Source organism: Xenopus tropicalis, chromosome 10, assembly GCF_000004195.4.
Source record: "Xenopus tropicalis strain Nigerian chromosome 10, UCB_Xtro_10.0, whole genome shotgun sequence".
Classification (NCBI taxonomy): Eukaryota; Metazoa; Chordata; class Amphibia; order Anura; family Pipidae; genus Xenopus; species Xenopus tropicalis.
The window spans coordinates 1,921,597-1,988,250 of NC_030686.2; the positions used below are offsets into that span (position 1 = coordinate 1,921,597).

Sequence of the window (66,654 nt, forward strand, 5' to 3'; positions counted from 1 at the left end):
GGAGTGGGTCCCCTATTGCAGCCGGGGGAGAGATACCGTTCATGGTAGGAAAACAGCAACTTTGAGAAGATGGATTGTCATGGCAATTCAAAAAGCTTACAAGGAGCAGGGGGAGCCAGTGCCTCAGGGAATCAGAGCCCATTTGACCAGGGGTATTGCATCGTCTTGGGCAGCAGAAGCGGGAGCTCAGCCTGAAGCAATCTGCAGGGCGGCTACATGGGCAACCTCTAATACCTTAATTCAACATTATAAGTTAGATATTAGGTCTACTGCTTCATCGGGGGCGCTCAGTTCTCCAGGCAGTGGCTGGAGTTGAATAAACTCTCTTCTGTTATCAGCATGATATTGTCTTTATTCCCACCCAGTCAATTGCTTGGGCACTCACCCAAATGTTTGGCCGCCAGGGAGGATGGCCAAGAAAAGAAAATCTCAGTAAGTATGAATTCATTTTCTCTTTTCCTTCCTGGCCGGGGAGCCCAAACCAGCCCCATTCTGAAGGGAGTTTTGAAGGGAGAATAGTAGCAATGAAACACCCTACATTTTCTAGAAGTTGGGTCAGTTTGGGGGCTCAGGGATCTTTCCACTTTTACCACTGATCACTCCCAACAATAACTAATTCAGTTGTTATGTCCGACTTATTTCCATTCAAGGACCAAGAAATATGGAGGTCTGCAGCCATTCATCAAATACCCCACGCAGTGTGCATAGCGGCATAAAATGGGCAATTACAGCTTTTTTCTTCCCCTCTGCACACTACTTAGGGCTGTGATCCCCCACCAGGTGTATCACCAAACAGAGCCTCCTATAGTCTGCCTAATAGCCAATTACAGTCCTTATTGGGCACCCCATGAAGCTTTTTCATACTTTTGTGGCTCCCCAAGTCTTTTTACATTTGACTGTGGCTCACAGGTAAAAAAGGTTGGGGGCATCTGCATAGGGCATTGAAAATTACCCCTTTTGTTTTTGCCAATTTATAGAATGATTTCTACTTAATTGATGAAGTCACAACTGTCCCAGTTAGATGGACTGCCCCCGAGGTGCTGACACGCTACAGATACACTGCGAAGTCTGATGTTTGGTCATTTGGCATTGTCATGTATGAAGTCTTCATGTTGGGACGAACGCCCTACCTAGGTGAGCCCCAAAATATAACGGGAACCAACATATTCACCGAGAAAATCATATCAAACATTCTTGTACACAGATCTTCTTTTAGGGGAATAAAGGGGGGAAATCACAACCAAAACAATGGTAGGTCTTTCTTTTTTCTAAAATCCTTTTTTTCTGAACTCAAAAATAAATAAGCACTCACCCCAAATCCTCCCCCAACTGGCCTTCAGGCTGGGCCCCCTTAAGGATATACATAGATTCTTCACAGGACAGTAGCTTAGTTGTAGTTATGTAAAATCTTACCCCTGATGGTAGTTGGTCCAGGTGCTCATGCCCCAGACCTTCAGCTTAGGGAGCCATGTGGGAACATACATGAACAAAAATAGCAGGCAGGCACATCTGGTATCCAAAAAAATGTAAATAAAGTCTAAGGCAGCAGCTTGTAGTCTTGATAAAAGTTAGTGTATTTATTTCAATCCATATAAAACAACAACAGCAATAGCCTTACGCGTTTCGTACCTAAAGGGTACTTAGTCATAGGCTGCCAGGGGTACCCAGGGCACAAATAAGCACTCACCCCAAATCCCCCCTAACTGGCCTTCAGGCTGGGCCCCCTTAGCCCATAACAAGGTTACAGATATATAGAAACATTGGGGTAACAGTCACCCTGCTATAGTTCCAGGGGTACCCAGGGCACAAATAAGCACTCACCCCAAATCCCCCCTAACTGGCCTTCAGGCTGGGCCCCCTTAGCCCATAACAAGGTTACAGATATATAGAAACATTGGGGTAACAGTCACCCCACTATAGTTCCAGGGGTACCCAGGGCACAAATAAGCACTCACCCCAAATCCCCCCTAACTGGCCTTCAGGCTGGGCCCCCTTAGCCCATAACAAGGTTACAGATATATAGAAACATTGGGGTAACAGTCACCCCGCTATAGTTCCAGGGGTACCCAGGGCACAAATAAGCACTCACCCCAAATCCCCCCCTAACTGGCCTTCAGGCTGGGCCCCCTTAGCCCATAACAAGGTTACAGATATATAGAAACATTGGGGTAACAGTCACCCCGCTATAGTTCCAGGGGTACCCAGGGCACAAATAAGCACTCACCCCAAATCCCCCCTAACTGGCCTTCAGGCTGGGCCCCCTTAGCCCATAACAGGGTTACAGATATATAGAAACATTGGGGTAACAGTCACCCCGCTATAGTTCCAGGGGTACCCAGGGCACAAATAAGCACTCACCCCAAATCTCCCCTAACTGGCCTTCAGGCTGGGCCCCCTTAGCCCATAACAAGGTTACAGATATATAGAAACATTGGGGTAACAGTCACCCCGCTATAGTTCCAGGGGTACCCAGGGCACAAATAAGCACTCACCCCAAATCTCCCCTAACTGGCCTTCAGGCTGGGCCCCCTTAGCCCATAACAAGGTTACAGATATATAGAAACATTGGGGTAACAGTCACCCCGCTATAGTTCCAGGGGTACCAGGGGTACAATTTAACAGACTTGTTTAAAAAATGAAAAATGATGGATATTTCCCTACTTTGAGCCGCTGGTTTCTATGTTTATTGCCCCAGGAATGAATAACCAGGAAGTGAAAGATAAAGTCACATCAGGATACAGACTCCCCAAGCCGGATGACTGTAGCCCCGATATTTACAACTTGATGTTGGAATGTTGGCAGAAAAACCCAAACCGAAGGCCAAGCTTCTTTGAACTTGTGGAGAAACTGACTGCCATCCAGTGTAGCCTCCAGTTAAAGTCATGGTGTATCTAAGAGCCGGCGGTTAGCAGACTGCCTGGATTACACAGCTGTATTTGTGCTTAATACTGAAGGGCTCATTGATGACCAGACTTGTGTAGAACTAAATGGACACAACGTGTGGGGAAATGAACCCCGTTTGTATCATTGCCTGGGGCCCATGTACCTGCCCAGTCGCTGAACTATAGCAAGAATGGGAAAGTTGTGCTCAACCCAACATTTTAAACCATTTGGTGGGGGGGGCAATGAGGCCGTGACCACAAAATTCATTCAGAGAGAAACACTGACCCATTATCAATATATATAGGGAATTAACCCATTCTGTGCATTAAGCTACTAAGAAATGCCCTCCCCTTCAAGCACAACAGGGATTGTTTGTCCTTATATTGTAATATACTTCAAGCTGTGTCCCACTCAACCCAGGTCTGGCCTGTCCTACACTCACTCACCCCCGGTCTGGCCTGTCCTACACTCACTCACCCCCGGTCTGGCCAGTCCTACACTCACTCACCCCAGGTCTGGCCAGTCCTACACTCACTCACCCCCGGTCTGGCCAGTCCTACACTCACTCACCCATGGTCTGGTCAGTCCTACACTCACTCACCCCCAGTCTGGCCAGTCCTACACTCACTCACCCCCAGTCTGGCCAGTCCTACACTCACTCACCCCCAGTCTGGCCAGTCCTACACTCACTCACTCCTGGTCTGGCCAGTCCTACCCTCACTCACGCCAGGTCTAGCCAGTCCTACACTCACTCACCCATGGTCTGGTCAGTCCTACAATCACTCACCCCTGGTCTGGCCTGTCCTACCCTCACTCACCCATGGTCTGGTCAGTCCTACACTCACTCACCCCTGGTCTGGCCTGTCCTACCCTCACTCACCCATGGTCTGGTCAGTCCTACACTCACTCACCCCTGGTCTGGCCTGTCCTACCCTCATTCACCCATGGTCTGGTCAGTCCTACACTTACTCACCCCCGGTCTGGCCTGTCCTACCCGCACTCACCCCCGGTCTGGTCAGTCCTACACTCACTCACCCCCGGTCTGGCTAGTCCTACCCTCACTCACCCCCGTTCTGGCCTGTCCTACCCTCACTCACCCCTAGCCTGGCCAGTCCTAAACTCACTCAGCCCTAGTATGGGACCACTAACCATGCTGTCAAATCAGTTATTTGTTATTTTATTGATTTGTCTAATTGTATTTGTTTTTTGTGATTTTATTGCAGTTTTATTGCTTGTTACATTTTTCAAGTGTAGCTTTGCCATTTGGTAGTTTGGTGTAGAAAGATGTCTTTACCTATTTTGAATTTGTTAGAATTTGTACTTTCCAAAAATATATCATTTTCTGGGGGTCTGTGTTTAGTAAGGGGGTCATGGTGGCTCTTTTTGCAGAAACAAGAGTTGACAAGCAAGAAAATCAATATGCAATATTTTCTTTTGGGGTCTGTATATACCACATACTTTGGTATATCTATGCATATTGGGCATCAAACTGTTCATTAGAGCTCTGGCGTACATATATAGGATTATGTGCCTTTGTATGTAAGAAATTCTGTGAAATAAATGCAGCAAACTGCAACTTTTGTAGCCAATTTTCAGAAAAGTCATACAAAATGCTAACTTTAGGAAAGCTTTGGAGATTGGTACTTTGGTGTATAAAAGCATCTCTACCCATGTTGCATTTGTCAGAATGTGTACTTTCAAAAAACATATGGTTTTCTGTGGTTCTCAGTAGTTAGGGGGTCTTACAGCCCTTAATACGCAGTCATGGGGCTCTTTTTGCAGAAACTGATTTGGCAGGAGAGAAATATATATATGTGTATACACCACATACTTTGGTATGTCTATGCATATTGAGCTTCAAACTATTCATTAAAGCTCTGTTGTTCATATCTAGGGTAATGTACCTTTGTATGTAAGAAATTTATCTCGATAAATAGGGCAAATATTGTAGGTGATTTTCAGACATGCCATCAAAACCTCTAACTTTAGGAAAGCTTTGCCATTTGGTAGTTTGTTGGATTTGTCTGCATGTGAACTTTCCAAAAATATATGGTTTCTGTGAGTTACCTCACTTTATTGCAACTTTCACCACATAAACAATTGGATGTAAATGTAAGCCATGGAATTGGCAATCACAAGGTATATTTTGGGGTCTCTAAATGCCATTTGCTTTGATAAACCTATGAACATTGGATATCAAACTGTTCATTGGACCCCTGGGGTACATATTTATGGTGTTTTATCTTGGAACCTAATGATATGTGGGAGATAAGGTTCTGACATTTGAAAGCTTTTGGGTGATTTTTAGAAATATCATCAAAATCGCCAAGTTTAGGAAACCTTTGTGGCTTGATACTTTGGAGTAAAAAGGCATGTGTACCCATTTTGTATTCAGGGGAATGTGTACTTTCCAAAAATATATGGTTTATGGGGTGAGCTTAATTGTTTGTAGCTTTATTCCACATAAAATAATGGAAATGTGTTGATTTTACAGGAGCAGAAATGATAGAAATTATCTTCACCTTGGGCCCCCTAAAAGCCACCTACTTAGGTAAACCAATACACATTGGGTATCAAACTGTTCAGTGGACCCCTGGCATTCATAGTTAGGGTGTTTTATCTTGGTACCTAATAATATGTGGGAGATAAGATGCTGCTAATTGGAAGCTTTGAGGTTTTTTCAGAAATGTCATCAAAATCAACAATTCTAGGAAAGCTTTGTGGCTTGGTACTATTGAATAGAAAGACATGTGCACCCATTTTAGATTCAGAGGAATGTGCACTTTCAAAAAATATATGTTTTTTTGGGGGTGAATGTACTTTTTTTATAGCTTTATTCCACATAAAATGATGTGTTCATTTTGCAGTAGCTGAATATAATAGATAATATTGGGTATCTTCAACTTGGGCCCCCTAAAAACCACATACTTAGGTAAATCTGCACACATTGGGTATCAAACGGTTCTGCGAACCCCTGGGGTTCATATTTAGGATGTTTTACCTGGTTACCTTATGACCTGCTGTAGATAAGATGCTATAGAATAGAAGATTTGAAGTGATTTAAAAAAAAATAATCATAATTTTTTGATAAAAACCAATAATTTTAGGAAAGCATTGCAACTTGGTAGTTTGGAGCAGACAGACAGTTTTACCTATTTTGGATTCGCCAGAATCTGTTCTTTCCAGAAATAGTATAGGTTTCTAGGGAAAATCTTCTGTTAGTGGAATTTTTGGTGTTGAAATCAAAAGTATGCAGCATTCTAAAGCAGTGCTTTGGGAATTTGGTAGTGTACTGCTGGGAGTTTTTGACCTATATAAGTGACAAATCTCCATAAAACTATATATATTTGGTATTGGTGCATTGAGAAGACATGGGGCTTTCCAAATCAGTTGTATTTGAGTACATAAAATAATATATATTTCTGATATATGTGTTTAAATTATGGAAAATACATTTTTTCTTTTTTTTAGACTTTTAGAAGCCTATATCTTGTTACATAAGTAGAATTACACAAAAATTCTGGATGATGGGGCCTGTATCTGTGTGTCCTACTTCCTACCCAAACCAGCACCATGTTCCACAGATACAGGGATAAGGTTCTTATGCTGAATGCAGTGTTTTTCTTTCTCCAAGCAAATTGTAGCCACTCAGCAATATTTTTGTGTGGGACTCATGAACATCAACATTGGCCAATGTGAGACCTTCAGTTACTTAGAAGTTCCCCTGGGTTCCTGGGTGGAACCTCCCTGGATGCCACCTTGCAGTTGGACTTATCTTTCATGGGCGACCCCTTCTGGGCGGGGTAACAAGGGGCTTGAATTCCCTCCATTTGTACAAAATCTGTCTGACTACTGATTGGTGGAGTCCAAACTTTTTAGAGAGAGTCTTGTAACCTTTCCCAGCTTTATGGGCATCACCAACTTTTTCTGAGTTCCTCAGACCCCTCCTGTGTTGGCGCCATGATACATATCCACATATGTGTTGTTTGTGTGATCTGGCTTTGCTGGATCCCCCCGTTCTTTCAATAATACAGGGTCTTACTCACATCTGATCATCCCTTTGTCTGAAAACACCAGACTTTGATTTCATCTTCAAATTATATGATAATCCTAATGATTCGCCAACGTTTGCCCCGCCCCACAGATATGTTATTGGGTGATTTCTTTTTCAAAAGAGGAGCAAATATAATCATTAATGTTTCATTTGTGTCACAGGGTTTCTTCATCTACATTGAGGACTTGTTTGAAAATCAGATGATGTTTTAGGTCACATCCATGTAAAAACAAGGAAAATCTAGGAAATGAAACAAACAAAAATTAAAAGGGATATTTATGGCTGAGTCACGGGGTTTAAAATCATCCTCAGGTTTCTCATCACAGTCATAACTTACACTGAAATCTAATATGTTGTTTACTGATATTTTTTCGCTATAGAAATGAATCATTCTCTCTCTCTCTCTCTCATATATATATATATAATATAAAATTTAGTGGGGCACAACTTTCCCTTTGACTAAAACCCCAACATCTCTACCCTCCCCCCCAGGAGCAAAGGGAAACTTACAGTGACCAGAATTAGATTGGCTGCAACACGTGGGGAGACACAGGTGGGATCTGCCAACTTTGTAAGCCGACTCCTCTCTAGGCTACAGGAACTATGGGTTGCGACTGCAGAAAATTCTGCATTGCTATAAGGTGAGAGAAGCACTAATACTACTGGGTCTGTACATTGGCAGCTGGTGTTTTGGCTGCCTGGGAAGTCCCCGTATGTGGTGGGAGATGATGGGCTACATAGGGTTACATATATAAATGTGCCAGGTTAGTTTTCTGTGTCGGAGGGGCATAAGAACGTGCAGGGTTAAAATGAATCAAATGCCCACGTGATGCATCCTGTGGGTGGGACCGACCAAAATAAATTACAGCTATAATTGGAAAGTAAGAGAAATGTTTGTATCTGTTTCTTCTGTTTCTCATCTCAGCGATGGCGGCTGCGGATCTGAGAGACGAGCTGAGCTGCTCCATCTGCCTGAGCATTTATACTGATCCGGTATCCCTGCCCTGTGGCCACTACTTCTGCCGGGGCTGCATTGGGAGAACATGGGACACCCAGGAGGAGACTTTCCTTGAAAATCCTTCTTGCCCTGAATGCAGAGAGAGATTTAAACGGAGACCTGAACTGGCAACAGCCTGGAAGCTACGTGGCATGGTGGAGCGGTTCTGTTCGACTGAGACAGAGCCGGGGGAGACTGGGATCTTCTGCACTTACTGTCTCCTCTCTCCTGTACCTGCTGCTAAATCCTGTCTGCACTGTGAGGCTTCTCTGTGTGATACCCACCTGAGGGGGCACTGCCAGTCAGCAGAACATGTACTCACTGAGCCCACCGCTTCCTTTATGGAGAGAAAATGTTCTGCCCACAATGAGCCCCTAAAGTATCACTGCTGTGAGGATGGGGCCCCTATCTGTGCCTCCTGCTGCCTGGCCGGGGGCCACCGGGGCCACAGGGTGGAGCTGCTGAGTGAGGCCTCTGAGAAGAAGAAAGAGAAACTGAGGAAAGTTCTGGAGAAACTGAGCCCAGAGAGAGAGGAGACCGAGAGAGGAGCCCAGAGGCTGCAGGAGCGCAGGAGAGAACTAGAAGAAAAAGCCGCCATTGAGACAGAGAGAGTCACTGCCCTGTTTAGGGGCATCAAGGAAGAGCTGGAAGCCCTAGAGAAGCGACTCCTGAGTGACATCTCCAGGCAGAAAGAGGAGCTCTCACTCACACTCACTGAGCTGATCCAACAGCTGGAAATAAAGAAGGACGAGCTGTCCAGGAAGATCCGGCACATTGAGGAGCTGTGCAACATGGCAGATCCACTCACTGTCCTACAGGAACAATGGGAATCAGATGCCTTTTGTGGGGCTGAGGGGGCAGATAATGGGGGCAGAGAGAGAGGGGGTATTGAGGGGGCAGATACTGAGGGCAGAAAGAGAGGGGGTATAAAGGTCCCGGCTGTAGGGGATCTGGATGTGGGTCGGATCTCAGAGACATTACTCACAGGCTTAGCTGGGATTGTGACTGGGGTAAAGGGAAGGATCTATGGGCAGGAGGCTACAGAGCTGGTACTGGATACAAACACGGCTGGGACTCATGTATCTGTATCAGGGGACGGGAAATCTGCTTCCCACTCATACACACCAGTGACACACCAGTGTCACCCCCAAACCCCAGGGAGTATTCTGGGTTCTCACTCTTTAAACAACAGGAGATTTCTCTCAGGTCAACATTACAGGGAAGTGGAGGGCAGTGAGTCAGGGCTCTGGGCGCTAGGGGGGCCCTATCGCAGTAGGATAAGAAGGAGCCAGAGTTATATTGGGGAGAATATCAAGTCCCGGAGTTTGTGGAAATGGGATAATAAATAGTCAGACACTTACACACCTTCACTGCCACATTCACTGAGCCCCTTCATGCTGCAATCTGTGTATATAAGGATAATGCCTGGGTGAGAATCATTAGCTGTAAGGCAAGGGGAGAATGAGGCAAAAAGCTGCTCCAGTAACTTTCAGAACTGAGTTTTCTGTTTTCTTAAGTAGAATTTAATCTCTTTTAATGGAGAACTAAAGCTTTACAGAGAAGTAGGATAGAAAAGCTGTATTTTATGTGCAGGTTGGGTTTCTATATAAGCACAAGGCAACCCCAGCCCTTTAGCAAGGAAGACCAATACCCTGTAAGCTGCCCCCAGTAGCCCCCCATCTTCTTTCAGCTGATTCCCAGCACTTTGTGCTGCTGTAACATACAGCATTTCTAGCCATGTTCATTGTTATCATTTAGTTCTCCTTTAAGTATAGAGAGAGTTGATATGTTCTTGTAACGTTCAAGTTAGAAGGGAACCAGTGTGCGACCGCTGTATGCAAAATCTGACTCCTACAGTATAACAGGAACTCCCAGCTCTTCCCAGTGTTCACCGACAGGCACAAGTCGGGGCTGGCAGCAATATTCGTAGTCGGGGTACAGGCAAACGGTCAAGGCAGGTAGCAAGTATCGTGGTCAGGGTCAGGCAAAGGTCAAATCCAGAAACAGCAAACAAAATGCAAGAGCAGGTACTGTAGATAACAGAAGCCAGCTTGGGCAATGAAAACAATGAAGGAAGGGGTTTAAATAGCCGAATTTGGCGCCAAAAATCAAAGGAACCGGAAACCTAAAAAACCTACACAAAGATGGCGCCTAATGCTTCAGGGCGCGCGACTGCGCATGTCCGCGCGTCATCGCGCATGCGCAGTAACGCCGCGCCGTCCCTGCCGAACCCGGAAGTGCGGGCCCTTAATAGAGCGCGTCTGCCGGCCGGCGCGACCTAAGGTAGGGGAACGCGCCGGTCCGGCAGAGCGCCTCACAGTACCCCCCCTTTCAGGAGCAGCCACCGGGGGCTCCCAAGATTTCTCAGGAAATTTTCTATGAAAAGATGTAATCAATCGGGGAGCATGAACATCCTTAGCATTGACCCAAGACCTTTCTTCGGGACCAAAACCCTTCCAGTGTAAAAGATATTGAACCTTACCTCTAGATTTTCGTGAATCAATGATCTCTTGTACCTCAAATTCCTGTTGATCATCTAGAAGCACTGGTGAAGGAGAAGAATGAGCAGCAAAAAATTCATTGTAAACTACAGGCTTGAGTAGGGAGACATGGAAAGAATCCGAAATAGTCATACTGGGGGGAAGATCTAATCTGACAGAAACTGGATTGATAATGTCCTTGATAGTGAAAGGACCAATAAAACATGGACCCAACTTGTGAGAAGGTTGATGCAGTTTGATATTTCTTGTAGAAAGCCAGACGGAATCCCCAACATGGAAGGAGGGACCAGGACGGCGTCGCTTATCAGCAGCGGTCTTCTGAAGGGAGGAAGACTTTTGCAGCGCTTGATGGGCAAGTAGCCATACATTGTTAAAGTCCCGGACCAATACCTCCGCAGCGGGAACATCGGATTTAATTAGCTCAGATGGAAGGGCCCTCGGTTGGAAACCATAAACACAGAAAAAAGGAGAGAATCCTAAGGACTCATGTCTGAGGTTATTGTGAGCAAATTCAGCCCATGGGAGTAATTCAGACCAATTATCCTGGTTAGATGAAATAAAACAACGAAGAAATTGTTCAAGGGATTGATTAGTCCTTTCAGTCTGTCCATTACTTTGCGGATGGTAAGCTGAGGAAAAATTTAATTTGACCTTTAACAACTTACAAAAGGCTCGCCAAAATCTGGAAACAAATTGTACCCCACGATCAGAGACAATACTGGATGGAAAACCATGGAGACGAAAAACTTCTTTGACATAAATCTTGGCTAGAGCAGAGGCAGATGGCAACTTCTTTAAAGGGATAAAATGAGCCATTTTAGAAAAACGGTCTACCACCACCAGAATAGTAGACATTTCGGACGACTTGGGTAACTCGACAATAAAGTCCATTGCAATATCAGTCCAGGGTTGATTAGGCACAGGTAAAGGTGTCAGTAAGCCACAAGGTAATGAGCGAGGAGTCTTCTGCTGTGCGCAAACTGTACAAGAAGACACAAACTGCGTGACATCATGCACTAATGAAGGCCACCAAAAATATCTACGGACAAGATCCAGAGTCTTCTTAGTACCAGGGTGTCCAGCCAACAATGAGGAATGGGCCCACTGCAGTACTTGGGAAACCATTGGCGGAGAGACAAAGTTCTTATCCAAAGGGCAGGCAGAGGCAGAGTCATCAGAAAGCATCACAGGAGCAATAATACGTTCTGGAGTGATTATGGGGGTAGGAGGATTATCAGGGCTTTCAGTTGCTAGAAATGACCGAGACAATGCATCAGCCTTAATGTTTTTAGACCCTGGACGAAAAGAAATTAAAAAATTAAACCTTGAAAAAAAAAGAGCCCATCGTGCCTGACGAGGATTGAGTCTCTTGGCATCAGAAATGTACTCTAGATTCTTGTGATCAGTCAAAATTGTAACGGGCTCGGAAGATCCCTCCAGAAGATGTCTCCATTCCTGAAGAGCGAGTTTGATCGCCAATAATTCTCGGTTGCCAACATCATAATTTCTTTCAGCAGCGGAGAACTTACGGGAGAAATAGGCACAGGGATGCAAGGAATCTTGGAAAGAAGGCCGCTGGGATAAAATTGCTCCAACACCGACATCAGAAGCATCTACTTCTAGAATGAAAGGACGAGTAGGAACCAGGTGAATGAGGACTGGAGCAGAACAAAACGCGGCTTTAAGTTTTTCAAAGGCAGCTTGGGCTTCAGAAGACCAGACATCTTTGACCCCCTTTTTGGTGAGGGCAGTAATGGGTGCGACAATTTGAGAAAAACCTTTGATGAATCTTCTATAAAAATTTGCAAAACCCAAAAATCATTGGATGGCTTTTAAACCAGCAGGAGGAGGCCACTCAAGGACAGCAGAAAGTTTGACAGGATCCATCCTAAAGCCTGAGGAGGAAATGACATAACCAAGGAAGGAAACTTCAGACTTGTGAAAGTCACATTTTTCAATCTTAGCATAAAGGTGGTTTACTCTCAAGCGATGCAGTACTTGTTTGACATGATCAATGTGTTCAGGTAAAGATGATGAAAAAACCAGTATGTCGTCTAAATATACCACCACATAGGAAAAAAGAATATCTCGAAAAATGTCATTAATAAAGTCTTGAAAGACAGCAGGTGCGTTGCACAAGCCAAAAGGCATAACTAGATATTCATAATGACCGTCACGAGTGTTGAAAGCCGTCTTCCACTCGTCTCCATGACGAATATGGATAAGGTTGTAGGCCCCCCGCAGGTCTAATTTAGTGAAAACCTTAGCCCCGTTGAGGCGATCAAAAAGCTCTGGTATCAAAGGAAGGGGATATCGGTTTTTAATGGTAATCTTATTCAGACCCCGGTAATCAATGCATGGTCTTAACCCTCCATCCTTCTTCTGGACAAAAAAAAATCCAGCCCCAGCGGGTGAATTGGATTTTCTAATGAACCCTTTAGACAAATTCTCTTGAATATAGTCTTTCATTGCTTGAGTCTCAGGGATCGAGAGAGGGTAGGTCCTTCCTCTGGGGGGAACGGAACCAGGAATCAGGTCCACAGGGCAATCATAAGGACGGTGGGGGGGAAGGGTCTCTGCATTTTTCTTTTCAAAAACATCGGCAAAGTCTGAATAACATGAAGGTAGATGTTTTACAGAAACAGAGACAGTAGAGAGGGACACAGCAAAGTTATCGAGGCAATTTGTACGACAAAATGAACTCCAAACCGTGATATCTCCCCTAGACCAGTCAATGATGGGATTGTGTTTCTGTAACCACGGGAGACCCAGGATAATAGGTGTGGCAGGACACTGAATGGCCAAAAAGGTGATTACCTCAGAGTGTAGTGATCCCACTCTTAAGCGGAGAGGAGGAGTGGAACAGGTCACGAGGCCAGGAGTTATAGGTCTACCATCGACAGCTTGAGCAGAGAGCGGAACCTTGAGAGGCATCAAAGGAATTTGAAAAGACTTGGCAAAAGACAGGTCAATAAAGTTTCCGGCAGCTCCTGAGTCGAGGAAGGCCTGGCAGGAAAAATACTTGGAATTGGATGAAATGGAGGCAGGTACTAACACTCGGGTGCGAAAATTACGGGGAAAAAAGTTAGCTTCGCCTAGGGAAGTTTTCCCCAACAGACCTAGGCGCTGGAGTTTCCCTGTTGAAGAAACTGCTTAGGCTTGTTGGGACACATCTTGACAAAATGACCGGTGCTCCCACAATACATACAAAGACCAGCAGACCTTCTACGACTACGTTCCTCAACGGAAAGCCTGGTAGCTCCAAGTTGCATTGGTTCGTCCACGGAGGCTGGTACAGAAGCTGGTACGGAGGCTGTAGCGGGCGCTGAAGTGGAGAATTCTGGAGTAAATCTCCGCGGGCGGTTCCTTTGAAGCTGTCTCTCCCTCAAGCGGGTATCAATATTGATGACGAGAGACACCAAGTCTTCGAAGAGGGATGGTAAGTCACGAGCGGCTAGTTCGTCTTTAAGAGAATCATTGAGCCCGTGCCAAAAAGCTGCTATCAAAGCCTCATTATTCCAGGAAGTTTCAGCGGCCAGTGTACGGAAGTCTATGGCATAGTCAGAGGCAGCACGAGAACCTTGGGAGATTCTCAAAAGGCGAGCTGAGGCATTTACCTTTCGACCAGGGGCATCAAAAATTTGTTGAAAAGTGGAAAGGAAAGTAGCAGCATTGTTGACGAGAGGGTCGTCCCATTCCCAAAGAGGAGAAGCCCAAGCAAGGGCCTTACCAAAAAGTAGAGCAATAATAAAGGCAACCTTGGATTTTTCATTTGGGTAACGATGAGGAAACAGTTCAAAATGAATCTTACATTGGTTCAGAAATCCCCGACAGGTCTCAGGATCACCCCCATAGCGCAAGGGGGAAGGAATCTTGGGTTCAGAGAGAAGAACAGATGCCGAAGGGGCCGGAGGTGGAGAGGGCGGCAAATCAGGAAACACTTGAGGCAGTTGTTGTGGTACCTATAATGCATCTAGGCGGGTGGTAATGTGTTGTAAAGTCTGCGCGAGGTGCACCTGCTGAGTCTCCTGCTGCTCCAGACGTTTCATAAAGGCTTCCAAAATGGATTCCAGAGAGGAAGCAGACGCAGCGGCCTGAGATGGCTCCATGTGTGGCCCAAGCTAACTGTAACGTTCAAGTTAGAATGGAACCAGTGTGCGACCGCTGTATGCAAAATCTGACTCCTACAGTATAACAGGAACTCCCAGCTCTTCCCAGTGTTCACCGACGCCCTTTTGGGGCCCCGGACTTTCTGCTGCGGTCCAAGCTGGGGTCCTGCAAACCTTCAGAGTTCAGACGAGATGCGAGGTACAGGCAAGGCAAAGGCAGAACGTAGTCGGGGTACAGGCAAACGGTCAAGGCAGGTAGCAAGTATCGTGGTCAGGGTCAGGCAAAGGTCAAATCCGGAAACAGCAAACAAAATGCAAGAGCAGGTACTGTAGATAACAGAAGCCAGCTTGGGCAATGAAAACAATGAAGGAAGGGGTTTAAATAGCCGAATTTGGCGCCAAAAATCAAAGGAACCGGAAACCTAAAAAACCTACACAAAGATGGCGCCTAATGCTTCAGGGCGCGCGACTGTGCATGTCCGTGCGTCATCGCGCATGCGCAGTAACGCCGCGCCGTCCCTGCCGAACCCGGAAGTGCGGGCCCTTAATAGAGCGCGTCTGCCGGCCGGCGCGACCTAAGGTAGGGGAACGCGCCAGTCCGGCAGAGCGCCTCACAGTTCTCTTCAATAATGAATCCATCTCCCTGGTGTGAGATAGGGGTTTTATTGTATGTAATGCCTATTCATATTCTGTAATATAAACACTGTCTGGTTGATAAGGTGACTGTCCATAGGAACCAGGAGAATTGGGGCTCAGAGGGAGCAGTTGAAGAGAACCCGATAAGAAGAAGTATCAGAACCCACACAGGTTTCTGCCATGTCTAATAACGACCATTAGTTATAGGGAGCAGCAAAAGAGGAATGTAATTACGGTTATTTATTCTCTGTAATTATGGGGTAGGAGGGCTTGTTACAATAATGTATTTATATTCCTGTGATTATTGTATTTCTGTTTATTATAGCTCCTTGCCTGGTATGTCTGTATACGTCCTATTATATCTCCCAATTGTGTATTTCTTCTCTCTCTGCATTACTTTTAATTGGTTCTGCAATTTAGCCTAATGTCGCTATACTGTGTGTATACATATATTAAGAAAGGAAAGAAAGAAACAGAGGAAGAGAGGAGGGAGAGAGAGAGAAAGAAAGAAAGAAAAATGGAAGAAAGAGAGGGAAATAAAGAAAGAAAGAATAAAAGGAAGAGAGAGAGGGAGAAAGAAAGAAAGACAGAGAGAGAGGGAGAGAGAAAGAGAGAGAGAGAGAGAGAAAAAGAAAAAAGAGGAAGAGAGGAGAAAGAGAGCGAGAGAAAGAAAGAAAGAAAAAGAGGAAGAGAAAGAAAGAAGGAAGGAAGGAAGGAAAGAACAAAAAAAGAGGGAGAGTGAGAGAGGAAAAGAGAGGGAGAGAGAGAGAAAGAAAGAAAGTGAAGAGAGAGTGAAAGAAAGAAGGAAAGAAAGGGAGAGTGAGAGAGGAAAAGAGAGGGAGAGAGTGAGAGAAAGGAAGCAAGAAAGAAATGGAAGAGAAAGGGAAAGAAAGAAAGGGATGAGAGAGAGGGAAAAGAAAGAAAAAGAGGAAGAGAGAGAAGGAAAGAAAGAAAGACAGAGAGAGAGCGAGAGAGAGAGAATGGAAGAAAGAAAAAATAAGAGGCAGAGAGAGAAGGAGAGAGAAAGAAAGAACGGGAAGAAAGAGGGAAAGAAAGAAAGAGAGAAGGATAGAGAGAGAAAGAAAGCGAGGGAGAGTGAGAGAGGAAAAGAGAGGGAGAGAGAGAAAGAAAGAAAAAGAGGAAGAGAGAGAGGGAGAGAAAGAAAGAAAGAGAGGATAAGAGAGAGAAAGAAAGAGAGGAAGAGTGAGACAGGAAGAGAGAGGGAGAGAGAGACCGACAGACCTACAGGCCCAGGGAGAGCCGGCTGTGACAGCGTTGTGACCAAGGGGCAGTAGAGGATGAGACCCACTTTCTGCTACACTGCCCCAAATACTCAGCAATTAGAGACACCCACTGCCAGAGACTCTCCCATCACATCCCAGACTTCCCCTCTATAGAGAGGAAGAGAGAGAAAGAAAAAAAGGGAAGAGAGAGTGAAAGAAAAAAAGAATGAAAAAGAGGAAGCAAGAGAGAGAAAGAAAAAAAAAGAGGAAGATAGAAACAAAGAGAGAGAAAGAAAGAAAGAGAGGGAGAGAGAGAGAGAAATAGACAGAAAGAAAGAAGGATAGAAAGGGAACAGAGAGAGTGAAAGAAAAAAAGAAAGGAAGAGAGAGAGAGAGAGAAAAAGAAAGAAAGAAAGAAAGAAAGAAAGAAAGAAAGAAAGAAAGAAAGAAAGAAAGAAAGAAAGAAAGAAAGAAAGAAAGAAAGAAAGAAAGAAGAAGAAAAAGATGAAGAGAGAGAGAAGGAGAAAGAAAGAAAAAAGAAAGAAAGAAAGAAAGAAAGAGAGAGGGAAAGAAAGAAAGAAAGAAAAAGAGGAAGAGAGGGAGAGAGCGAAAGAAAGAAAGAAAGGAAGATAGAGAGAAGGAGAAATAAAGAAGGAAGAGAGAGAGTAAGGAAGAAAGAAAAAGAGGAAGGGAGAGAGAAGGAGAAAGAAGGTAAGAAAGAAAGGGGAAGAGAGGAGGGATAGAGAGAGAGAAAGAAAGGAAGAAAGAAAGAAAAAAAGAAAGAAAGAAAGAAAGAAAGAAAGAAAGAAAGAAAGAAAGAAAGAAAGAAAGAAAGAAAGAAAGAAAGAAAGAAAGAAAGAAAGAAAGAAAGAAAGAAAGAAAGAAAAAGAAAGAAAGAAAAAGAGGAAGATAAAGAAAGAAAGAGAAAGGAGAGAGAGAAAAAAACAAAGAAAGAAAGAAAAAGAAGGAGAGAGAAAGAAGAAAGAAAGAGAGGAAGAGAGAGAGAGAGAGTAAGAAAGAAAGAGAGGAAAAGAGAGAAGGTAAGGAAGGAATAAAGAAAGAGAAAGAGATAGGGGGAGAGAAAGAAAGAAAGAAAGAGAAAGAGAAAGAAAGAGAAAAAGAAAGAAAGAAAGAAAGAAAGAGGAAGAGAGAGAGAGAGCAAGAAAGAAAGAAAGGAAAAGAGATAAAAGAAAGAAAGAAAGATAGAGCGACAGTAAGAAAGAAAGAAAGAGAGAGAGGAAGAAAGAAAGAAACAAAGAAAGAGAGGAAAAGAGAGAAAGAAAGAAAAAAAAAGAAAAAGAGGAAGAGAGAGAGGGAGGGAGAGAGAGAGAGAAAGAAAGAAAATGAGGGGGAGACAGAGGGAGAAAGAAAGAAAGAAAGAAAGAAAGAGAGGAAGAGAGAGAGAGAGAGAGAGAGAGAGAGAGAGAGAGAGGAAGAAAGAAAGAAAAAAAAGAAGAGGAGGCGAGAGAGGGAAAGAAAGCAAAAGAGGAAGAGAGAGGGAGAGAAAGAAAGAGAGAGAGAGAGGAAGAGAGATAAAGAAAGAGAGTGTGAAAGAAAGAAAGAAAGAAAGAAAGAAAGAAAGAAAGAAAGAAAGAAAGAAAGAAAGAAAGAAAGAAAGAAAGATAGAAAATGAGGAAGCAAGGGAGGGAAAGAAAGGTAGAAAAGGAGGAAGAAGAGAGAGGGAGAGGAAGAGAGAGAAAGAAATGAAGAGAGAGAGAAAAAAAGAAAAAGATGAAGAGAGAGAGAGAAGGAGAAAGAAAGAAAAAAGAAAGAAAGAAAGAGGGGGGGAAAGAAAAAAAGAAAAAGAGGGAGAGAGAGGGAGAGAGAGGGAAAGAGCGAAAGAAAGAAAGAAAGAAAGAAAGAAAGGAAGGAAGATAGAGAGAATGAGAAATAAAGAAGGAAGAGAGAGAGAGAAATGAAGAAAGAAAAAGAGGAAGGGAGAGAGAAGGAGAAAGAAAGAAAAAAAGAAAAAAGAAAGAAAGAAAGGGAAGAGTGAGAGGGAAAGAAAGAAAGAAGGGGAAAGAGAGGAGGGATAGAGAAAGAAAGAAAGAAAAAGAGTAAGAGAGAGAGGGAGAGAAAGAAAGAAAGAAAAAAGAAAGAAAGAGAGGATGAGAGAGAGAATGAGAGAGAAAGAAAGAAAGAAAGAGAAGGAGAGTGAGACAGGAAAAGAGAGGGAGAGAGAGAGGAAGAGAGAAAAAAAGAAAGAGAGAAAGAAAAAGAGAAAGAAAGAAAGAAAGAAAGAAAGAAAGAAAGAAAGAAAGAAAGAGAAAAAGAAAGAAAGAAAGAAAGAAAGAAAGAAAGAAAGAAAGAGAAAAAGAAAGAAAAAAAGAATGAAAGAGGAAGCAAGAGAGAGAAAAAGAAAAAGAGGAAAAGAGAGAGAAAGAGAGAAAGAAAGAAAGAAAGAGAGAGGGAGAGAGAAATAGACAGAAAGAAAGAAAGAAAGAAAGAAAGAAAGAGAAAAAGAAAGAGAAAGAAAGAAAGAAAGAAAGAAAGAAAGAAAGAAAGAAAGAAAGAAAGAAAGAAAGAAAGAAAGAAAGAAAGAAAGAAAGAAAGAAAGAAAGAAAGAGAAAAAGAAAGAAAGGGGAGAGAGAGTGAAAGAAAAAAAGAATGAAAGAGGAAGCAAGAGAGAGAAAAAGAAAAAGAGGAAAAGAGAGAGAAAGAGAGAAAGAAAGAAAGAAAGAAAGAAAGAAAGAAAGAGAGAGAGAGGGAGAGAGAGAAATAGACAGAAAGAAAGAAAGAGAAAGAAAGAAAGATAGAAAGAAAGAAAGAGAAAGAAAGAAAGAGAAAAAGAAAGAGAAAGAAAGAAAGAGAAAAAGAAAGAGAAAGAAAGAAAGAAAGAAAGAAAGAAAGAAAGAAAGAAAGAAAAAGAGGAAGAGAGAGAGGGAAAGAAAGAAAGAAAAAGAGGAAAAGAGAAGGGATAGAGAGAGAAAGAAAGAGAGAGAGAGAGAAAGAGAGAGAGAGAGAAAAAGAAAGAGACAGAAAGAAAGAAAAAAAAGAGGAAGATAGAAACAAAGAGAGAGAAAGAAAGAAAGAAAGAGAGGGAGAGAGAGAAATAGACAGAAAGAAAGAAAGAGAAAGAAAGAAAGAAAAAGAGGAAGAGAGAGAGGGAAAGAAAGAAAGAAAAAGAGGAAAAGAGAAGGGATAGAGAGAGAAAGGAAGAAAGAAAGAAAGAGAAAAAGAAAGAGAAAAAGAGGAAGAGAGAGAGGGAAAGAAAGAAAAAGAGGAAAAGAGAAGGGATAGAGAGAGAAAGGAAGAAAGAAAGAAAGAAAGAAAGAGAAAAAGAGGAAGAGAGAGAGAGAGAGAGAGAAAGAAAGAGAAAGTGTTGCGGGGTGGCACTCCCATAATGCATGCTGCACATACACACGGCACTATATATATAGCCATTTAATAAATTCCATATAGCAACCTACTGTCAGTCACACACTGAGGGTTTATTGCTTGGAGTGAGAAAGGCAGAATCTTCACCGAATCCCAAACCAAACTGCCACCTGTCCATTGTTGGCCCAGACAGGCTGGTTATTAGGGGCTGCCCAGCTGGGAACTGCACCTCCAGATTTCCAAATTTGTAAATACAGACATGTGATGATGTGAATGACACAGTGATCAGCCAATCACCACCTCTTATTCTACCCCATTCCCTGCCCCCTGCCTGGACTTAATGCAAATGGTGGCAACTCTATGAGTTTGTTGTTGTTGAATGGGTTTGTAAATAAAGGTCCTGCTGGGAGTTCTTCAGTTAAGTACTCGTCCCATTTGGTGTAGCCGGCGGGATAGACCAGTAGGTGCCGCGTTGGGCTGTGTAACCAAGTTTTAAAATGGCAAAAAGAGTGCAAATATACCAAGTATCTGCCCAACATAGAGCTGCTTTGGGCCCCCAAAGGGCGGTACCATCGCTGCCAATAGCCCAGAGGGCAGAACTAGCGCACTTGGTAGGACTTTATGGCATAGGGCAGAAGGCATAATGGTATTTCTTTTCAGGGAAATTTTATGACAAGTGATTGAAAGGAGCCAAGAAGCACAGCCTGTCCTGGTGCTTAGTGCCGGGCTGCCCTTTCCAGAGGTGGCAGCAGTGGGGCAGTCTGGGCTAGGGGTATCATCCAAGAACTGAGCCACTGGCTGCCATGCAGGAGAAAGTAGCCAGTACAAAGGCCACTACAAGGGCCAGTACAAGGACCAGTACAAGTGCCACTACAAGGGCCAGTACAAGGACCAGTACAAGGGCCAGTCAAAGGGCCAGTACAAGGACCAGTACAAGGGCCAGACAAAGGGCCAGCACAAGGGCCAATATATGGACAGTACAAGGACCAATACATGGACAGTACAAGGGCCAGTACAAGGGCCAGTACAAGGGCCAATACATGGACAGTACAAGGGCCAGTCAGTACAAGGGCCAGTACAAGGGCCAGTCAGTACAAGGGCCAGTACAAGGGCCAGTACAAGCCAGCCAGACAACTGGAAGGATTTACCTAGACCAGGCAGGTTATCTGCATTAAAGCTGGAACTGCAGTATCTGGACATCTATGGGGTAAAAAGGCACTAATTTGCCCAGGTGCAGTAACCCATAGCAACCAATCAGCAGGAAGCATTTACTGGTCACCTGTTTAAAAGCAAAACTCTTATTAATTGCTATTGGTTACTGCTCCTGGGCAAACTTAGTGACTTTTATTACATATGGGGATAGGGAGCCACTGACCCGGCCCGAGAATGGTTCCAACCTGGGGGATCCACAGTTAAACTAGAGGAACATATGGCCATGTTCTATGAATACATAACAGAATAAATGCAAGGACGTAGTCTCAGAACACGACTGGGTTCTAGGTCCATTGCTTGTACCAATTATAAACCTTAAAAATAGTTTAAAATTTTTATTTATTTCAATCTATTAAAAACATTAACAGCCGGGGCTATCCACATGGGGCTGTTAATAAAGTTTTTACTATTTTTGAGTAGTGCAGACGTTTATAATTGGTACATGTATTACCCATTCTGGTCACTAGGGGGCGATACCTACTCTATATAAAGTGTTTACTAAAAATGAAAATTCCTTTGTTCCTGTTCCTTTTTTTCTAGTTACATTGCTGTCTGTCTGTCACACAAAAATAATAAGTGGGAGGAGTTATATACACCAATTGGAGATCAGATAACTATTGGGAGAGATAAGGGCAATAATGTTCCAGGCAGAATTAGAGAGTCAGCAGCTGAACTCTGAGATTGTAATTGGACTTCTGTATTGCCAGTGTCATTGGCATTGCAATGTTACATGTAACATGGAGCAGTGTCGGAATGGGGTGTCGGGGACCCACCAGGGGGGAATATGATACAGCAGACCCCATAGTCTAGGCTCCCCACAACCATAGTTTTTGCTGTATTGTAATTACCCCACTGAATAAAGGACAGAGATCAGAAGTGTAACTAGCAAATGGGCAAGGGGGTTGGCTTGGATCTGGGCCATGATAAAGAATACATTGGGCTGTCTAACATGGAGCTTGTCTAACATGGAGCTTGTCTAACATGGAGCTTGTCTAACATGGAGCTTGTCTAACATGGAGCTTGTCTAACATGGAGTTTGTCTAACATGGAGCTTGTCTAACATGGAGCTTGTCTAACATGGAGCTTGTTTATCATGGAACTTGTGTAACATGGAGCTTGTCTAACATGGAGCTTGTCTAACATGGAGTTTGTCTAACATGGAGCTTGTCTAACATGGAGCTTGCCTAACATGGAGCTTGTTTAACATGGATCTTGTCTAACATGGAGCTTGTCTAACATGGAGCTTGTGTAACATGGAGCTTGTTTAACATAGAGGTTGTCTAACATAGAGTTTGTCTAACATTGAGCTTGCCTAACATGGAGCTTGTCTAACATGGAGCTTGCCTAACATGGAGCTTGTCTTACATGGAGCTTGTCTAACATTGAGCTTGTTTATCATGGAGCTTGTTTATCATGGAGCTTGTTTATCATGGAGCTTGTCTAACATGGAGCTTGTCTAACATGGAGCTTGTCTAACATGGAGCTTGTTTATCATGGAACTTGTGTAACATGGAGCTTGTCTAACATGGAGCTTGTTTAACATAGAGGTTGTCTAACATAGAGTTTGTCTAACATTGAGCTTGCCTAACATGGAGCTTGTTTAACATAGAGGTTGTCTAACATAGAGTTTGTCTAACATGGAGCTTGTCTAACATGGAGCTTGTCTAACATGGAGCTTGTTTATCATGGAGCTTGTCTAACATGGAGCTTGTCTAACATGGAGCTTGTTTAACATAGAGGTTGTCTAACATAGAGTTTGTCTAACATTGAGCTTGCCTAACATGGAGCTTGCCTAACATGGAGCTTGTTTAACATGGATCTTGTCTAACATGGAGCTTGTCTTACATGGAGCTTGTCTAACATGGAGCTTGTTTATCATGGAGCTTGTTTATCATGTAGCTTGTCTAACATGGAGCTTGTCTAACATGGAGCTTGTTTATCATGGAGCTTGTCTAACATGGAGCTTGTTTATCATGGAGCTTGTTTATCATGGAGCTTGTCTAACATGGAGCTTGTTTATCATGGAGCTTGTCTAACATGGAGCTTGTCTAACATGGAGCTTGTCTAACATGGAGCTTGTTTATCATGGAGCTTGTCTAACATGGAGCTTGCACCAGAGTAATTGTCCTAGATGGTATGGCAATGATACTGATTATTAGAGCCATGGGGAGTTGCAGTTTGACACTGCCATAAGGCCGAGCCCATCCCTGCATTACATAGAGCTTGAGAGATATTTCTGGCATTTCCTTGTTTAGTTCTAAGTAGCAGCCAAGTGTCCCACACCTTGTCCTTGTCACAGGCTCCCCGCCCCTAATCTCGCCCTCAGGTATGTGGCAGAGCAGCGCGGGACGAGCACGGGATGAGGAAGTAAGGTGTTTCCAGCAGGTTGGACTCTCACGTTCATTGGGAGGGAAGGCCCCACAGTCCCTCCATTGCTCTGCTTCCCTCACTTCCACTTTCTTCTCCTCCAACGCCCTGAGAGTGGGGGCCAATGTCCTGACTCAGAGTCATTTCAGGTCACCTTGTCCTCTTCTCCAGGGCAGGCAGAGGTGGGACGAGAAGCCCGAGACCCTTGCTTTGATATTCCCTGGGAACTGGTTGGATGGCAACGCCAAGATGAGCCATCGGCCAAAGCGTTTCGTCAGTCTCTGGGACTTCAAGGCTGAAGCGCCGGAGGAATTAAGCTTCAAAGTTGGAGACGTCTTCGAAGTTCTGGACAGAAGTGGAGACTGGTGGCACGTGCAGAAGCTGAAGGGGGACGGGAAGGGAAAGCCCGAGGTGGGATACGTCCCATACAATTTCCTGGCAGAGGAAGGAACAGTGGAAGAGCAGGAGTAAGTAAGGCAATAATGGGGGGCAATAATGGGGGCAATAATGGGGGCAAATCATGTTATAGGGATAATATTGCTAAAATGCAAGTTAATGACACAGAGAGGTTCAACATTTAGCTAAGAAATGACTCACATCATGAGGTGCCCGGGGCTCTGGGGTAACTGCACTTTCCTGGGCCCCCCGAAATGTAATGTGGGGTAACTGCACTTTCCTGGGTCCCCCGAAATGCAAAGTGGGGTAACTGCACTTTCCTTGGCCCCCGAAATGTAACGTGGGGTAACTGCACTTTCCTGGGCCCCCCCCGAAATGTAACGTGGGGTAACTGCACTTTCCTGGGCCCCCTGAAATGCAAAGTGGGGTAACTGAGCTTTCCTGGGCCCCCCGAAATGCAAAGTGGGGTAACTGCACTTTCCTGGGCCCCCCCCGAAATGTAACGTGGGGTAACTGCACTTTCCTGGGCCCCCTGAAATGCAAAGTGGGGTAACTGCGCTTTCCTGGGCCCCCGAAATGCAAAGTGGGGTAACTGCACTTTCCTGGGCCCCCCCCGAAATGTAACATGGGGTAACTGCACTTTCCTGGGCCCCCTGAAATGCAAAGTGGGGTAACTGCATTTTCCTGGGCCCCCTGAAATACAAAGTGGGGTAACTGTGCTCTACTGGACCCCCCGAAATGCAAAGTGGGGTAACTGCACTTTCCTGGGTCCCCTGAAATGCAAAGTGGGGTAACTGCACTTTCCTGGGCCCCCTGAAATGCAAAGTGGGGTAACTGTGCTTTCCTGGGCCCCCGAAATGCAAAGTGGGGTAACTGCGCTTTCCTGGGCCCCCTGAAATGCAAAGTGGGGTAACTGCAATTTCCTGGGCCCCCTGAAATGCAAAGTGGGGTAACTGTGCTTTCCTGGGCCCCCTGAAATGCAAAGTGGGGTAACTGCACTTTCCTGGGCCCCCGAAATGTAACGTGGGGTAACTGCACTTTCCTGGGTCCCCTGAAATGCAAAGTGGGGTAACTGCACTTTCCTGGGCCCCCCGAAATACAAAGTGGGGTAACTGCACTTTCCTGGGCCCCCTGAAATGAAAAGTGGGCTAACTGCGCTTTCCTGGGCCCCCAAAATGCAAAGTGGGGTAACTGCACTTTCCTGGGCCCCCTGAAATGCAAAGTGGGGTAACTGCACTTTTCTGGGCCCCCAAAATGCAAAGGGGGGTAACTGCACTTTCCTGGGCCCCCTGAAATGCAAAGTGGGGTAACTGTGCTTTCCTGGGCCCCCTGAAATGCAAAGTGGGGTAACTGTGCTTTCCTGGGCCCCCGAAATGCAAAGTGGGGTAACTGCGCTTTCCTGGGCCCCCTGAAATGCAAAGTGGGGTAACTGCAATTTCCTGGGCCCCCTGAAATGCAAAGTGGGGTAACTGTGCTTTCCTGGGCCCCCTGAAATGCAAAGTGGGGTAACTGCACTTTCCTGGGCCCCCCGAAATGTAACGTGGGGTAACTGCACTTTCCTGGGTCCCCTGAAATGCAAAGTGGGGTAACTGCACTTTCCTGGGCCCCCCGAAATACAAAGTGGGGTAACTGCACTTTCCTGGGCCCCCTGAAATGAAAAGTGGGCTAACTGCGCTTTCCTGGGCCCCCAAAATGCAAAGTGGGGTAACTGCACTTTCCTGGGCCCCCTGAAATGCAAAGTGGGGTAACTGCACTTTTCTGGGCCCCCAAAATGCAAAGGGGGGTAACTGCACTTTCCTGGGCCCCCTGAAATGCAAAGTGGGGTAACTGCGCTTTCCTGGGCCCCCCGAAATGCAAAGTGGGCTAACTGCGCTTTCCTGGGCCCCCAAAATGCAAAGTGGGGTAACTGCTCTTTCCTGGGCCCCCCGAAATGCAAAGTGGGGTAACTGCACTTTTCTGGGCCCCCAAAATGCAAAGTGGGGTAACGGCACTTTCCTGGGCCCCCTGAAATGCAAAGTGGGGTAACTGCACTTTCCTGGGCCCCCTGAAATGCAAAGTGGGGTAACTGCTCTTTCCTGGGCCCCCCAAAATGCAAAGTGGGGTAACTGCACTTTCCTGGGCCCCCCAAAATGCAAAGTGGGGTAACTGCACTTTCCTGGGCCCCCCGAAAATGCAAAGTGAGGTAACTGCACTTTCTTGGGCCCCCCAAAATGTAATGTGGGGTAACTGCACTTTCCTGGGCCCCCTGAAATGCAAAGTGGGGTAACTGCACTTTCCTGGGCCCCCTGAAATGCAAAGTGGGGTAACTGCTCTTTCCTGGGCCCCCCAAAATGCAAAGTGGGGTAACTGCACTTTCTTGGGCCCCCCAAAATGCAAAGTGGGGTAACTGCACTTTCCTGGGCCCCCCGAAAATGCAAAGTGAGGTAACTGCACTTTCTTGGGCCCCCCAAAATGTAATGTGGGGTAACTGCGCTTTCCTGGGCCCCCCGAAATGTAACATTTCTGATGGTGCAGTTGCAGGCAGGAGAGAGAGGGTGTTGGGGGGTGCAGGCCTTTCCTCTGATAGGCTCTGATAGAGACTTTAGCAAATGATAGTGGCAAGATGCGGAAGTGAGGGGGGGGTGTAAGGAAAATGGCCTCCCCCATTCTGGAGATACAAGCGTGGACACTGAATCCTCCCATATCTGGGGCTTCCATGTACCTGCAGGAGCCTCCATGTATCCGCAGGGGCCTCTATGTACCGCAGGGGCTTCCATATACCCGCAGGAGCCTCCATGTATCCGCAGGGGCCTCCATATACCCGCAGGAGCCTCCATGTACCCGCAGGGGCCTCCATGTACCCGCAGGGGCCTGTATGTATCCGCAGGGGCCTCCATGTACCCGCAGGGGCCTCCATGTATCCGCAGGGGCCTCTATGTACCGCAGGGGCTTCCATATACCCGCAAGAGCCTCCATGTATCCGCAGGGGCTTCCATGTACCCGCAGGGGCCTCCATGTACCCGCAGGGGCCTGTATGTATCCGCAGGGGCCTCCATGTACCCGCAGGGGCCTCCATGTATCCACAGGGGCCTCCATATACCCACAGGGGCCTCCATGTATCCGCAGGGGCCTCCATGTACAGGCAGGGGCCTCTATGTACCCGCAGGGGCCTCCATGTACCCGCAGGGGCCTCCATGTATCCGCAGGGGCCTCCATGTACCCGCAGGGGCCTCCATGTATCCGCAGGGGCCTCCATATACCCGCTGGGGCCTCTATGTATCTGCAGGGAACTACAAACTAAGAAATGGTAGTAACCTAAACTTAGAAATGGCTCAATTAATTTAACCTAAATGTCTCAAATGTCAGGAAATCAAGTAAATAAAACGTACCAAATACAAAAGAGGGTGTATAAACCCCGGATCTGTCTCACAGTTGATCCAGGTCAAATTCCCAACACCATCATATCAGCTCTCACAATGTGAAATCCTAAATACAAAGAACTCACCGTTGTTCAGAAGTGGTTCAGGTGCTCAGAGCCCCGAAGCTGTAGCTGGGGAAGGCGAAATCCCACCTATGCAAAAGGGCTCCAAATGCACCGGATACAGCGGCTTGCTTAAAACTCCATTTTTATTACTCCATTTAAAAACAATATGCCTGACGCGTTTCGTGTAAATATACACTTAATCATAGGCATATGTATCTGCAGGGGCCTCCATGTACAGGCAGGGGCCTCTATGTATCCGCAGGGGCCTCCATGTACCCACAGGGGCCTGTATGTATCCGCAGGGGCCTCCATGTACCCCAGGGGCCTCCATCTATCCGCAGGAGCCTCCATGTATCCGCAGGAGCCTCCATGTACAGGCAATGGCCTCCATGTACCCGTAGGGGCCTCCATGAACTGATACAGAGGCTGCACTGTAACATGCACACCACTAGTAGCCACTAGTTATCCACAAAAATGGTCAGATTACAGTTTGCAAAAAGATCCTGCAGAATTCTGGGAAAAGGTGTAATGGCCAGATGAGAGTGGAGATGAAAAGAAAGTGCCCAAGATCCAAAGCCCAACAGCTCATTATCTGTTAAACATGGTGGGCATATATGGCTTGGGCATGTATGGCTTGGGTATGTAAGGCTTGGGCATGTATGGCTTGGGCATGTATGGCTTGGGTATGTAAGGCTTGGGCATGTATGGCTTGGGCATGTATGGCTTGGGCATGTATGGCTTGGGCATGTAAGGCTTGGGCATGTAAGGCTTGGGCATGTATGGCTTGGGTATGTATGGCTTGGGTATGTATGGCTTGGGCATGTACGGCTTGGGTATGTATGGCTTGGGTATGTATGGCTTGGGCATGTAAGGCTTGGGTATGTATGGCTTGGGCATGTATGGCTTGGGTATGTATGGCTTGGGTATGTATGGCTTGGGCATGTAAGGCTTGGGTATGTATGGCTTGGGCATGTAAGGCTTGGGTATGTATGGCTTGGGCATGTATGGCTTGGGTATGTATGGCTTGGGTATGTATGGCTTGGGTATGTATGGCTTGGGTATGTATGGCTTGGGTATGTATGGCTTGGGTATGTAAGGCTTGGGTATGTATGGCTTGGGTATGTATGGCTTGGGCATGTATGGCTTGGGTATGTATGGCTTGGGTATGTATGGCTTGGGCATGTATGGCTTGGGTATGTATGGCTTGGGCATGTAAGGCTTGGGTATGTATGGCTTGGGTATGTATGGCTTGGGCATGTAAGGCTTGGGTATGTATGGCTTGGGCATGTATGGCTTGGGTATGTATGGCTTGGGTATGTATGGCTTGGGCATGTATGGCTTGGGTATGTATGGCTTGGGTATGTATGGCTTGGGTATGTATGGCTTGGGTATGTATGGCTTGGGCATGTATGGCTTGGGTATGTATGGCTTGGGTATGTATGGCTTGGGCATGTATGGCTTGGGTATGTATGGCTTGGGCATGTAAGGCTTGGGTATGTATGGCTTGGGTATGTATGGCTTGGGCATGTAAGGCTTGGGTATGTATGGCTTGGGCATGTATGGCTTGGGTATGTATGGCTTGGGTATGTATGGCTTGGGCATGTAAGGCTTGGGTATGTATGGCTTGGGCATGTAAGGCTTGGGTATGTATGGCTTGGGCATGTATGGCTTGGGTATGTATGGCTTGGGTATGTATGGCTTGGGTATGTATGGCTTGGGCATGTATGGCTTGGGTATGTATGGCTTGGGTATGTATGGCTTGGGTATGTATGGCTTGGGTATGTATGGCTTGGGTATGTATGGCTTGGGTATGTAAGGCTTGGGTATGTATGGCTGGCACATTTAATGGCTCACTTATCTGCACTGATGATGGATCTGCTGATGGCAGTTGCACAATGGACTCTGAGCTTTATAGAAACATCTTATCTGCTCAAGTTCCAGTAAATGCCTCCAAGTTGCTTAGGGGGTGCTGGGAGCTGTACATCAACAAAAGCAAAAGTATTGTGGGCTCCCTGTATGTATGGGGGGTAATCTGATCAGAATGAATCAAAACCTGTTGGAAGTGGAATAAAACTAATTTCCCTTAGTAGGGGGTCTTGAGTTAATATTGTAAGGACCTGTTTAATGATTGTGGGGCCCTTGGATTAGGGTTCCCTTACTTGTATGGCCCGAGTGTCCTCTGTTTGTGACATGCAGTACCGCCTTTCACCTGTTGTCGGCAGCAGCTGCTTTCCATAGAGGGCAATGCAACAGCGCCACCATGTGAAGACGTGAATAATTTTTAATGGTACAGACGTCACTCACCACAGAGAGTTTTACATTAGAAATAGAATCTGCAATGGCCGAGAGGTCCGGCCACTTGTGCCGCCCGTAGTGACCAACTGCCAAACTGTCAGCAACCAATGAAATGGCAGGAAATGCTCCATAGGGGAAAGCAAATCCTTATAGGCTTTTTTTTGGAAAATCCATTTGGATTATGGGCCCCGGGGGGGGGGGGGGGGGTAGAATTTCAGCTTATGAGTTCATGTAGAAGCCAATGGGAGTCCTAGAAATTCTGCCATTTTTATCCATTTGAGACTTTCAGGTTTTTCCAGTTGCTTTGGGATTTGTAACTCAGTCTGCGTTTCTCTCGCCCTCGGACAGATGGTTTTTCGGGGAAAAGAGTCGCACGGAGGCGGTGAATCTGCTCATGGATGAGGGGAATACCAATGGGTCGTTCCTGATCCGCGCCAGCGACAAACATGGAATTCTCTATGTGCTCTCAGGTAACCCTGCGGGTCGGGGGGAAAGGGGGTACATAGCGGCCATAAGGGAATAGAAGTCACATATATTCCCATGTACAGCAGCATTCTCATGATTAAAGGGGAAGGAAAGTCATTTTGGCAAGTTACTGCCAATAAATTAGCCACATTAGTGACACCTAGAACTTGGGATGCACCAAACCCACCTTTTTGGGATCGGCCGAACCCCCAAACCCACCCTGAAAGATTCTGGCGAATCCCGAACCGAATAGGATCGGGAAGGGTTAAAAGTTGGTGCCCCCCTAAAACGTAACCCTTTCCGAATGCGAATTTGCATATGCTAATTTATGCTAATTAGGCTTCAGATTCGGTTCGGTTTGGACCGTGGATTTGGCCGAAACCAAATCCATCAAAAAAAGGCTGGAACCGAATCTGTGCATCCCTACCTAGAACCCTATATTTATTCTGCAGAAAGCTTTACCTGCCTGAGTAACAGCCCTAGGGGCTCCCTCTGTTTGAGTAAGATAGCAGCTGCCATTTTAGCTCGGTCTCAGTAGCTTCCTGCTGCAGCTCTGGCTGCTGGGAGCTCAGATTACACAGAGTTGGGAGAGGGAGTGAATTCTGATGGGAGGGAGAGCAGCAGAAGGGAGAGGGAGAGGAGCAAACTGAGCATGCTCGTGCCCGAGCCCTGAAGAATTTTTCTGAGAGCAGAAAGTCTGACACAGAAGAACATGTGACACCAAAGTAGACAAGAAATCCTGTGTTTCTTTTGATAGAGGACTTAGTGCAGCGAGTTTGTACCTTTCCTTCTCCCTTAAGGTTGTCCCACATGACTTCTTCCCACGTTCCCTCCAGGTCCCCTTTTCTCTCTTTTTAACATCATGAATGTGTCCAATGAGCCACTAGCCCCTATATGGGATATGGGCATTAAATGAATTAGAGATGTCTGTGCCCCACCATAAATTGTATAAAGCTCCTGTACACACAGATACTCAGTATATAAAGAATCATTATCGGGGGCTTTAGAATGCCTCCTTATTCTCTGCACCCACCTACTTTCTTCAGATAGGGGTAGAGACCAATGGTCGTATGGCTCTGACCTTAAAGGGGTTGTTCACCGTTGAGTTAACTTTTAGTGATATTCTGAGACAATTTTTTATCATTTTTTATCATTTGTAGTTTTTGAATTATTTTAGTTTTTGTTCAGCAGCTCTCCCGTTTGGAGTTTCAGCAGCTATCTGGTTGCTATGGTCCAAATTACCTTAGTAACCAGGGTGTGGTTTGACGGAAATACTGATATATGAATAGTCAGATATGTATCTCATATAAAGTACCAATAACAGTTAAATTGTAGCTTTACAGAGAAATAGTGTTTTGGCTGCCTGGGTCAGTGACCCCCATTTGAAAAAATAAAAAATGAAGACCAATTGAAAAGTTGCTTAGAATTGGCCTTTCTATAACGTACTAAAGGTGAACCGCCCCTTTAAGAGGTCAGAATATCAGATATACAGAACTTTGCCCACAAGAAGCCCCAGCCGGGGGCAGTAATACAAGCCACTCCTCCTTCTCTCCCCCAGTGAGACACCAGGACTCCACCAGGCACTTCAAGATTATGAGAAACCCCGAGGGGCAATTTCACCTGAACAACATGACCTTCTTCCCTGACCTAAAGCAGCTGGTAGAGACCTACTGCAAGAAGCCAATTTGCCCCGGGCTGACCCTGACCAAACCATGTGTGAAGGTGAGAGGGTGGAGCTCGGGCAGTGCCAACTACTGGCACTGGGGGCAACGCTCTGCCATGTATTGTATAGTGTAGAAGTACTGCCTAACTGACTGGCGCTATATAAATTGATGATGATGATGTGCGTGTCTATGGGAACATTTAGAAACAAGATGTGGCTCTGAGAAGTGGTTATTACCAACTCAATGTGTGTATTCGACCTTAGATGCAAGAGTTGGGTCGGACTGGGCGGCCAGAGTACCAGAGGGTTCCCCCTGGCCGTCTTTATTCCCACCCTACATCTCTATGAAGCCTATGACATTTAGTCTACATCTACTTGTATTGTCCAACAGCACCAACCTCCACCTGATTCTGCAGGAGAAGGTCTGTTCTGTTTAATGGAGAGAACCCGCTGTATTAAGATTGAAATAAACTTTTAGTTCCATGTAGACATTGATATTCTACGACCATTTGCAATTAGTCCTTATTTTGTATGTTCTCAGTTATTCAGCCTTTGGTTCAGCAGCTCTTCAGTTTGGTATTTCAGCAGCAATCTGGTTGCTAGGGTCTTGTTTACCCCAGCAACCAGGCAGTGGTTTGAACATGAGACAGGAATATGAATAGAGAGATAAGTAATAAAAAGTAACAGTAACAATAAAACTGGAGCCTCACAGAGCAATAGGTTTTGGTTGCCGGGGTCAGTGACCCCTAGTGATAGGTGAAATGTTTCGCCAGGCATGGATTTGCGGCGAATTTCCGGGTTTTTCCATTGGCAGATTGTTTCGTAAAACGGATGAAAAAATTTGCAGCAGAAAAATTAGCCGCACATCCAAAAATTGTCGCCGGCGTCAAAAAAAGAATAGTCGCGGGTGTCAAAAGAATAGCCGCGGGCGACAAAATAATAGCTGCGGGCGACAAAAGAATAGCTGCAGGCTATGAAAGAATAGCCGCGCGACAAAATAATAGCAGCGGGCGACAAAAGAATAGCCGCGGGCGACAAAAGAATAGCTGCAGGCTATGAAAGAATAGCCGCGCGACAAAATAATAGCAGCGGGCGACAAAAGAATAGCCGCGGGCGACAAAAGAATAGCCGCGGGCAACAAAAGAATAGCCGCGGGACAAAAGAATAGCCGCTTGACAAAATAATAGCTGCGGGTGACAAAATAATAGCCTTGCAACAAAAGAATAGCCGCGGGCGACAATTTTTTTTGCCGCACAACATTTTCGCCATTTCGCAAATTTTTCACAGATTCGCTCATCAATAGTGACCCCCATTTGCATGGTGCAGGGGGGAAAGTGATGTAATTTTCTTTTCTTTCTCTCTCTAACCACCCCCCCCCCTTAATGAGGCAGAATGAGCCAGTGGTGAGTGACCTGAGCCCAGTACCCCTGGATGAATGGGAGAGGCCAAGGGAGGAGTTTACCCTCGTCAAGCGCCTCGGGATGGGGAACTTCGGTCAAGTGCACGAAGGACTTTGGAAGGGAAAACTCAAAGTTGCTGTTAAGACTATAAAACGAGGTGAGAGGGACGGTCATTCATTGGTGACTCAGTAGGGCTTATTTATCAACATAGGTGCTAAATGTGCAGTTGCCAATAGCAACCAATCCCATCTCTGCTTTTATTGTTATTATATGCTTATTGGCTGTTATTGACAGCTGCTCTTTGTGCATAAATCATCCCCAAGGATTACTGCCCCCCCCCCCCCCCCCCCGGCCCATATACTGATTGATCAATTAAGCCTATAGGTCAAGAGGGTGGGGCTAATAAACTAAAGGAAGAAGAGGGTGTGGCCACCATGCAGCACTGTGGTCCAGGTTTGAGTGGGTATTTTCCCCCAAACTGTACAAGAATAACTGGTTGGATTTTCTCTTTCTAAGAGCAGTGGTGGAACAAAAAACTATTCTTATGCATATTCTTCTAGCAAATAAAATATTTTTGCCAAGATACTGAAAACAACACCTTATAATGTTTATGTTTTTGTATCAGAGATTGAAAAAATAGAAATAAAATAAATAAAGGGCAGTTATATAAAGTACCACTAGGTGGCAGAATGAGCACAGGAAGCGCAATATGGATGAATACATTCTGTCACGCAGCTATAATAGAGTTTTGCTCCTCAGTAACTGGCAGCAATTAGATTATTCTGTAAAAAGATTGATTTATATATTTATTGCCTAAAAATATTCCTCCTACATGAATAGAACTGCTAAGGGGCCACTTATAATCAGTTTGATTACAATCATATCTGTGCTGGCTGGGGCCAGAGGAGGGGGGCACTGCAAATGCCTGGAATTACCCCTGATTTTTTTTTTACCCCTTCCAGTAGGGTTGCCACCTCTTCTGCCCAGTAACTACAGGCAGGAAGGTGGGGCATATCATAATGGGGGGGTCGTGCCATCACGGGGGCAGGGGAATGGTGCAGCGATTGGCCAATTGGCGATCACCATGTCATTTTATTCTCTATATCGTGTGCTCTCTAGATATTATATAATTGTTTCAGGGCAGGAAAGAATAATGGACATGTATATAGAGTAGGTGGGTCCAACTTGAATCCCTCCCGCTGACTCAGGGGACCCTGGAGACAGAGAACCCTACCCAACACCTACTTATTACTGGGGTTCCATCAATTGCTATGTTCTGTCCTTTTCCCCCCAGATGCCACCAGTCAGGATCTGTTTGTGAAGGAGACCGCATTTCTGAAAACCCTGCACCACAAGAACTTACTGTCGCTGTATGCGGTGTGTTCTGTCGGCGACCCTTACTACATTGTCACCGAGCTGGTACCCAGGGGAGATCTACTTAACTATCTACGAGGTGAGATGGGGTGCATGGTTATATACTGGGTATGGGGGTCCCTCACACGTGCAGGGAAAGTGACGCCATCTCTTGGTTCAGCCCATTCTGACTGCCTTATCCCCATAACTGGCACCTATTGGCCTACGGGTTCTACTTACTTTCCAGAAGCTTCTTCCTAATCTCTCTGTTATTGGGAGACGTTCAGGCAGATGAACCCCAAATCCCCTTTGTGAGGTCCAACATGTGGTCAGAGCCCACTTGAGCATTTAACAGGGACAGAGAAACTGCCAGACAAGTCAGTGGGGGTCATTTCTAAAATTGCGCAGATAAATTTTTTATAGCAAATGGTAGTGATGAGCAAATGTGTCCTAAAAAAATTTGTGAAACAGTGGAAAAATTCACGAAATGGTGAAATTTTGCAAAACAGTGTAAAAATTCACAAAATGGCGAAAATGTGCAAAGAAGTGTAAAAATTCACAAAATGGTGAAAAATTTCCAAAACAGCATTAAAATTCACAAAATAGCAAAAATGTGAAAAGTAGTGTAAAAATGCACAAAATGGAGAAAAATTAGTGAAACAGCATAAAAATGCACAAAATGTTGAAAAATTATCAAAACAGCATTAAAATTCACAAAATGGTGAAAAATGTGCAAAACAAAGTAAAAATTCACAAAATGGCGAAAATGTGCAAAGAAGTGTAAAGACTCACAAAATGGCGAAAAATTAGTGAAACAGCGGAAAAATTCACGAAATGGTGAAAAATTTGCAAAACAGCGTAAAAATTCACAAAATGGCGAAAATGTGCAAAGAAGTGTAAAAATTCACAAAATGGTGAAAAATTTGCAAAACAGCATTAAAATTCACAAAATAGCAAAAATGTGAAAAGTAGTGTAAAAATGCACAAAATGGAGAAAAATTAGTGAAACAGCATAAAAATGCACAAAATGTTGAAAAATTATCAAAACAGCATTAAAATTCACAAAATGGTGAAAAATGTGCAAAACAAAGTAAAAATTCACAAAATGGCGAAAATGTGCAAAGAAGTGTAAAGGCTCACAAAATGGCGAAAAATTAGTGAAACAGCGTAAAAATTCACAAAACGGTGAAAAATTAGCAAAACAGCATTAAAATTCACAAAATGGTGAAAAATGTGCAAAACAACGTAAAAATTCACAAAATGGCAAAAAATGTGCAAAACAGTGTAAAAATTCACAAAATAGTGAAAAATGAGCGAAACAGCATTAAAATTCATGAAATGGTGAAAAATGAGTGAAACAGAGAAAAAATTCACAAAATGGTAAAACAATATAAAAATTCACAATATTCACATTTCCACCGCTTCACAAAGTTTTTGTCGTTTCGCTGATCTTTTGAAAGATTTGTGAATTTTTCGGCGAAGCGAAACAGAACAGATTCGCTCATCACTATCAATAGCCATTAATAGTCCTTTATGTTCTACCCCCCAGATTTAGAGAAAGATGAGTTGGATGTTGAAGGCCAGCTGGACATAGCAACCCAAGTGGCAGAAGGGATGAGATATCTTGAGTCTCAAAACTGTATTCACCGGGACCTGGCGGCCAGAAATGTCCTGATGGGAAGAAACAACATCTGCAAAATCGCTGACTTTGGGATGGCCAGAGTTATCCTGGTAAGGCCCTTGCTTTCCATTCACCCCAAAGAACCTTGAAATCCTCCAGCCTTGGGGATAGAGACTTGTGGTCCCTTCTCCGGTCTCTACATTGTAATGTGTCTATTCTGAGTATCTGATTCAATGAGTTTATTTTGAGTAGGGTGACCTAGAACCTTACCTGTCTGGGTGGTGAGAAATCAGCCCTTTATCAGGTTAATCTAAAGGATAAGACCTTCTCCCAAGGCGGGATGGTTAGGAGGTGATCACTCGTTAAGAAGAAGATAATCTCTAACACTAGAATAAGAGAAGGGCAGGGAAATACTGCCCCAAGAAGAACCACACAAATGTGTCTATTCTGAGTATCTGATTCAATGTGTTTATTTTGAGTAGGGAGACCTAGAACCTCACCTGTCTTGGTGGTGAGAAATCAGCCATTTATCAGGTTAAGCCAAAGGATGAGACCTTCTTCCAAGGGAGGATGGTTAGGAGGTGACTCTGATCACTCGTAAAGAAGAAGATAATCTCTAACACTAGAATAAGAGAAGGGCAGGGAAATACTGTGCCAAGAAGAACCACACAAATCTAGATTTCCAAACCTTGGGATCTCCAACTAAAGTAAAAACCCTCCCATCCAGGGGACCATAGTAGAACATCCACTGCAAAAGTCCAGCAACGGACTAATAACTACACAATGAAGTAGCAAGTTCCTACCTTGCCTTAAACATCCCTAAATTCTACTCAGAATCTTGGTTTTATTCAGAGAAAAGCTCTTTGAGATCATTAATATCTCACCATGATCTTTCCACCTTCTCCTGCCCAATACAGGATTCCTACTATGTGTCAGCCTCCAAGGAAATTCCCTTCAAATGGACAGCTCCAGAGGCCGTGGAATACGGACGTTATACCGTCAAGTCCGACGTCTGGTCTTTTGGGATTCTCTTGTATGAGATCATGTCACTTGGCATGCAACCCTACCCAGGTAGGTCTTGGCATGGTGAGAACATTCAAACCCACGGCTAGAAGACATAAAACCAGATAAGCTGATTACTAAATATATACAGGACTAGGCATAACTTAACTTCTGGGATTGGGAAATCACTTGGGCTCTGGATAGATGATCTTCCTTCACTGGCCCCGGGCCCCAAGACCTGTTACCACTATGAAAGATCTAATTTGCTAATGTGATTGGTCTCTGCAGCTCTATCAAACTATGAAGTGCTCGAGTTCCTCAACAGAGGCCAGAGGATGAAAGCTCCACCCAGCTGCTCCACGCGAGTATACAATATAATGTTGACGTGTTGGGCTTGGAACCCCAACGAGAGGCCGAGCTTCGACGATCTCAGGACGATGCTAGAGAACTTGTCTAACTATGAAGGTTCGGAAGTCGCCCCCAAACCCTTGCAACCCAAAGGGCGGTTCATGATAGGGAAAAGATGACGGATTTGTGGGGACCAGCGATTTCAAGGGAAAGTGACCACCATGTGTTCTTCTCCTCAAGCCTGTACCACGTGACCTCCAAAGCCCCCAATTTGTAACCCTTTGGTGCCTCCAAACAACACAAAATGTATCTCTGTCACCTGAGAACCAAGTAAACTTACCCCAAAAACTTTTTGTATTAAATTAAAAAAAAAAAAAAAAGCAAAACGAGGTCTCAATATTTTATTTTAAAAAATAAACTCACCTTATGGCAGCAGCAAAATGTTTTGTTGTTGTTTGGTTCAGGTATGGGATCCCTTATCCAGAAAGTTCCGGAATAGTTTGAAAACTAAATAAAATAAATAATGAAGACTAATTGAAAAGTTGCTTAGAACTGCCCCTTTATTTAATTTTTTAATGATTTTTTTTTGTAAGGGACTTAAGGGATGGAGATCCCAAATACAAAAAGACCTCTTATCCAGAAAACCCCTGGTGCTGAACATTCTGCATAATAAGTCCCGTAGCTGTAATAATAAAGGAATCATGTTTGGGGTTTGCGCTGTAGCAGTACAGAAGGTTTAGCTAATCTCTGATAGGAGTCGTTTTGGCTGTACAGGTATCGGATCCCTTATCCGGGAACCCATTATCCAGAAAGTTCCGAATTACGGAAAGGCCATCTCCCATAGACTCCATTATAAGCAAATAATTCTAATTTTTCAACATTATTTCCTTTTACTCTGTAATAATAAAACAGTACCTGTAGTTGATCCCAACTAAGATATAATTACCCCTTATTGGGGCAGAACAGCCCTATTGGGTTTATTTCATGGTTAAATGATTCCCTTTTCTCTGTAATAATAAAACAGTACCTGTACTTGATCCCAACTAAGATATAATTACCCCTTATTGGGGGCAGAACAGCCCTATTGGGTTTATTTAATGGTTAAATGATTCCCTTTTCTCTGTAATAATAAAACAGTACCTGTACTTGATCCCAACTAAGATATAATTACCCCTTATTGGGGCAGAACAGCCCTATTGGGTTTATTTCATGGTTAAATGATTCCCTTTTCTCTGTAATAATAAAACAGTACCTGTACTTGATCCCAACTAAGATATAATTACCCCTTATTGGGGCAGAATCCAAATTACAGAAAGACCCCTTATCCGGAAAACCCTGGGTCCCGAGCATTCTGGATAACAGGTCCCGTACCTGTACAACGTCACTATCCGGAACATCCTATCAATAGAAGGTGCTGGGAGTTACATTTTATGAACCAACTGTCACCCGGTTCCTCACATCGGAGCAGATTAAAGGGGGGGGGGGGTCCCGTTTACATTAACTTTTAATATGTTACAGAATTCCCTATTCCTAGCAACCTTGCAGTTGGTCTTCATTATTTATTTGTTATAGTTTTTGAATTATTTGCCTTCCTCTTCTGCCACTTTCCAGCTTTCCAATGGGGGTCACTGACCCCGGCAGCCAAACCCTATTGCTCTGTGAGGCTCCAGTTTTACTGTTATTGTTACTTTTTATCACTTATTTTTCTATGCAGCCCCTCCCCTATCCATATTCCCGTCTCTCCTTTAAACCGCTGCTTGGTTACTAGGGTAAAATAAGACCCTAGCAACCAGAGAGCTGCTAAAATACCAAACGGAGAGCTGCTGAACAAAAAGCTAAATAACTGAAAAACCATAAAAAATGAAGACCAATTGCAAGTTGTCTCGGAATCTCAATGTCTATAACATATTAAGAGTTAATTTAAAGGTGAACTACCCCTTTGGGCACGGGGGGGGGGCAGTAACCTGTTTACAGGAGTCTATAGAAGGTTTTGCACTTATGTAGAATGTTCTGTCTAAAGAGAAATAACTAAGGGAATTCTCGGAATAATCTGTGGCCGTGTGTCATTGCTGCCCCCGTTGCCCCCCCAGGGGCGCCTCTCTGCCCCTCCCAATGTCCCCAATGCCCCCGCCCCTCCCGCTGCACATGAAACTGGGACAAAGGTGACAGAGAGACTGGAGGCCGGCCAGGGACAGACCCAGGCCTAGGGCCATGTCTCCTAAACAGTGTTCTGCCCCCTACGCTTGCTCCGCCCAGAGACAAGCAGCTTATAAGGGTTTGTTGCTGCAAGAAATGGGTTGGGCCAATCAGGGCTCTGTACAGCAGGGGCTCAGCCTGTTCATTTAAAGGGGAAGTTCACCCTCACAATCACTTATAGAGTTACAGACGGAAGGATCATTTTCACATGTTTTATTACACTGTTCCCCGGTACTCACTTATATAACACTATCCAGCACTTTTATATATCTCACTAATGAAGCTTTCCTGTAATTGGCGGCTCTCAGGGGATTCTGGGAGATGTAGTTCTATAAGCGCTAAAGAGCAGCTGTTTGAATCTGCTGTCCCCCAGGGGCCCCTGTAAAGCTGTGGGGCCAGATCTCAATACATATCTAATGGCTCTGTTTTACACAAATAGATTGTGAGCTCTTTGGGTCATGCTTGCCAGAGTTTCCGGGATAGGGCCCCTATAGGATCCTGTAACACTGGGGGCAGGTACTAATAAAGGAGCAGGGGGATATAATTTGGGAACTGTGCCCCCCATATACAGGTCCTTTTCAAAAAATTAGCATATTGTGATAAAGTTCATTATTTTCTGTAATGTACTGATAAACATTAGACTTTCATATATTTTAGATTCATTACACACAACTGAAGTAGTTCAAGCCTTTTCTTGTTTTAATATTGATGATTGTGGCATACAGCTCATGGGAACCCACAATTCCTATCTCAAAAAATTAGCATATTTCATCCGCCCAATAAAAAAAAAGTGTTTTTAATACAAAAAAAGTCAACCTTCAAATAATTCTGTTCAGTTATGCCTCAATACTTGGTCGGGAATCCTTTTGCAGAAATGACTGCTTCAATGTGGCATGGCATGGAGGCAATCAGCCTGTGGCACTGCTCAGGTGTTATGGAGGCCCAGGATGCTTCAATAGCGGCCTTAAGCTCATCCAGAGTGTTGGCTCTTGTGTCTCTCAACTTTCTCTTCACAATATCCCACAGATTCTCTATGGGGTTCAGGTCAGGAGAGTTGGCAGGCCAATTGAGCACAGTAATACCATGGGCAGTAAACCATTTACCAGTGGTTTTGGCACTGTGAGCAGGTGCCAGGTTGTGCTGAAAAATGAAATCTTCATCTCCATAAAGCTTTTCAGCAGATGGAAGCATGAAGTGCTCCAAAATCTCCTGATAGCTAGCTGCATTGACCCTGCCCTTGATAAAACACAGTGGACCAACACCAGCAGCTGACATGGCACCCCAGACCATCACTGACTGTGGGTACTTGACACTGGACTTCAGGCATTTTGGCATTTCCCTCTCCCCAGTCTTCCTCCAGACTCTGGCACCTTGATTTCCGAATGACATACTTTGGACCACTGAGCAACAGTCCAGTGCTGCTTCTCTGTAGCCCAGGTCAGGCGCTTCTGCCGCTGTTTCTGGTTCAAAAGTGGCTTGACCTGGGGAATGCGGCACCTGTAGCCCATTTCCTGCACGCGCCTGTACACGGTGGCTCTGGATGTTTCTACTCCAGACTCAGTCCACTGCTTCCGCAGGTCCCCCAAGGTCAGGAATCGGTCCTTCTCCACAATCTTCCTCAGGGCCCAGTCACCTCTTCTCGTTGTGCAGCATTTTCTGCCACACTTTTTCCTTCCCACAGACTTCCCACTGAGGTGCCTTGATACAGCACTCTGGGAACAGCCTATTTGTTCAGAAATTTCTTTCTGTGTCTTACCCTCTTGCTTGAGGGTGTCAATGATGGCCTTCTGGACAGCAGTCAGGTCGGCAGTCTTACCCTCTTGCTTGAGGGTGTCAATGATGGCCTTCTGGACAGCAGTCAGGTCGGCAGTCTTACCCTCTTGCTTGAGGGTGTCAATGATGGCCTTCTGGGCGGCAGTCAGGTCGGCAGTCTTACCCTCTTGCTTGAGGGTGTCAATGATGGCCTTCTGGGCGGCAGTCAGGTCGGCAGTCTTACCCTCTTGCTTGAGGGTGTCAATGATGGCCTTCTGGACAGCAGTCAGGTCGGCAGTCTTACCCTCTTGCTTGAGGGTGTCAATGATGGCCTTCTGGGCGGCAGTCAGGTCGGCAGGCTTACCCTCTTGCTTGAGGGTGTCAGTGATGGCCTTCTGGGCAGCAGTCAGGTCGGCAGTCTTACCCATGATTGCGGTTTTGAGTAATGAACCAGGCTGGGAGTTTCTAAAAGCCTCAGGAATCTTTTTAAGGTTTTTAGAGTTAATTAGTTGATTCAGATGATTAGGTTAATAGCTCGTTTAGAGAACCTTTTCATGATATGCTAATTTTTTGAGATAGGAATTGTGGGTTCCCATGAGCTGTATGCCACAATCATCAATATTAAAACAAGAAAAGGCTTGAACTACTTCAGTTGTGTGTAATGAATCTAAAATATATGAAAGTCTAATGTTTATCAGTACATTACAGAAAATAATGAACTTTATCACAATATGCTAATTTTTTGAAAAGGACCTGTACATGTGACCCATATTCCCAATTCGGGTTTGTGTATTTTTAGCTTCTGACCTGAATTCTTCCAGAACCAACTGGACTGCGCCGAGCCGGTTATTTATAAAGGGACATTTGGCGGAAACTTTTGCCACTGCTAAACCCCCCCCAAATGCTGACGCCTGATTGGCTTTAGTGCAAAGTCAGCTGTTGGGCTTGCGATTTGTTTAGCTTTTGTATTGGGAACATTCTCATGTTCTGATTGGCTGCTGCTCTGTCCTTAATAGTAAGTTATACAAGGTTCTCATCTCTCACTGAAACCCACATAAGACAGACCAATGATAATTAACCCCCCCCCCCCAACCAACCAGAGTATCCATGAGTATTTTAGGGGTGACCAAATGTACCCCAACTACAAGCTTTAAGGCCCCATTTCTTAACCTTGGGTCCCCCAGTGTTTGGCTAAGACGCCTAAGTTTAATTGTGCCTTGAAGAATGGCCCCCGGGGGGGGGGGGGGGTAGGTGTAGGGGCAAAGTCAGACTGGAAACCCAAAGCCCAGGTGAGATTTTTCTCACATTTAATCATTTATATCTTTGTCCTTGTTTGGCATCTTGGGAAATTACCGCTTGTTCTCTCTGCACAAACGTGTTCTTCCCATTGGCACGTGAGAGGATCCTAGCAACCTGGCACAGCCTGGCAACCACGGAGCCCATGGGAACTTGCATTAACCCTTCACAGGATGTTGCTGAAGTCACAACTCAGTACAAGGAATCCTAACTGGCCTTCAGGCTGGGCCCCCTTAGCCCATAACAAGGTTACAGATATATAGAAACATTGGGGTAACAGTCACCCCGCTATAGTTCCAGGGGTACCCAGGGCACAAATAAGCACTCACCCCAAATCCCCCCCTAACTGGCCTTCAGGCTGGGCCCCCTTAGCCCATAACAAGGTTACAGATATATAGAAACATTGGGGTAACAGTCACCCCGCTATAGTTCCAGGGGTACCCAGGGCACAAATAAGCACTCACCCCAAATCCCCCCCTAACTGGCCTTCAGGCTGGGCCCCCTTAGCCCATAACAAGGTTACAGATATATAGAAACATTGGGGTCACCCTGCTATAGTTCCAGGGGTACCCAGGGCACAAATAAGCACTCACCCCAAATCCCCCCTAACTGGCCTTCAGGCTGGGCCCCCTTAGCCCATAACAAGGTTACAGATATATAGAAACATTGGGGTAACAGTCACCCCGCTATAGTTCCAGGGGTACCCAGGGCACAAAAAAGCACTCACCCCAAATCCCCCCTAACTGGCCTTCAGGCTGGGCCCCCTTAGCCCATAACAAGGTTACAGATATATAGAAACATTGGGGTAACAGTCACCCCGCTATAGTTCCAGGGGTACCCAGGGCACAAATAAGCACTCACCCCAAATCCCCCCCTAACTGGCCTTCAGGCTGGGCCCCCTTAGCCCATAACAAGGTTACAGATATATAGAAACATTGGGGTAACAGTCACCCCGCTATAGTTCCAGGGGTACCCAGGGCACAAATAAGCACCCCAAATCTCCCCCTAACTGGCCTTCAGGCTGGGCCCCCTTAGCCCATAACCAGGTTACAGATATATAGAAACATTGGGGTAACAGACACCCCGCTATAGTTCCAGGGGTACCCAGGGCACAAATAAGCACTCACCCCAAATCCCCCCTAACTGGCCTTCAGGCTGGGCCCCCTTAGCCCATAACAAGGTTACAGATATATAGAAACATTGGGGTAACAGTCACCCCGCTATAGTTCCAGGGGTACCCAGGGCACAAATACCCAGTCACCCCAAATCCCCCCCTAACTGGCCTTCAGGCTGGGCCCCCTTAGCCCATAACAAGGTTACAGATATATAGAAACATTGGGGTATATGTGCCCTTTACTCTGTGCCCCATTTTGGCCCAACCACTCTTGTGTTCCTAGAACATTCTCTACTTGTATTACACATATGGGAGGGTGGTACCATGTTCCTTTCCTTGTCTCAGTGAGGTTATAGGGCAATATTGCCCAATTTGGCCAAACTAGGGCTTCTCCAATGATCTGGCCTCCAAAATCAGCTCAAGTTTGAGAGCGTTGCCATGGAATGTTCTGGCCTTGCCCAGTGTTGGTTTCCAAGCCAGTCCCAGTCAATGTCTGGTCAAGCCTCTGGGGCCATCGTTTTGCCCCACACATGGGCCAATCAGAAGCGGATGAGAGAATATTCATAAATATACAGAGAAAGATGGTTCTAGAACAACCTCCCCCCGGGGACACACGGCACAAACACCAGTTTCAGGCTGCCCACGTTTATTAAACAAGTACAAAATAAAAACAAAAGGTCTCGTAAGGCGAGAGAGTGAGCTAATCAAGAATGTTCCATTGTTACGAATGTGGTAAAAATGTTTTTTTTTTGTGTTATTTTATTTTATATTAAAAAGAAAAACAAAAAATTAAACACTACAACTACATGTTGGGCAGCCTATGGGGGAGGGGGCAGGGGCGGGCTCCGCCACCTAGCGTCGTCCGGGTCAGGAAGGGAATGATTGGTGCTTCAGGCAGAGGGGCTGGAGTCAGACTTGGGGTCGCCGACTTTTTGCTTCTGCAGAGACTCCTGAGCCAGGCGGCACGGAATCAGTCCATTGGAGATACTGAAGGTTCCTGAGCTGGAGAGAGAGGCCGAGAAGGAATGAGCCCCAAGATACCCAGTCAGACCCAAACCCAGTCTGGACATGGGGCAGAAAGCACTCACCCCAAATCCCCCCCCCAACTGGCCTTCAGGCTGGGCCCCCTTAGCCCATAACAAGGTTACAGATATATAGAAACATTGGGGTAACAGTCACCCTGCTATAGTTCCAGGGGTACCCAGGGCACAAATAAGCACTCACCCCAAATCCCCCCCTAACTGGCCTTCAGGCTGGGCCCCCTTAGCCCATAAGCTAAAAGCTGGGCCTCCAAGATAGAGAAGGTGTCCAGAAGGATAATGTTCTAGACCAAAGGCAAACTGAAGATAAGGTTGAGGTTCTACTAATAGTAATTGTGCAAGTGTTCCCATACTCACCTCTCTGGGGACTCCGAGACCGTCGTCATGGAAGGATGGGTGGATTTTCCAAAGAAGAAGCTGGCCCACCAGTGACCAGGATCAGATTTGGGGAGACCTGTTGAACAAAGAACATGTGAGGAACAGGAGCCGTCATTCCAAAATTAGTCTTCTCTGGAACACTAGGGCCTCCACACTCTAGTCTCTACCATTGAACCCTCAGCAGCTGAGATGTGCAGTTTCAACCTAGAAGCAGAGGTCGGGTTTGTGAATTAGGACAACAGGAATGGGGTCAGAGATACGGTTAGGGGGGTCAGCAAGCCACCATATTAATTGGAGACCCTAAATAACAGTTACAGATACCTACCTGGGTGGTGAGGGATGACTTCTCCAGAGTAGTCCACACTCCCACATGAGCTGTTACTGGAAGTGGATCCCAGGCGTCCTGCAAACAGGTTGGAAGCTTAGTTAACTAAACCACCATCTAAACCATAGCAGATCCCACCAATCACTGGCTACATGACTGCATGGGGGCTTGCATGGGCAGTAAGGAGGGGCAGTATTAATGCCATGGAGATTTGTTAATGAGTGAATCCAAGTTTAAGACTGAGCAGTGAGCAGACCAAGAGCAAAACCGATGCCCTCGTGGTACTAAACCTCACGTGATGTTTGTTCCTCTAAAGCAGAGCGAGTCCCAGGTTAATTCCAAGAACTAGTTCGTTAATGTTCTTACAGTAATTAGGAGCCCATCTGTTAGTCTTACACTTAATTATGAACTTCAGTCCCACCCCGATTCAACTGGCCAGGTTTCTCCAGCAGAAAGCCTACTCCATGTCATGGAAGGACTTTGCCTTCATGTATCTAGTAGAACATTGACCACCCCCTGCCCACCCGGGATACTCACTGCGGTAATAGTCATGAGTCGCGACGAGTGAACCACTGGATGGAATGGCAGCCATGTTGAAAACCTTGTTTGAACTTAAGATGAAAACCCTGAAAGCAGAAGGAGGCGAAGGTCAGGCAGGAGATACCTACAGACACCTACCCACCAAGCAAGGTCAATTGGAATAGCAACTAATTGCTCAATGGCCTTGGTGAGTATTTTTAAGTCCAACCTGGACCTACTGTCTGGATAGATATAGCTGTAGGACACGTGTACATTGTAACTATTACCCCCCCTATGATTGGTCACATCCTACAGGCCACGCTTGTGAGGAACCCCTATCGGATTTCCCATGACTCGAGTACTGCTCAACTTACTGCCGTACAACGTAAGCCAATTGGGCAGCATGCCCACAACCTGCCACTCCACATAAACCCAAGTCATCTCAGGAAGTTCGGGAATCCCACTCCCAGCATGCAACAGAGCAGTTCCCACTTCCTGGCCTGGGGGCAGCGGTCCAATATCTAGTTACACAATCAGCAGAGCAGGCATCCAGAGAGGGCAAGGTCAGCAGTTATATAACCATCCCAATATGGGGGGGAGGGGGAAGAACCAGATAGTTGGTTCTATCAGAACCAGCGTTCTAGATTTAGAAAGACCCACATCAGCAGCTTCAGTACGAGACATCAGAACCAACATGCCGAGAAGGGAGGGCGACCCAGGTCACAAACTGACTCATCAGAACTCAGACCAGGCCATAAATGAAGACACCCCCTTATAGGGCCACTCGCACCCCAAAATAGAACAATGCAAGTGGTTCTGTGGCCCAGCTGGTAGGCCACACCCCCCTGGGTAGGGCTGGCCAATAAACAGCCCCCACTAACCGTATCAGGTCCGCTCCCTGGGTCCATAACAACCCAGTTTATCTGTTTTTATATTCCCAGCAAGATATAAAAGTCCATTTCCGTCAGCGCCAACACGATAACTATGGGAATGCGATAAAGTGTGAGTGCAGGGAGGGGCTTATCTGAGGCCACACCCCCACATTTCCAACAACTGCACTTTATACCCTTAATGGAAAAACACTTTACGCACGAGTTATCATCGCTATCTACTAAATGTACAGCATGTCTGTTTGCACATGTGGGCGGAGCCAAGAGCCGCACCTTTCCGCAGGTGAGAAACATCTGTCTCGTGCCCGGTGACTGCGAGAGACAAGCCGAGACAGAGGGAACATGCCCTGACCCACTAATACACAGAGACAGCCAATACAGGGTTCTAATATAGAAGGGCCGGCAGTCTATTCTATTGAATAATTCTATAGCACAAGTGGGGAGTTGCTATGGTCCCCACTTTCCCTAGCAACCAGGGAGCAGTATAAAAGGACAGACTGGAAGATGGAGAGACTTAGAACGATAAGGGGAGAAATCTCATCTCACAACCAGGGGCATTAAGCAGTGACCCTTAATGATAATACAATGTAAGAGGGGGGCCCCCTTATGCCTTCCCTGCAGAGCTTACAATCTACTTCTACTGGGAGAGACTTCCAGACAGAAGCCAGTCGGCTATGGGATTCATTAGTACTAATCCCCAAGTCACTGGAGAGTCACTCAGTCTGATTAACCCTCTACACACCCAGGGCAAGTGCAACATGGGGCAAGAGATGCGATCATGGGGGAGAGCCTGTGTGGTTCTACAGGGACTCTGGGGGGGGACCCCCTAGGAGAGGCCACACTCTGGGGGGGGGACCCCCTAGGAGAGGCCACACTCTGGGGGGGGGGACCCCCTAGGAGAGGCCACACTCTGGGGGGGGGACCCCCTAGGAGAGGCCACACTCTGGGGGGGGGACCCCCTAGGAGAGGCCACACTCTGGGGGGGGGACCCCCTAGGAGAGGCCACACTCTGGGGGGGGGACCCCCTAGGAGAGGCCACACTCTGGGGGGGCCCCTAGGAGGCCACACTCTGGGGGGGGGACCCCCTAGGAGAGGCCACACTCTGGGGGGGGGACCCCCTAGGAGAGGCCACACTCTGGGGGGGGGGACCCCCTAGGAGAGGCCACACTCTGGGGGGGGACCCCCTAGGAGAGGCCACACTCTGGGGGGGGACCCCCTAGGAGAGGCCACACTCTGGGGGGGGGGGGACCCCCTAGGAGAGGCCACACTCTGGGGGGGGGACCCCCTAGGAGAGGCCACACTCTGGGGGGGGGGACCCCCTAGGAGAGGCCACACTCTGGGGGGGGGGACCCCCTAGGAGAGGCCACACTCTGGGGGGGGGGACCCCCTAGGAGAGGCCACACTCTGGGGGGGGGGACCCCCTAGGAGAGGCCACACTCTGGGGGGGGGACCCCCTAGGAGAGGCCACACTCTGGGGGGGGGGGGACCCCCTAGGAGAGGCCACACTCTGGGGGGGGGGACCCCTAGGAGAGGGCCACACTCTGGGGGGGGGGACCCCCTAGGAGAGGCCACACTCTGGGGGGGGGGACCCCCTAGGAGAGGCCACACTCTGGGGGGGGGGACCCCCTAGGAGAGGCCACACTCTGGGGGGGGGACCCCCTAGGAGAGGCCACACTCTGGGGGGGGGACCCCCTAGGAGAGGCCACACTCTGGGGGGGGGACCCCCTAGGAGAGGCCACACTCTGGGGGGGGGACCCCCTAGGAGAGGCCACACTCTGGGGGGGGGGACCCCCTAGGAGAGGCCACACTCTGGGGGGGGGACCCCCTAGGAGAGGCCACACTCTGGGGGGGGACCCCCTAGGAGAGGCCACACTCTGGGGGGGGGACCCCCTAGGAGAGGCCACACTCTGGGGGGGGACCCCCTAGGAGAGGCCACACTCTGGGGGGGGGGACCCCCTAGGAGAGGCCACACTCTGGGGGGGGGGACCCCCTAGGAGAGGCCACACTCTGGGGGGGGGGACCCCCTAGGAGAGGCCACACTCTGGGGGGGGGGACCCCCTAGGAGAGGCCACACTCTGGGGGGGGGGGACCCCCTAGGAGAGGCCACACTCTGGGGGGGGGGGACCCCCTAGGAGAGGCCACACTCTGGGGGGGGGGGACCCCCTAGGAGAGGCCACACTCTGGGGGGGGGGGACCCCCTAGGAGAGGCCACACTCTGGGGCCCCTAAAATGTTCTGCCACTACAGAATGTGTTTGGGGGGGCAGAGAATTTAAAGCAGAAGAACAAAGTCAGATGAAGCTGAAGGAAGATATTTTGGGGGGCTGTGTCTCATAGAGCAGAGAGGGGGGTCATTTAGGGTGAAGGGGGGGTACCAGTCACATGGGCACCCCTCTGCTCCTCGTTAGGCAGTTACATAAAGAGATTAATTATTAAACCCACAGTGTCAGGAAGATTATTTTTATGCACAAGGGGCCGGAGCAGGAACTGCTTACTGTGCACAATACCGGGCCGGGACCTACAGGGTTAAAGCGCTTTTAGCTCTTGAGCCGCACTGAGAACTGGTCTGAACCGGCTCCACCACATCCCCCCCCCCCCCCCCCTCACTTGCTCCTCCCCCCCCTCCATTTGCACAAACAGCTGTCTGAGGGGGTGACAAGTTACCCTGCCGCATTAACCCTTTCCCTGCCTGGGGAGTCTGATTTCCCCCAGATACCCAATCTGCCCCCAAAGTGCCCCCAGCTGGCACCCACAGGGAGCTAAAAATGGGCGCAGGGAGATTAGTGGCACTGGCAATGCTACAAGGGGTGTTAATGCAGCAGGGGGGGCACAGTAGGCATCAGAGACCCATAAGGCTTGCAATCCAAGTGTAAGCTCTGCTGCCCAGTTTCTCTCCCACACCCTCTTGGTGCCAGACTAAGTGAGGTCCCATTACACACATAGTAACCATCAGCTACTCAGGATAATGCAGAGTATTTATAGGGGGTACTGAGGCCCCCCCCCAGTTTTAGTTTGTGTAAAATTAACCAAAACCCAATTTCCGACAGGGAATGCTGGGAATTGTAGTTTCTCAGCTTTAAGGCTGTCCATAAAGGCTTCCAAATGCCGCACTACTCACTAATCAGTTTCACCCACAGAGCTAACAATCGAACATCTTAGATTACTTCATTTGCCCCAGTGGGGAAGGGGGGGGGGGGGGGTAAATCAGACTAAAGAGAACATCAGAATCCATTTATCCCACAGAGCTGACACTCTAATGAAAGCGGGAGGAATGACAACGTGCTACAGCGACTCTCACACAGCGACAAACGCAGTAGGGTTTGCGATTCCACCGGGAAACCACAAAGGGTTAGTAAAACCGACCCCATTATCGCACACAAGGACAAAGCCTGTCCCCAAAGAGCTGACAATCTGCCCCCCATACCCCCCCAGGGGCAGTACCTGTATTCCGACTTGTTGGTCCTCAGGAGCCTGGCTCTGGGGGGGAGACGCTAGGCGACGGGGCCCATTTGAGAAGGAGATGCTGGGAGTTGTCTCCACGACACGCAATGAGATCACTGAGAGTATTATGTGCGCGGCGAGTCGGGACTGCGACTATATAGCGCCGGGCGTGTGGGGGGAGGGGCCTGACTCTGAGGGGGCGGGGATAGTGTAGTGAGGGAAGAGAAGAAACCCGCCCAAAGCTGTGGGTTACGGTGTAACTGGCCGATACAGTGTTATTGATTGGTACAATGTGATTGGGCGATACCGTGTTACAGGTTGAAATGATGTGACCAAGCGATATCGGTTATAGATACAATGTTACTGAGCTTCATAGTGTTACAGATTGATACGTTACTGGGCGATACACTGTTACTGATTGATACAATGTGATTGGGCGATACCATGTTACTGAGCTGCATTGTTACAGATTGATACAGTTACTGATTGATACGATGTGTTTGGGCGATACCGTGTTATAGATACAATGTTACTGAGCTACATAGTGTTACAGATTGACACGTTACTGGGCGATACACTGTTACTGATTGATACAATGTGATTGGGCGATACCATGTTACTGAGCTGCATTGTTACAGATTGATACAGTTACTGGGCGATACAGTGTTACTGATTGATACAATGCGATTGGGCGATATAATGTTACTGAGCTGAATTGTTACAGATTGATACGTTACTGGGCGATATGGCGCTACCGATTGATACAATGTGATTGGGCGATACCCTGTTACAGGTTAAAATAATATTACCAATATATAATGGGCTAGTTGCAGGGATAAACTGGCGACTCAACTGCGATTTCTACTGAGAGTTGTTATGGGGTTTGTGTACTTGAACATGGCAGGGTGGGTGAGTCACCAAGGCAAGGTCTGTCCTGCAGAGCTCACACTCTACCTTATCTCACTTCAGTTTCAGTTGCTGTGAGTGAGAATATTTCCCAGTGTGTCTCTATCTGTATCAGCTGTATTGTTATTGTGTTACAGCGCCCCCTGGTGGGGGCTTTTATACAGCAGTGCCAGTGCCCCAGTGTTGCCATTTCATAAGGCTGCCCCCCCCCCCCCAACTCGCCTTAGATACAGGTTATTCTGGGGGCTGGGGGGCTCAGATACAGGTTATTCTGGGGGCTGGGGGGCTCAGATACAGGTTATTCTGGGGGCTGGGGGGCTTACATACAGGTTATCCTGGGGGCTGGGGGGCTTACATACAGGTTATCCTGGGGGCTGGGGGCTTACATACAGGTTATTCTGGGGGCTGGGGGGCTTAGATACAGGTTATTCTGGGGGCTGGGGGGCTTAGATACAGGTTATTCTGGGGGCTGGGGGCTCAGATACAGGTTATTCTGGGGGCTGGGGGGCTACATACAGGTTATCCTGGGGGCTGGGGGGCTTACATACAGGTTATCCTGGGGGCTGGGGGCTTACATACAGGTTATTCTGGGGGCTGGGGGGCTTAGATACAGGTTATTCTGGGGGCTGGGGGCTTAGATACAGGTTATTCTGGGGGCTGGGGGCTCAGATACAGGTTATTCTGGGGGCTGGGGGGCTCAGATACAGGTTATTCTGGGGGCTGGGGGCTCAGATACAGGTTATTCTGGGGGCTGGGGGGCTTACATACAGGTTATTCTGGGGGCTGGGGGGCTCAGATACAGGTTATTCTGGGGGCTGGGGGGCTCAGATACAGGTTATTCTGGGGGCTGGGGGGCTTAGATACAGGTTATTCTGGGGGCTGGGGGGCTCAGATACAGGTTATTCTGGGGGCTGGGGGGCTCAGATACAGGTTATTCTGGGGCTGGGGGGCTCAGATACAGGTTATTCTGGGGCTGGGGGGCTCAGATACAGGTTATTCTGGGGCTGGGGGGCTCAGATACAGGTTATTCTGGGGGCTGGGGGCTTACATACAGGTTATTCTGGGGGCTGGGGGGGCTCAGATACAGGTTATTCTGGGGGCTGGGGGCTCAGATACAGGTTATTATGGGGGCTGGGGGCTCAGATACAGGTTATTCTGGGGGCTGGGGGGCTCAGATACAGGTTATTCTGGGGGCTGGGGGGCTTACATACAGGTTATTCTGGGGGCTGGGGGCTCAGATACAGGTTATTCTGGGGGCTGGGGGGCTCAGATACAGGTTATTCTGGGGGCTGGGGGGCTCAGATACAGGTATTCTGGGGCTGGGGGGCTCAGATACAGGTTATTCTGGGGGCTGGGGGGCTCAGATACAGGTTATTCTGGGGGCTGGGGGGCTCAGATACAGGTTATTCTGGGGGCTGGGGGGCTCAGATACAGGTTATTCTGGGGGCTGGGGGGCTCAGATACAGGTTATTATGGGGGCTGGGGGGCTCAGATACAGGTTATTCTGGGGCTGGGGGGCTTACATACAGAAACAGGATCTGATACTTTTTTTGGCTGATTGACTTTCCTGGGTTACCATGGCAACAGCAAATCAAAATTTATCCTGTTTCCTGGCAGAACTTAGAGCCCAACTGGTCTGGTTCTGTGTGTTAGTGATACAGCGCCCCCTGGTGGTTACACAGAGTAGCGGGGCCAATATGGGTGTTAGTGATACAGCGCCCCCGGCTGTTACACAGAGTAGCGGGGCCCATATGGGTGTTAGTGATACAGCGCCCCCGGCTGTTACACAGAGTAGCGGGGCCCATATGGGTGTTAGTGATACAGCGCCCCCGGCTGTTACACAGAGTAGCGGGGCCCATATGGGTGTTAGTGATACAGCGCCCCCGGCTGTTACACAGAGTAGCGGGGCCCATATGGGTGTTAGTGATACAGAGCCCCCGGCTGTTACACAGAGTAGCGGGGCCCATATGGGTGTTAGTGATACAGCGCCCCCTGGTGGTTACACAGAGTAGCGGGGCCCATATGGGTGTTAGTGATACAGCGCCCCCGGCTGTTACACAGAGTAGCGGGGCCCATATGGGTGTTAGTGATACAGCACCCCCTGGTGGTTACACAGAGTAGCGGGGCCCATATGGGTGTTAGTGATACAGCGCCCCCGGCTGTTACACAGAGTAGCGGGGCCAATATGGGTGTTAGTGATACAGCGCCCCCCGGCTGTTACACAGAGTAGCGGGGCCCATATGGGTGTTAGTGATACAGCGCCCCCGGCTGTTACACAGAGTAGCGGGCCCATATGGGTGTTAGTGATACAGCGCCCCCGGCTGTTACACAGAGTAGCGGGGCCCATATGGGTGTTAGTGATACAGCGCCCCCCGGCTGTTACACAGAGTAGCGGGGCCCATATGGGTGTTAGTGATACAGCGCCCCCCGGCTGTTACACAGAGTAGCAGGACCCATATGGGTGTTAGTGATACAGCGCCCCCTGGTGGTTACACAGAGTAGCGGGGCCCATATGGGTGTTAGTGATACAGCGCCCCCCGGCTGTTACACAGAGTAGAGGGGCCCATATGGGTGTTAGTGATACAGCGCCCCCTTTATTTGGATGAAATATTTCACCTGTATAAGGGAAATAGTGACTGTAATGCTGCTATAGAGGGGGGTACCCCACATTTTCCCCCCATACAGTTGCCCCGGGGCCCCCTCCCCTCGCTGCCGATGCCCCAGAGAATGACACAAGTCTGTAACATACAGTTTCCTATGGATTTCATCACTCAATGAGACGTTACAGAACATTACAACATCCTCCATCCGGGGCCGGGGGGGGGGGGAAGTGGGTTTATGGGGGGGCAGAGTCTGACTCCCTCTATCCCATGATGCATTTTGGTTCTGCCTTAATAAACCTGTGTGCCAGCTGCCCCTGGGGTATTTCCCTGCCCCATACATGGGGTCTCTGCAGGGAATGGGGCTAATGTGCCCTTTAATTCTTAGCAGGTTCCTGGCACAAACCGTATGTGACTGACCCCCCTGTATGTTCCTGACCCCCCTGTATGTTCCTGACCCCCCTGTATGTTCCTGACCCCCCGTATGTTACTGACACCCCTGTATGTTCCTGACCCCCCTGTATGTTACTGACCCCCCCTGTATGTTCCTGACCCCCCTGTATGTTCCTGACACCCCTGTATGTTCCTGACCCCCCGTATGTTCCTGACACCCCCGTATGTTACTGACACCCCTGTATGTTCCTGACCCCCCGTATGTTCCTGACACCCCCGTATGTTACTGACACCCCTGTATGTTACTGACCCCCCCTGTATGTTCCTGACCCCCCTGTATGTTCCTGACCCCCCGTATGTTCCTGACACCCCTGTATGTTACTGACCCCCCTGTATGTTCCTGACCCCCCCTGTATGTTCCTGACCCCCCTGTATGTTACTGACCCCCCTGTATGTTCCTGACCCCCCTGTATGTGACTGACCCCCCTGTATGTTCCTGACCCCCCTGTATGTGACTGACCCCCCTGTATGTTCCTGACCCCCCGTATGTTACTGACCCCCCTGTATGTTCCTGACCCCCCGTATGTTACTGACACCCCTGTATGTTCCTGACCCCCCTGTATGTTACTGACCCCCCTGTATGTTCCTGACCCCCCTGTATGTTACTGACCCCCCCCAGTATGTTCCTGACCCCCCCGTATGTTACTGACACCCCTGTATGTTCCTGACCCCCCTGTATGTTACTGACCCCCCTGTATGTTACTGACCCCCCTGTATGTTACTGACCCCCCTGTATGTTCCTGACCCCCCTGTATGTTCCTGACCCCCCTGTATGTTACTGACCCCCCTGTATGTTCCTGACCCCCCTGTATGTTCCTGACCCCCCCGTATGTTACTGACACCCCTGTATGTTACTGACCCCCCTGTATGTTACTGACCCCCCTGTATGTTCCTGACCCCCCTGTATGTTACTGACCCCCCTGTATGTTACTGACCCCCCTGTATGTTGCCCCCATTTGCTCCCCACACTCCATGTTTGGCCCAGGGCTGTGAGGAGCTAATCATAGCGTTAGGGAATATTCCAGATCCCATTTCCAGACCCAGCCGGGCACTGCCAGTCACTGGGGCGCTGATGGGTATGAGGGGTGCCAGCCAACCCCGCGTCACTAGGAAGAATCGTCTCATGTTTTAGGTCATGTTCCCCTTTAGTCTGAGGAGCAAAAAGACCAGGACTGGGGTAACTGGCACCTCCACCCGCAGCCATAACCCCCCCCATACTGTGAGCACGACCCGATCATGCGCTGCCCATGCCAACCAGCACCGAGTGGGGCGCCACCTGCTGGGCAAAGGGTCATTTAAAGGGACAGTGTCATCAGAATAAGTGTTTCCTGGAACTATCGGGTAAAGTGAAGCAGTTTTGGAAGGTGGGGGAGATAGCAAAAGCCCATCTATCTATCTATCTATCTATCTATTATCTATCTATTATCTATATATCTATTATATATCTATCAATCTATCTATTATCTATCTATCTATTATATACAGTATCTATCTATCTATCATCTATCTATCTATCTATCATCTATCTATCTATCTATTATCTATATATCTATTATCTATATATCTATTATATATCTATCAATCTATCTATTATCTATCTATCTATTATATACAGTATCTATCTATCTATCTATCTATCTATCTATCTATTATCTATCTATTATCTATATATCTATTATATATCTATCAATCTATCTATTATCTATCTATCTATTATATACAGTATCTATCTATCTATCATCTATCTATCTATCTATCATCTATCTATCTATCTATTATCTATATATCTATTATCTATATATCTATTATATATCTATCAATCTATCTATTATCTATCTATCTATTATATACAGTATCTATCTATCTATCTATCATCTATCTATCTATCTATCTATCTATCATCTATCTATCTATCTATCTATCTATCTATCTATCTATCTATCATCTATCTATCTATCTATCTATCCATCTATCTATCTGTCTATTTATCTGTCTATCTATATACTTATTGTACAGCTCTGCGGAATATGTTGGTGCTTTATAAATAAATGTTAATAATAATAATAATAATCTATCAAATCAATCCGTCTATTGTCTATTTGTTCTTTCTTTCTTTCTTTCTTCTCTCTCTCCCTTTTTTATCTATCATTTGTCTGTCTGTCTGTCTGTCTGGCTAGGGATATTTAGAATACCCACGGCACAGGGCACTGCAGAACAAGCGCAGCACAGATACTGCCCCCCAGTGGCTGCAGACGTGGAAACAAATGAAGTCAGCACCTGTACAGAAATATTGCAATGGATACGGGTTTAGCCAATCACAAAGCAGCTCTCATAGACCCCTGTGAATAAGGCATCAGGATAGGCTGACCAGGGAGCACAAACTGGAGCAAATAATGTGGCCTCACGGATTGGGCATCTTTAAAGGGCAAGTTCAGCTGAATAGTGAATTAATAGAGAAGGGAGGTACTTACCCATGTGTTAATTGTAGCCATTGTAATGGCATTATATGTGGGGCATTATACGTGGGGCATTATACGTGGGGCATTATATGTGGGGCATTATACGTGGGGCATTATACGTGGGGCATTATACGTGGGGCATTATACGTGGGGCATTATACGTGGGGCATTATACGTGGGGCATTATACGTGGGGCCAATGTAAAACACATTACATTAACATTTATTTATAAAGCGCCAACATATTCCGCAGCGCTGTACACCCACATAACAGCTCAAAAATGCCTATCAAAGGGACCTGATTGTAGCAGTATAAATGTAGTTTATTATATAAAGTGCCCCTGGGGACCAGGCTATGTAGGCCAGACCAGTCGTGCAGTACGGGTACGATTGAACACAAATCCACTATACGTAACTATAAACCCCCTGTCTCCATGGTGTTGGAAAAAGGAAAAGGAAATGAACCGGTTAAAAAATTGGGAAAAGAAAAAAGAGAAACAACATTAGCTAAACATTTTTTTGAATGTGGCCCCCAAGTGGCGCAACTGAGGGGCAAATACTGGGGAAAGGGAGGGAAGATCATGATATAAAAAGATGTTTATTACAAAGGGAGTGTTACTGGGTCTGGGCTTTAAAAATGAAATACCCTAGAGCAGCGCTGTCCAACTTCTGCGGTGCCGAGGGCCGGAATTTCTCGCGCATACATGGTGGAGGGCCGCTAATGGAAGCCACTCCCCCCTTTTAAACCATACCCACTTCAAACCACACCCATTTTATCACAATGGTGGTAGCGCAGCAAAAACCCAAATGCTTGGTCCTCACTACAGGGATATCAACCGTCATTCATATGTGAAAGAATTATGTCATACTAAGATATACCCTTAAATTCCATATGCCTCCTCCTCCCCTGTAGATAGCAGAGCAACCCCCAGTACATAATTACACACCTTAGGGACCATTTAATGGCTATTTCCAACTGCTAACAAACTCCCACAACAAACCCCTGCCAGGTTCACCTCCCACAGGCAGCATAGGGTAGCACTCTGCCTGCCCTACGATACCTGTGTGTGCCATACTCTGCTTGCCCCATGATGCCTGTGTCTGCCATATGCTGCCTGTGTGTGCCATACTCTACCCTACCCTGCCTGTGTGCCATACTCTACCTGCCATATGCTGCCTGTGTGTGCCATACTCTGCCCTACCCTGCCTGTGTGTGCCATACTCTACCTGCCATATGCTGCCTGTGTGTGCCATACTCTACCCTACCCTGCCTGTGTGTGCCATACTCTACCCTACCCTGCCTGTGTGTGCCGTACTCTACCTGCCATATGCTGCCTGTGTGTGCCATACTCTACCCTACCCTGCCTGTGTGTGCCATACTCTACCCTACCCTGCCCGTGTGTGCCATACTCTACCCTACCCTGCCTGTGTGCCATACTCTACCTGCCATATGCTGCCTGTGTGTGCCATACTCTGCCCTACCCTGCCTGTGTGTTCAATACCCTCCCTGCCCTATGCTGCCTATTTGTGCCATACCCTCCCTGCCCCATGCTGCCTATGTGCCATACTCTGCCTGCCCTATGCTGCCTACACACAGACCTGAGGTGTGAACAGTTGAACAATGTGGGTGATTACAGCCTGAATCTGAGGTGAGAACCATGCAGGGGGGGCAGTTAATCTCAGTACTGATACCATTTAAAGCTTATACAAGGGTAAGCCATCAAAGCAGCCAGACAGGTGGGGGGCCACACAGAGGGGGGTCGCGGGCCGCCAGTTGGACAGCACTGCCCTAGAGGGTTAAATGAGGAGTGTGTCCTGCTCCCTATTGGCTCTGTCGGTAGGATGTTCAGTGAATTATAGAAATATTTCTCCCTGCAGATCATTTATTATAGGAAGCATGCAGAACTACAATGACGGGGGGAGTCTGAGTTTGGATCTTGTAACCTTGCGTTAGTTTTTGGAAACAACATTTTGGATTTATAGGATTGGTTACATTGTTATAGGGTTAAATTGAGACTATGTAACAATAATGAATGTTAAGGACATAGGAAAAGTTCAGCCGACCCCCAGCTTGGTTTGATGGGGACTATGCTATTCTGTATATTGTTCCTTAGTGTTTAACTCTTAATTTATCCTTTTCATTTAGGTTGTTGGGCTCATGGACCCTAGCAACCAAACATTCATTGAAGGAGCAACGAGGGCATAATCCAATCAGAGCGCTGGTCTCACAGGAAACATGGCTGCACCCATTACCCTGCAACCTTTTTTACACTGACAGCACTGCTGCCCGGAGGTGCCTGCGACAGATTGAACTAGGACAGTGAGACTGATAAGGATGGTAAGCTGGTGTACGGCATCCCCATAGATTATTTCTAAGCTGCAGTCAGAACCATAAGTGTCAGACTGAAAACTGGGGGGGGGGAGGATGAATAGCAGAGTTGTGAGGGACCTGACCACAAGAGCTAGCAATCTATAATCTATTGGATGTCTCCTCTTGTATATCACTGATACATTCGAATAAGAGGCGAGTGTTTGAGGTGCCCTGTTATACAGCATTCTATTCACTGCTGCCCCCTAGTGCCACATCTTGGAAACACTGGTACCATCAGGGAAGGATGGAAGAGACTCACTGGGGGGAAAATAAAGTCTATATTCTGATATATAATGTACAGTTCCCCCCTCCTCAGTGTTGGAAGGGTTAATGTCTGCTCTGCTCTCATTCCCCTACAGAAATAGGGGTAGGTAGCACTAGGTAGGTACCTAATATATAGGGGCAGAGACAGGGGAAAGTGTTGGAAGGGTTACTGCCTGCCCTGCTCTCATTTCCCTACAGAAATAGGGGTTGGTAGCACTAGGTAGGTGCCTAATATATAGGGGCAGAGACAGGGGAAAGTGTTGGAAGGGTTACTGCCTGCCCTGCTCTCATTTCCCTACAGAAATAGGGGTTGGTAGCACTAGGTAGGTACCTAATATATAGGGGCAGAGACAGGGGAAAGTGTTGGAAGGGTTACTGCCTGCCCTGCTCTCATTTCCCTACAGAAATAGGGGTTGGTAGCACTAGGTAGGTACCTAATATATAGGGGCAGAGACAGGGGAAAGTGTTGGAAGGGTTACTGCCTGCCCTGCTCTCATTTCCCTACAGAAATAGGGGTTGGTAGCACTAGGTAGGTACCTAATATATAGGGGCAGAGACAGGGGAAAGTGTTGGAAGGGTTACTGCCTGCCCTGCTCTCATTTCCCTACAGAAATAGGGGTTGGTAGCACTAGGTAGGTACCTAATATATAGGAATTTTTCTTTATTTAGAAAAAATAAACCGAACATAAGGATAACAAACATTACATCACATAATCAACATAACATAATAGGTCAGATAAGGCCAACCAAAAAAATAATAAACCTTCACCAAAAACCCACCCATCCCTCCCAACATTTTCAAAGTCCATTCCTTTGTCCATGATGGCTTCCATTCCCACCCCCTCCCACAACAAACCCACGCAAAGAAACATACTTAGGCGAAGACTTGATACATATTAGAAATCGAAACCTCTCCATAAAGATGGGCTGTAGCGCTGCCTCTCCAAGGACCGGACAAACCGCAGTTCAGCCAGGATGGAATTTACTATTTCGCAATCTTTCACACTTGCCCCAGTTGTGCGGCGGCAGCGCCCATGCCACAGGTGGTATTTGTAAATAGTAATCACTAGGTACATCGTCTCGGGGTGGTGGTTGTGCCTTCTGGAAGACACACCGTATGCCAATTCAGCATAACTAAGGATGCTCAGAAACGGGGCGCATAGTGCCTGGGGGACTTGTACGAGTACACTCTTTGCCAGGGGGCACTTCCTAAGGAAATGCTCCTGAGATTCCTCCATGCCACATCCCCAGGGGCAATTCCTGTCTACAACAGAAAGATGTTTCAGATTTCCCCTGACAAAGAGTTTTCCCTGCAGAGAGAGCCATGCCAGATCGAAAAACTTAGGGGGCAGTCGCTTGCTGTTTAAATATCGAAGGCTCCCAACCAAGGTTCCCCCCACACAGTCTTTCAAAGCTAGTGGGACAGCAAAGTAGACCCCCAGCACCCTCATATAAAGATCTCGCCTGGAGGCTGTACCAAGTTCGCCTACTCTGATGTCCCACACTCTTAAAAGCTTCAGTGCCCGAACAAGGTATGGAGGGAAATGACCATGTCGCACCCGCACCTGCTTCACCCTATCGCCCTGTAACCAGTCTCCTACAAAAGGGAATGCCCAGGCCCTGACACTGCTTTCCCACGGAACGTTGGTTCTTTGACTCAGGTTCCCAAAGTTAAACTTCAAGAAAATGGTGCCAAAGAAAGCCACAGGACATAACATGCCCAACCCACCCTCTTGCATCCGCAGGTAGGTTATCTCTCTTTTGACAGGATTTAACCTGCTCCCCCAGAGCATCTGGAAGAACAGGCTGTGGATCCTCGCATAGAGAGGTTCTGGAAGGGGGTAAACATAAGACACATACAGGAGGATAGGGACCAGGTAGGCTTTGATAAGCTTCACCCTTTCCCTATAGGACAGCTTCCAGTTTTTCCATCGCTGTACCCTTACGTTTGCAGCATCCAGCTTTGACTCCCAATTTAGCCTGGCATTGTCTTCCCTCCCGAATTTGACCCCAAGAATCTTAATTTCAGAGGAGGCAATATGAAATCCAGAAAATGGAAAGTCTGGTTCATCATCCAAAGTCCAGAGAGCCTCTGACTTGTCGGTGTTGACCAGAGACCCAGAGGCCTCTGAGTAACTTTCGATAGCCCCAGCCAACATTCCAACCTCCTCAGGCCGCGAGATGACGACTGAGACATCGTCCGCATAGGCTACTAACTTCATGGGCAGGCAACGAGGGGCCTGGAAGCCCTCCAAGTCCAAAGCCTGCACACTACGCAGGAATGGATCTATCGCAAAGACATACAGTAATGGACTCAGAGGACAACCCTGGCGCACCCCGGCCTCAACCCCAAAGTTTTCACCTCGCCAACCATTGACAAGTGGGAAGCTCTCTCCCTCCCTGTATATAACATTAAGCCACTCAATGAACTGCCCCGGGATGCCGTACTTACGCAAGGTGGCCCATAGGTACTCGTGATCTACTCTGTCAAAAGCTTTGGCCTGGTCGAGACCTAGCACATACATCCCCTTATTATGGGCTTTACATGTTTCAAGCACTTCTCGTATTGACAAGACTGCCCCAAAGATGCTCCGCCCTTTCACCGTGCAGAACTGCTCACGAGACAATAATGTGCCTGAAAACAAAATCAGTCTAGAGAAAAGTACCTTTGCCAGAAGCTTCCTGTCTGTGTTCAAGAGGGCAATAGGCCTCCAGTTCTTGACATCTACGGGATCCTTGCCTTTTGATAGCAACACCAAAGAGGATATTCTCATGGAGGGAGGCAAGACACCTCCTCCCAGGCAGTCTCTAAAGACCTCCACGAGAATTGGAGTCAAAAGGTCCTTAAAGGTCTTGTAAAACTCAGCAGTAAGGCCATCTGGGCCTGGGACTTTCTTTAGTCTCAACTGATCTATTGCCATTTTGACCTCCTCCTCAGTGATGTTAGCTACCAAAGATGAAAAGTCCAAATCATGCAGATCAGGGCCCGGGGTTCCCTCCAGGAAAGCCTTCATCCTCTGCCCATCCAAAGCCTTACTCCTGAACAGATCGGCATAGTAGGTTCCAACAACTTCCAGGATCCCACCCTTAGAGTTTTGCACTACACCCTGGGAGTCCTTCAAACCAGTGATTAACTTATTCGCAACAGCTTCTCTGCAATTCCGGAAGGGGTCCGGGGATTGAAACCCTCCGTAATCTCTCCCCAGAACCAGAGACCTGTAGCGACTATACTGATGCTTTCTGATCTGGAGTTTTAGCTGGGAGATCTTTTCCCCCACCACCGCATCCGAAATTAAGGATTCAAGTTTCCTTCGTAGGGACAGGTACTTGTTATACTTCTTGCCCTCCCTAATAACAGATAGTTTACGGAAGAAGGTGCGGAATGACTTCTTGGCCTCTTCCCACCACTGCGACATTGAATCGAAAAACGGTATCCTTGTTAACTCACACTGAAGGAGTGCTTCAAAGGAGTGCCGCACAGACTCTCCCTCAAGGGAATCCGCACTCAACCTCCACAACCCTCTGCCCTTCTTTGGGACAGAGGAGGTTCCCAACAGGAAAGACAAGGCAAAATGGTCTGAGTAATCTACCAAGATCTCCTCGACTCCCGTAAAAACCTCCCCCATGGAAAGAAAAGCCATATCAATCCTACTACTACGATTGACACAATAGTAGGTATGTTTAGCCTTCCGGCCACCATGAGTGAAGACATCAACCATTCCCGATTGCTGCAGAATGTTCCTCAAAAAACTACTCTCATATTTATTAAAAGTCTTTGCAGACCTGTCTGCAGCACTGAGGACCTGATTGAAGTCACCAGCCATGACAACCGGGATGGAGGTGTAAAGATACTGATGAACCTCTTTAAGCAGATTTTTCCTCTCAAGCATAGACTGTGGCCCATAGATATTAATAAGCCTCAACCTGCGCCCCACTACTGAAACATCTAATAAAAGACATCTTCCTACCTCCACCTCCACGAGACGATGTATCTTTATTCCTGAGAAACCTCTGAACAATATGCCGACTCCAGCACCAGGTTCTGCAGCAATGGAGAAGAAAGCTGGACCCCAACGCCATTCTCTTGTTGCTCTCTTAATATCAGCAGTGGTGGTCAGCCTTGTCTCCTGGATGAATATAATGTCGGCCAAGGACTGCCCGAGTGACTGGAAGGCTTGAAACATTGCCCTTGGAGTCTTAACGCTTGATACATTTGAGGATATTATCCTGAGGGGTAAAGAAGCCATAATTAGTGGTTATTTTTTCTTCTTTTTTTTATACTTCTTTGTCTTACTCCTCATTTTACTTTCCTCTTGACTGCTTTCCCCCTCCTGATCCCCATACCTCTTAACCTGAGTCCCTGATGGCATTGGGTCCTCATCTCCAAGAGAAATTATTTCATCAGAATCATCTGATTTCCCTTTGACTCCCTTTTGGCGCACACCTCCCTCTGACACAGAATGTCTCTTTCTGCTATCTTGCCGTTTTTCAATTTCCATCTCAGATTCACTATCAGTTCCCACTACTGAATGAGCATTAGGCTTCTGCCTATCAGTGAGGGCTTTTATATCCTCCCTTTCCTCCTCTCTAGCCATTTTCTCCAACTCCTCAATTTCCTCCATTGCATCAGTCCAAGATTTACCACTGGACAAAGGATAAAACTTGTTCTGCAAATCAATTTCCATTGGTGGAATTATTTTAGACGCATCAAGTTGTTTCCCTGGTTTACCCTTTGGCACCACTGTCCACTTACCAGTGGGGGAAACACCAGCTGGTTTCGCAGGCTCTTTTTTGCTTCCCAAGGGAGCGGGCAAATTTACCTTTGGCACCTGAGGTTTTTGGCGCTGGGGGAGAGGCTGAATATTAGGGGGCTGAATGAAGGGAGCCTCAGTGATATCATTTGGTGATACCCCTCTAACTGCCTGTGCAAAGGAAGTTGGGTCAGTGTGGGAAGGGGGCTCTGAAACTTGCTGAAAGGAAACAGCAGGGCCTTGGGCTTCAGACTGGGTAGGGGGGCATGATCAAGTTCTTCCCTAATTTCCTCCAACAACTCCTCTGCCATCTCCTCTTCCAGCTGAGGGCAGTTTTCCATGATGTTGTGGAGAGCCTCCGGACAAGCCCTGTGTGAGTGACCATAGTACCCACAAAGATTACACTTTACATCATTGCAATCCCTGCTAACATGTCCTACATCGCCACAAAGTGAGCACCTAATCACTGCGCAGGCACTTGCCCGGTGACGGTAAGAGCCGCATTTAAAACAAGCCCTGGGCTGGCCCGGATAGAACACCACTCCCCTTTCATCACCAATAAAGAGAGAGTTGGGCAGATGCTGAGGGATATGGTACCTCATGTGCAGTTCTACATTGGCATACCACCCACCCGTCCAATAACCGTACTTATCCATATCCTTTTGGAGAGGTGTGAGCACTTTACACTGCCTTTTCAGCCAGATCAGAATGCCTTCTGGTGGGACACAATCGTTCTTAAAGAGAATGGTGACCTTTTTTGTTTCAGGTTTTGTTATAGGAATAACTCTGAAATCATTCCATAGGCCGGTATGCCTAAACCCATCGTAATCCCGCCAGAAGAATTCCATTGCTTGGAAGGTTGTGAAGACAATATCATATTCATTGTCAGAGAATTTGATAAAAGCCCTCACACCTGTAGGTGCCAGAGTGGATTGTTTGAGCAGCAGCTCTGTCGCCAACTCATCCCTTGTGGGCATTGAGTCCTTCTCCTTTAGCCACCTCAGTCTTATCAAATTGTTACGTTTAAAGACTGGACCCATGATATTATTCTTCACCCCAGGAACCCTTATTCTGCTAGCGGGCCTGTTCCACGCATTTGATGGAGGGGGCGGGGCATCCCTTACACGTGGAGGGGGCGGGGCATTGCTTACATTTGCGCTACTGGGGTGGGAGGTTGGTTTTGCCGCTGGGGTAGAAGATGACTGACCAGGAACAGATTCGTGGGACTGAACAGTAACAGCAGGAGCCGCTGATGTAGAGACAGTACCAGGGGGGACAGGGGAGGGGACAGTATTAGATGTGGGAGGAACAATTTTAGAAGTAGAAGACGACAGTTTGGAGGGAGAAGGATGAGCAGAAAGGACAGTGACATTATTATCCCTCAGTGATGTTCATTCTTGCTGCCCACACTCACTGCTTGATTCATTCAAGACAACTGCCACACACTTCATTGCCACCTTCTCACCCATCCCCTCACTCTCCATAGGAGCGGCTTCTCCTTCCACACTCACACTCACCTGCCCACTCACACTCACACTCTCGCCCACCTGCCCACTCACACTCTCGCCCACCTGCCCACTCACACTGTTTTGGTGGCATGCCGTCAATTCCATTTCGTTCAACTCCCCATGCTCCTGGCCAATGGCCAATGAAGCACCCTGCACAGGGGCAGGAGACCCAGCTTTCTCCACAGATACATCTTGTTGCCTGGCAGGCTGTTGAGGGGGGGCTTGGGGATTCTCCTCTTGCAATGTGGAGGGAAGAGAAGGAAATTCTTCCTGTGAAAAAACAAAAGTTTCTTCTTCTCTAAAAATAGGTTTAGCTTGCCCTTTAACTTTACCATCCACTTCATGTATCTCGTCTGCGCTAAAAACAAAGTTGGGCGCATGGATTTGAGCAACAACAGTCTTTTTAGATGACAGTTTACCAGACTTTTTGAGTTCATCGTCACTATCAGATGAGGATGAAGAAATGTGATGTTTAGACCTGTAATGTACCGGCCCTTTAAGAGCTCTTTGCGACTCCTCGAACCTCCTCCTGTTAGAGTGCACCTCAGAGAGAGGCTCCATTTGCTTCTGAGTTCTAGAAATCTGTTTCTCTAGAGTTTTCAGTTCAAAGCTGATTTTTTCCACCTCAGATTGGTAATATTCTTGATGCTGAACACTGGCCATAGAATAGTTATTGCAAGCATTTTGCAAGTCTGCCTTCAATTTTTTCCTCCTCAATTCTTGCTCATCTGCAGTCTTTATTAGTTGCACTAGCTCAGTGGTATCAATGGCAGCATCACCTTTAATTGAAGTCTTTTGACTTAATACAGTGTCCTGTTCCTTTAAGAACACAGTGCTTTTTGTAACCTCGGTGCAGCTGTCTGTTGCAATTGGAGTAGCAAGATGGCAGCTGGCTCTGACCTCCTCTGCCTGCAAACTCCCTGCTTTATTGGGAGCAGCAAGATGGCCGCTGGCAAGGGATTCACTATGCAAACCTTCACACAAAGGAGCAGCAAGATGGCCGCTCATATCAGCTGTGCATACTCCCTGTGAATCAAAATGGCTGCTGGCCACATGGAGTGAAACTGCACCAATACTGAGAGCACCAA

The 66,654-nt window shown here is 47.0% G+C and overlaps 4 protein-coding genes across 4 annotated transcripts in view; 3 read left to right on the plus strand and 1 right to left on the minus strand.

The window, feature by feature from the left end:
• LOC100491133 (tyrosine-protein kinase SRK3) overlaps positions 1-3,150 on the plus strand; it is an 11,365-nt gene extending 8,215 nt beyond the window's left edge. Inside the window, exons 7-9 of the mRNA XM_031894581.1 lie at positions 366-432; positions 1,018-1,134; positions 2,696-3,150. Of these exons, the coding sequence (XP_031750441.1) occupies positions 366-432; positions 1,018-1,134; positions 2,696-2,895 (384 nt within the window). The 3' untranslated portion in view covers positions 2,896-3,150. The remainder of the gene's footprint in view (positions 1-365; positions 433-1,017; positions 1,135-2,695) is intronic.
• A 1,932-nt stretch (positions 3,151-5,082) lies between these two features.
• Positions 5,083-8,794, plus strand: LOC116408003 (probable E3 ubiquitin-protein ligase TRIM8; the record flags this gene model as incomplete). Its single annotated transcript, XM_031894624.1, has 3 exons — positions 5,083-5,434; positions 7,430-7,578; positions 7,863-8,794. A coding segment is annotated over exon 3 (930 nt), but the record flags the coding sequence as incomplete, so codon positions are not given.
• A 12,864-nt stretch (positions 8,795-21,658) lies between these two features.
• On the plus strand, positions 21,659-37,714 carry ptk6 (protein tyrosine kinase 6). The gene is made up of 8 exons (XM_002942383.5): positions 21,659-23,767; positions 29,803-29,924; positions 31,478-31,641; positions 32,974-33,139; positions 34,277-34,435; positions 35,885-36,066; positions 36,874-37,027; positions 37,247-37,714. Exons 1-8 carry the CDS (start codon positions 23,262-23,264, stop codon positions 37,483-37,485), a joined length of 1,692 nt encoding a protein of 563 aa, XP_002942429.3. The 5' UTR covers positions 21,659-23,261; the 3' UTR covers positions 37,486-37,714.
• Positions 37,715-44,293: 6,579 nt separating this feature from the next.
• ppdpf (pancreatic progenitor cell differentiation and proliferation factor) lies at positions 44,294-50,364 on the minus strand. Its single transcript, NM_001097343.1, is given in 5 exon segments — positions 44,294-44,666; positions 45,062-45,158; positions 45,408-45,485; positions 45,945-46,033; positions 50,256-50,364. Coding segments are annotated over 4 exon segments (342 nt in total). The 5' UTR covers positions 46,000-46,033; positions 50,256-50,364; the 3' UTR covers positions 44,294-44,554.
• Positions 50,365-66,654: the final 16,290 nt, after the last annotated feature.

Excerpts from the sequence above, each read along its gene's own strand:
- ptk6 (XM_002942383.5), top strand. The coding sequence starts at position 23,262 with ATGTGGCAGAGCAGCGCGGGACGAGCACGGGATGAGGAAGTAAGGTGT. Across the intron at positions 29,925-31,477 it reads AATTCTCTATGTGCTCTCAG|TGAGACACCAGGACTCCACC; the intron begins GTAACCCTGCGG and ends TCTCTCCCCCAG. Across the intron at positions 34,436-35,884 it reads TCTACTTAACTATCTACGAG|ATTTAGAGAAAGATGAGTTG; the intron begins GTGAGATGGGGT and ends TCTACCCCCCAG.